The sequence below is a fragment of the Miniopterus natalensis genome, chromosome 19 (assembly GCF_054644295.1).
Source record: "Miniopterus natalensis isolate mMinNat1 chromosome 19, mMinNat1.hap1, whole genome shotgun sequence".
Lineage (NCBI taxonomy): Eukaryota > Metazoa > Chordata > Mammalia > Chiroptera > Miniopteridae > Miniopterus > Miniopterus natalensis.
Window position 1 is genome coordinate 35486767 of NC_142099.1, and position 60948 is coordinate 35547714.

The following is a 60948-nucleotide window of genomic DNA, read 5'->3' on the forward strand; positions in this document are numbered from 1 at the left end:
TTTCCACAGCAGCTGCCCCAGTCTGCACTCTTACCAGCAGTGCACCAGGGTCCCCTTTCTCCACACCCTCGCCAGCGCTTGTCATTTGTTGATTGATTGATAGCAGCCATTCTGGCAGGTGTGAGGTGATACCTCATTGTGGTTTTAATTTGCATCTCTCTGATGATTAGTGGCTTTAAGCATCTTTTCATATGTCTATGGGCCATCTGTATGTGCTCTTTGGAGAAGTGTCTATTTAGGTCCTTTGCCCATTTTTTAATTGGATTGTTTGTCTTCCTTTTGTTAAGTTGTATGAGTTCCTTATATATTTTGGATATTAACCCTTTATCAGATGTGTCACTGGCAAATATGTTCTCCCATACAGAGGGCTCCCTTTTCGTTTTGTTGATGGTTTCTTTTGCAGTGCAGAAGCTTTTTATTTTGATGTAGTCCCATTTGTTTATTTTCTCCTTTGTTTCTCTTGCCTAGGAGATGTGTCAGCAAACATATTGCTACGAGGGCCGTCTGAGATTTTACTGCCTATGTTTTCTTCTAGGATTTTTATGGTTTCCCATCTTCCACCAGAAGAGGTCATTCTGCATTCTAATATGGAATGCCGTCCCCTCCAGGCTCAGCCCCAGCACAGGCAGGGGGGTCCCCTCCTTCCCACAAGGCCACCACAATGACAGGAGATTTGAGTTCTTTGAGCCTCAGCCAGTATGAAGGGCAGGGAGGGAGAGTCTCTGAAGCTTCTAGTGTTTGTAAGTGGGTGTCTAAGTGTCCCAGCAGCAAGGAGGAGAGGGGAGTTCAGTGCTTCCTTCAGAGATGGGAGTCCTTGGCTAGAATGGCCATTCGTATAGAATAGATGGTCATTGAGTGTGGTTTGTAAGCTGAGAAGAGCCTATGCACTTAATTAGATGAGTTGGAGAATATTAGAGCTGAGAAGGTTATTTAAAGTCAGCTAACCCCTTCCCCCACACTTTGTAGAGGAGGAAACCGGCACTAAAGAAGTCAAAGGACTTGCCTGTGGTTACACAAAATGCATGGCACGGCCGGGAGGAGAGAGCAAATGCTCCACAGAGCAAGTCATTGCACCTGAACTCAGTGTCTTCATCTGTTTATTGGGAATGACAAGTTCTCCCCCACTTGCAGGGAGGTTCACAGGAAGGTGCTTGAGAAGCCTTTATAAACTGCAGAATGTCATGCAGTGGGAGCTACTTTCATTTCCTTTACTCCCAACTGCTTCTTATTTCCCTCTTTAAACCTAGTGGTTCAATAAAGTGATACGAGAGCGAGAATATGCAGGGGCAGGAGACCCCAGAGGCAGCCCCACATCCTGCAGGCCACCAGCCTAAGGAACTGTGTGGCCTGTTAATACCTGTCCCTGCTTGGCCTTCCGGTTACCCCCAAAGCTGACATTTCTTTTTGGATGGACAGCAGACAATGTATGCCCTCTTCTTACCCAGCAAGAGAAGCCCGATCTCCTGGAGAAGCTTTCTAAGCTCCAGAGAAAACCAGTGTTCTCAGGGGAAAACAGTAGGAACAGCCCAGGTGCCTGTAAGAATGACCTAGGAGCCCTTCGTGCCTCCCAGCAGGAGGCTCAAGAAAGCGGGGCGTCCTCGGCAGAAGGCTCTTGGGAAAGAGCTGCTTTCCTCCGGGTTCTGCCTTTGCCCTTTTGAATACGCTGGGCTGGCTGGCTGTCACCTCCGTCCTCTCCCACTTGCAAATATTCTTGCAATAAGTTAAACAATATTTTGTAATTGCTTTCCATTGATGCGTCACTAGTTTTTTCCCAATGAATCTATGCCACTCTTAGAAGTGTCTCATCTGCTAGCACTATTTCGTTGTGGGGTTTCATTACTGTGGGAGCCCACATGTCTGGGTGCCAGGAAGCCTCGCTGAGTTCTGATCGGTTGGTTTTGCGTGTGGCCCAGTTGGTCCGAACACCTCTCTGCACAGCTGAGTCACAAGATGGCAGTAACGGTGCCCTCTCTGCGAGGGAAGTCACACAGCCCGCGTGTTCTCTCTTGTAAAGCATAGAACAGCAGTAAGTAAAAACCATAATGGGAGCTAACATTTATTGAGCAGTGAATTTTTTGGGCCCTGTGATAAACGTGCTATTTGAAAGATCTCATTTAATCCTCACAACAACCCTCTCACATGGGGCGACTATTTTTATTCACATTTTACAAATGGGGAAACTGAGACTTAAGTGACTCTTCCAGGGTTCCCTAGCCGGCATCTGGAGGAAGTGGGATCTGGTAATGTTCATCTAGGTCAATGGATTTGTATGTGAAATTCCCAAGGTGACTGAAAAGAAAGGCACACTTCAACTGCATAGCTTAGAAAAGGGCTCTTGGGTGCATAAAGGGGGAAAATGACCCCCCTTAACTGTTCTGAGCTGGTTTCAGGCCAGGAGGGAGTTTCCTGTGGTCTGGCATGATGAGGCCTGTGGTGCAGAGAGGACCCTGCTTGCTGCGAAGAGTGACGGAGTTCTGGTGATAGTAGAGGCCCCTCCGTAGGTACCCCAGAGGCTGAGCTGAGCCACTCTCCAAGGTCACTTTACTTTGAATAAGACATTATGGGAGCATTCTGGGGAGCATTCCAAGGAGTGCCATCTGTCCAAGTCACCCCTGTGTTTATACTCATGTTGCCCGTCAGTCTCTGCAAGGGCTGCGTGTGCTTTGTGGGCACAGTGCCCCAGCCTGCACTGGGCATTGCAGACGAGGCTGACATTGCAAACCTCCTCCCTCCCTCCCTCCCTCCCTCCCTCCCTTCCTCCCTCCCTCCCTCCCTCCCTCCCTCCCTCCCTCGCCTTTTCCTCCTCTGGCCTCTCACATCTGCATTGCCTCCTCCAGAAGGCCACCCTCTGGGACCTTCCAGTGGCATGCTCAGTGAGTAGGGAACAGTCAGAACAGGGAAGGAGGCGTGGCAGCCTCCTTGTCACCACAGGCACAGCTGAGACCGGGTCCCATCCAGTCACACTCTAATACCAGCTGCCACAGCAACCACACCCTCAGCTCAGTTTCCAAGATTAAAATGTGGCCGTTCCCAGTGACCCCTGGGGTGCAGACAGAGCTGAAAACTCAAACTGAAAAGTGACTCGATGGAAAAGAGACTGAGTCAGAGCTTTAGGATGATGCTTTTGCCAGCCCGCCGCCTGCGCCCACTGCCCCCAGGTCTGCTTGGCTCTGCTTTTTATTCAGTAGGCATGTAAGCCGTCTGTTCCACGCAGTGCAGGGACCCCACACACATACACACATGATGCGATAACATTGGGATGGCCTTCAGAGCTTCCCTGGGGAGGGTCTAAGTCAACACATGTTGTAGACACAGGGGGAAACCCAGGAGGCCATAGGCTCAATTACACAGATCATGGGTGATCACATGGCTTCGGCTGAGCTTTGAGACTCATTAAATATTAATCTACAAAAACTCATTTCTTCTCCTTCAACAGGGGATAGCACAACTGCCTGGGGAGATTTCTGGAAAGAAGAATATTGCCAATTACAGAACAGAGACCTTTCATGTCGAGGTGGACGTGCATGCTCCTCTCTCCTGCCTTGACCACCCTCATCAGCTCCCTATAGATGGGATGGGGTCTACAGGTCAGGCTGAGGGTGTCTAAGGTTATCTCTAACCTTGGCAGCTTTCCTCCAGGCCAAAAAGGGACAGAGGGCAGTGAGCCCAGAGTTCTGGCCTCCTGTAATCTAGAGAGTGCCTCCCTCTTCAGGGGTTGCAGAGACTGCAGGACTTCACAGACCATTTCACGATGAGAACCAGGCAGCCACCAGGGAGCCACTGAGAGCCCACATTTCCTCCTGGTGGACCCTTCGCCTTGCTGCTTTGCTCATTTCCTGATTTGTCAGTAAAACAAGGTCAAAGTAACTTTAACTCAGTGACTGTTGCCATTCTGGCCAGTCCTCCACCCTGGGCCAGCTCTATGTAATAAACATACGGGAGGCGAATGGAAAGGATATGCATTAAAAACAAAGGATCAGGGACCTATGGGGCAGTGGAGAGGGGCAGAAAGGGAGTGAAAGGGGGAAAAAATAGAACAAGAGTTTAAGAGGTCCCTGAGCCTGGCCAGTGTGGCTCAGTGTTTGAGAGTCGACCCATGAACCAGAAGATCACAGTTCCTTCCAGGTCAGGGCACATGCCTGGGTCGCGGGCTCAATCCCCATTCAGGGGCGTGCAGGAGGCGGCCGATCAATGACTCTCTCATCATTGATGTTTCTCTCCCTCTCCCTCTCCCTTCCTCTCTCTGAAATCAATAATAAATAAATAAGTGGCCCTGAATAAGCCAATAGTGATGGGGGAGCCATGAACTGAGGTCTGTGCCCAACACAATTCACTACACCTGAGGTCTAATAGCAAATAAATGAACAGCCCTGGCCAGTATGCTCCGTGGTTAGAGCGTCGGCCCTCGGACTGAAGGGTCCCAGGTTCGATTCAGGCCAAGGGCATGTACCTCGGTTGCAGGCTCTGCCCCGACAGGGGTGCCTGTGGGAGGCAACCAGTCGATGTGTCTCTCTCACATCAATGTTTCTGTTTCCCTCCCTGTCTCTCTCTCCTTCCCTTCCACTCTCTCTGAAAAGCAATGGAAAAAATATCCCCTGGTGAGGATTTTAAAAAAAGGAGAAGAAAAATGAAGAAACGAATAAATAAATAAAGTGGCATGTTTCAGAATTAAATTCTGAGAGGGTGCACTGGATTGAGAAAAAAAGATGGCACCATGCATTCACAAAATAGATCGCCATTGGATATTTTGGGAAAACCCACCTATGTTTACACCCTCACTCTGATTTGATATATTAGAAAATATAAATATACCCCCATGTAATGACAATACAGTGTTGTATTGTACAGAAAAAGTTTAAATCATCTTGGGAAGTTTTACATTTCTTCTGTCAAATGCATAAAGATACAGTAAAAATGCCAAAATAGAAAGAGATGATCACGTATATGCCTGGTATATAGCAAGAGCTTAATAAATATGTATTGCATAGTATGCAAATTTAGCAGTGAATATTTTGTATACTGTATGCACTATATATACATACTCTTGTACATTGAACATTTATCTGCAATTGTCTTTCTTAAACTGCTAAAATTTCCTTTCTTCACTTATACAACTCATGAAGTCTTCCCTCTTTGTACTTTTCTTGCTTTAACTTTTTAATTGGCAGTTGACCTCACAAAATAACCTCGGGAAACTTATCTCCCAAGCGCTATTCTCAAGTTGTCTGCCACATTTTACCTTCTCTTTTTCTCCCCACCCCACACACATTCATCCACACACGTCCACAAGTGCTCACACAACATATACCACAATCTTACCTCTAGTTCTCTTTGTTTAACTTCCTATAGTCAGCTCAACATACACCTTTTTATCAGAATTTAAGTTATCCATAAAACATTAACAATGTTTTTTATTTATTCATATATTTTATTATATACACAATCTTGTTTAGATATACTTAACAAGCCCAATGATAAAAGTCTTAAGAGAGCAACATATAGTTATTAGTTAATACATTAATAAATATGTTTTTAATGGCATAAATTTTTTCTATAAAATGACTATTCCTGTGAAAGATGTGAAGCATGTTCAATTTTTAAAAATACTTTAATGTCTTGTAATTGCACAAAATGGGGAATTAATAGGAATTCTAAAATTATTTTCAAAAAGACAACATATGATTTCACTCATATGTGGGATATAAAACTGAAACTCATAGACATAGACACAGTATGGTTACCAGAAGGAGGGGCGTAGGGGGGTAGTGGGGGTGAAGGGGGCCAAATATATACGACGGAAGATGGTTTCACTTTGGGTGATGGGCACTCAATGTAGTGCGCAGATCATGTATCATAGAATGTACACTTGAAATCTATATGCTCTTATTAACTAATGTAACCCTAATACATTTAACTTTAAAAAAACATTAACAATGCTTCCAAATAAAACTTTTTACCTATTATCCATCAATATCTAAAATATGGGCTTTGTGTCTGTCTATCCATTGCCTTGGACAGTCACCTGAAAGCCACACCCCACTGCATCCTGGGGGAAATTCACTTAAATATTTTGAGTAAAGCAATGCCTTACAACAATACAAGAATCTTCTCAATCTGGGAATTATTCATCTGGCCTAATACTAGTCTTATCTCCAATTTTTTACCTTTGCCCTCCCTTCAAGCCCAGCAGCCTCTGACGATGAACGCCGGAATGTCCTTACGCTGGCATGTCCTTAGCGATCAGGCCAATGTCACTGCCTCTGCAGGGGCCTCCACGCGCCAGGACGGGCAGAGTTAGCCATTCTCTGGGCCGCCTGGCTCTCCCACCGTGTATTCTCTGTGTGACTTCTCCTGTGGCTCGAATTCCCCGGAGACAAGGGCTGGGACTCATGTGGCATCATATCCCCACACAGCGCTGGGCGGACAGGCTATAACATTTGTTGAATAGACTCAGCGGAGCGTTGCTCGTCTGCACTCAGCATCTCTTTTTATACCCCTGCTAACTAACGGTGCCCTTGAGGCCCCCCACCCCCACCCCCAGGAAGCCCCCAGGAGGCCCCCAGGCCTCCCGGCTCCTTTGCTGGACGTGCTTCCCTAGCTCCCCAACCTTCTCTTTCAGTCTCTCTCTTCTGCTCATCTCTCTTCTGTGCTTCCCCAGATCTGAGAACGGGAACGAAACCTCTGTCATGCTCACTGTTTGAGAAGGTTTACATGCTAAAAAATGTTTTTTAAGAAATGCAGTTGAGCTGTATCTTATGTTTGCCTTTAGTTAACCTTTGTCAATTCTGTGTTGTAAAACTCTCTCTTGCAGATTAAAGTCTCTAATTCTAAATGGAAAAAATAAATTAATTCTTTAAAATGCAGGGTTTGGGGTGGGGGGGAATCATCTTTAAAAGCATGAAGTCGCCCGGCCAAGCGTGGCCCAGCGGTTGAGCGTCGACCCAGGATCCAGGTGATCGGGGTTCGATTCCTGGTCAGGGCACAGGCCCAGGTTGTGGGCTCGATCCCCAGTCCGGGGCATTCAGGAGGCAGCCGATCAATGACTCTCTCATCATTGATGTTTCTATCTCTCTCTCTCCCTCTCCTTTCCTCTCCTTGAAATCAATAAACATATAAAAAATAAAAATAAATTTAAAACATGAAGTCCATGCAGACAGAAACAATAAAAGGGACCCATGGTGTGAAAAGTTGCCAACTACTGACCTCATCCAACACACGCACTTTACACCCCAGGGAAGGAACCTCAGTGGAGAGACTTGCCTGGATCACACAGCCAGTTAGTGGCAGAGTGAACCAGGCTCTGTTTCCTGGGCCAGTGCTCCTAGGGCTCCCGCTCCGTGACATTGTCTGTTCCCTGCCCTGAGCCTGGCTTTGCTCCTGATTTTCCTAACATCACCGGGTGGAGCAGAGAGGTGACAGCACCCTGCCCCCAGCGGGAAGGAGACCCAAGCAGACCCCCAAGAGCAGGAAAAGCTGGAGGCCAGCAACACCCACTGCTCAGGACCTCAGGACAGCTCAGGGGGACGACGGGGGGTGACTGACAGAGGTGGCTGAAGGAAAGTGCACTGCACAAGAACAAAAGATAAGGAAGGCTTCTGTCTCCCGGAGGCAAGACCTTCCTATCCAAGGGGCAATGACACCTACTCTACTGGCTCGTGATTGCAAGTCATTAGCTGTGTGGGGGGTGAGGTAAGCATGTGGCTTCTTAGAGACCCAGGAAAGGCAAAGGGAAATAAAGGCAAAGGTGCGGAATGACCTCCGATTGTAGGGGCGCACTTTCCTCTTGAGATTTTCCTGGTCTTCTCTCCTCCTTTCCCATAGTACCTAATGCTTGTCTCCATGACTCACTTAGTGATAATAAACACATATATTGTTTATTCCAGTTGGAATAAGTAACAATCCTATTATTATTATTTACTGAGAAATGGGAACAGAGAGAGGTTAAGGTTTTGCCCAAGTTCTCACAGCCATTGAGTGGCAGAGTTGGTATCAGACCCGAGCAATCGGCCTGGATTCTACACTCTTAACCACAAGCTATACAATTTCCACCCCTAGCGAAGCGCCTCTTTCCCCTTCGTCTCTGACTTCACTTGAATTCCCAAAGGTTAGAAACTTGGTTTTATTTTCATTTTATTCATTGTTGTGTCCGCTCTGTTTAGCCAAGTGCCTGGCACGTGGTGGATTCTTAACAAATGTTTGTTAACTTAAACCAAAATCTACCTCCTTGTCCTCATATCCTCATAAGATTCCAGGAGCACCCCCTGCCCCCCAACTGGCATAGATTTCATCCCACTATTTCCATCCTAATCCCTATTTACCCAACAGGTTTATTCTCATGAGCAGTGTCCCCTACTCAGAGTACTTCTTTCTCTTTTCCCTCCCCAAGCCCCCAAATCCTATGGGGCCCCTCATTTGACAAGATCTTACACTCAGCAATCAGAAATATTAATTTATGCCAATATTGATAGCTTATAACATGTTGCCTCTCTTGGTGGGATTTCCTGAACTTGCAAAAATACAAGTTCATTAATTCAGGCAATTAACAATTCCTTACAGTCGTATTCATAGAAAGTTAGGGCAAGACAGGACTTTAAAGACCATCAAGTTCAATCTTCTCATTCTACAAAGGAGAAATTGAAGTCCTGGAGAGGGAAGTGACTGGGCCTTGACCAGATCATACAGCCAGTTAGAAGCAGAGCCAGCTCTCTTAAGCCTTTCTTTTCTTTTTTAAAAAAATTTATCTTTATTGTTGAAAGTTTTACAGATGCCCCCCTTTTTCCCCTCATTGGCCCCCTCCACCCTCTTCCCACCCCTTCCCCAAAGCCTTTCACTGATAGAAATGTTCCTTCCCTTCAAGGCGTTTGTGACAAAAGGATTGCTGCTGGTATTAGCAGGGGTGGTGTGGGGTAGAAAGACCTTCCCCGATCATTCCACAGAGGTGCCATCTACTTGTTTGTCCCCTGCCTAGCCACCTAATGGTGGTTCCTAGCAACCTGGGCCAGAGGTGGGGAGCCTGCAGAAGGTGAGGAAGGCGTGATAACAGCCAGAAGCCAACTATCACGAGGCCTCACCTCGTGTGTGCTTATAGTTTCAGTACAAGTAGCACCAATTTTCAGCAACTCATTTTAAGATTTTTGAATTGACAGAGAGAAGACCTTTATTTGTTTCAAGTCTTGGATTTGGGGGAACGTTCCTGGTCAGTACACTTTCCTTCTAGCTGGTCCTCTCCATTGGCTGCCTGTAAATGCTCTTATCTTCATGGCTACACTTCCTTCTTTCCGCTTACACACTTTTCCTGACTGATCTCCCCTGGTCCCATGGCTTCAGCTTCTAATGTGCCCCTCAAATCCTTACCTACTGGCAGTTCTTCCCCCCTCTTTAGATTGATGCCTTCTGGACACCTTCACCCAGATGACCCATAGTCAAAGAGATTTCACCATTTTAGGAAGCCTTTGTCACTGCTCTCCTCCAAGGCCTACCCTAATCCTACCACCCCAGATGTACCCACATAGCACTCTGTGCCTACAGTTTATCATTTCTGATAATAGTTGTGATGTTTCAACTTGACTGGGCCATCGGGTGCCCAGATAGTTGGTCCAACATTATTCTGGGTGTTTCTGTGAGTGTGTCTTTTGATGAGATTAATATTTAAATTGGCAGACTGAGTAAAGCAGATTGCCCTCTGTAATGTAAGTTGGCCTCATCCCATCAGTTGAAGTTCTAAACAGAGCAAAAGGCCGATGCTCCTCTGAATGGGGGAGAATTTTCCTGCCTAATGGCCTTTAAACTGGGACAGCTGCTCCTGCTGGTTCTACAACAGCCTGCTGGCTTTGGGACTTGAACTAGGACATCAATTGCAGATTTTAGACTTGCCAGCCTCCACGGTCACGTGAGCCAATTCCTTACAATAAATCTCATATATCCTATTGATTCTGCTTCTCTGGAGAGCCCTGACTAATACAAAACTAATAGTTATTTATTGCCCTGTGTTACCGAGTGCTATAAGCACAAACACATCCTAACTGCACTTACCCCTCTCTACAAACATGTGTGGTTTCATCTCTATTTTGTTGGCTAAGGAATCAGGCTCAGAGTGGGACAGCAATGTGTCCAAGGTCCCGCACTATGATGTTCTGATAGGAATCATCAATTAGCTGGTTACCTGTGTGTCACCCTCACTGGCTTAAAGGTTTCCTTTCCTCTCTCTGCATCACTCACATTCATTATATCCAAAAATGACTATTTTACCTTTTCCTCCAAGTTGCTTATGATAGATATTCCAGTCATCTGAGGAAGAAGAGGGAAAGTAGAGAGCAATAGAGGTCCTAGGTGTTGGATATGCTGTAAAGTGTTACTGCAGAACTCCAAAAAGGTGATGGAAACTTCCTCTCACCAACATTCTCAGCACACGCCTCATGCCTGCCCACCATGTTAATGTCTTCTTTGCCAAGATGTCCGAGTCTGCCCATTAATTAACTATTTAATTTTAACCCAGCGAAGACATCACTCCAGTTTTATGATGAAAGTCAGTGGAAAATAGAGTGCACTTCATTCACTCATGTATTTATCCATTCATATCTACTCAGTAGCTACAGTCTGTCAAGTATTGGGCCACCCATTGAACTTGACAGATATTTTTAAGTTATAGATACAGGTAGATCTTAATGAGAGGCATATGGTCCTATGTGTTACCAGGCATACTTTATTTTCAGAAATAGAAATTATATGAGATGTGCAATACAAATGCAAGGTATGTTTTAGGAAATCTGAAATCACTGAAGATGTTTGAGCAGTATTTGAAGCCTGGCAGCATCCAGCAGAATGAATTCCAGAAAAGAAAAAGAGGAAGACCAAAGGCAGGGGCATAAATTCAGAAGCAATTACAGTAAACTGGAGAATCTTGTAATTAGGCACACGTTAACAATGCTGCCCTCAAGTTCTGAAAGCAGGTGAAAAAGGTTGGATGGTGAAAAAGAATTACAAAGGAAGAATGACATATGTGGTGTCTAGCAGATGTTAAGGGAAGAAAGGAAAAGTGACTCCAGGGGTTTGGGTGTGGGTGACTAGAAGAATGGAGCCTTGGAGAGGAAATAGTTTGGAGGAAAATGCCCCGTATCAGATATGCTAGGAGTGTGGGAATGTGGTCCCCGGAGGGGCTGCCTGTGGGGACATTGGTGAGGTGCAATAGAGGATTATAAAAACCGTATCTTCTTGTACAAATACCCCTTTAGTTAATTCACAGAAATACTGTATAATCATTTTAAATGATGTGTTTGGGAGTATATTTATTAACATGAAATGAATTTTGCATATTATGTGGGAAAAGGAGAGAAGCCTGGAAGGACTTACCCCACATGTTAAGAATGGCTGTCCCTGGGTAGTATGATTATGGGTGATTTTTTTTCCTTCTTTATGATGACATTTTTAATCTTTTAGCACAAGTATTCTATTTTGCCCTCATCTGAGCTGGTCCCCAGGTCAGGGACTGAATGTGACCTGCTGCTCCCTGCAGTCACTGTGGCTCCCAGGCTCCTGGGCCAGTTTCCGGAAGATTCCCAAACTGTTCTCCTGGAGATGAACCCCCCTCCCTGCTGATGGGGCAGCCAAAAAAACTGCAGTGGCCACAGCTCAGCCACCCTCAGCAATCTCAGTCCCCTCTCCAGATGGCAAAGCTCCCCACCTGCAATGTATGGTTGGGAGGAGTGCGGGGACATCTGGGTCAGAGTGGGGTGGCCGCCAGGGGATAAGGTCTACCTCAGCCCTACTCTAAGAGGCATTCTCTCCTTTGAAGAAGTCAGGTGGGGAGAATTGGTGAGGGGAGGTGAGACCTTGTCAGACACAGGAAAATCAGAGCCTGTTTTGTCTGAATGAGCATTTAGACCTCTGAGTGGCCTCAGGTGGCCCTGCCTTATCTCTCACCATTTTCCCAGGCCTTCCTGATGCAATAGAATGACCTTGGGATTGACACCTAAGGATGAGAATTTGCATTCTGGCTCCTCCACCTACTAATCAAGTGTGTCTCAGATATTGTCACTCTGCGTGTATTACCTCATTTAATGCTCACACCAACCCTAAGAGGCTGGTGACTATTACGTAACTGTCTCTTCTTTCATCCTGCACTTCTGCTACCCTGCAACACTCCCCATCTCAGCTAAGCACCCGCCAAAACCATCTCTGTGTTCTTGTTCCTTGTGTGCTTCCCATCTCACTGAGATCCTCCTCACTCCAATTGCATCAGCAGAGTTCTCCACTGATCTTCACGCTGCCAACTCCTGTGTCTTCCTCCTTTTACATCATCTCTGTGCATTTTATTAAGACCCGTTTAGTATAAGTTAAATAGCCTGCTGATTTTCCCCGAAATGCCAGGAGTCATTTCCAAGTCTCCTTGGGTGGCGCTCAGGAAGGCTGATGAAGAAAGGGGTGGGGGCAATGTTTGACTCATGTTTGAGAATTGTTCTACAACAAAGAGATATTTTTTTAAAGTTAGATTCCTTCTGTATGTGACTTTCATTTAAACACAAAGCTTCTCTTTATTTAAGTTTAAAACAACAACAACACCGTATTGTGCTAACAGTTGTGCTTTATCAAAGCCCTCAAATTAAATTGCAAGAGAACTGAGAAAATAGTGCTATTAAGATATTGGAGTTATTTACTGAAGTTGAGTGAGGAGGGAAAAAAGACTGTTCCAGCTTCCTCCTACCTCCTACCCCTAACCCACTTCTCTCTTTCTCTCTTTCTGTCTCTCTCAATCACACTTTGGCAGGGGAAATAGATTTGATTCTGCCTTGGCTTTAACTGACTGCCATATAGACCCTCAGATGGAGAGCAGGGGTTGTCCTCTATCTTTCTCTACCTCTTGTCATCTTGTAACTTCATTCTCCGGGAATAACCTCTCACCCTGAAGCCAGACTAAAAAGGGGTCCGGGCTGCCTGTCACTATTGAGCCAAATTAAGCAGAGACAAGGTTGAATCATATATGAGTGTTTATTCCAATAATACCAGCAGTATGGAGAGAGCAGCAGGTCATCCTGTAAATTCTGCTCTAACATCTCCTACTGGCCGGCTGATTATATATGGGTAAGGAAGAAGGGCTGTGTGAAAGCGGGAAGGGGGGCAGGATAAGGGCTGCAGGGTCCATTGTCCATGTGACTTTCCAGGATCTTGAAGTCCTATAACAAGGTAGTTAATTTTCTTTGGTGTTGAAACCCAGCTCAGGCCATTCCTGGGACCAGAGAATGGTTAGCACTCCTGAGGCAAACTCCTGGAGGGGGTTAGGGACCAGAGACAGTAACCAAATCAAAGCATGTCTTGTTCTTGGTTTGTTCTAAAAATGTAATTTCTTTTCTGTGTTGTGGACCCATCCAGCTCCGAGGCATCTCTTATGTTTTTACAGCCCTGTTTTTCTCCTTGCAATACTTCCCCCCTTCCCAGGGCCAGTAAGAAAACCTCTTATCTACAGTTAGTAAGGTTAATAATCATTAAACAACTGTGGTCCTATTCTTATTTCATGCCCTTCCCCCTATCAACCCCACACACTGTGCCTTAAGTGTGGACATAACCATATTCCTTAATTCCCCAAACATGACAAACCCTGGTCTGAATGTGTAATAAATGCCCTTGAGACAAGAGACATACCACAGAGAGAGTAGCTGACAAATGCCATTGCATCTCCATGCCCAGAACCTAGGCCTCGTTTCCATCAGACCCAAGTTCTTCCTTTCTTCACTCCAGAGCTCACTTCATTTCCCTGCCACTGTCTTCTATCCTCTTACAGGGTACATTGTGACCTCTATTTATGACAAAAATGGCCTGTTTTATACTTAATAAATCCATGTGGCACACCACCCACTTAGTCCATGCCCACTCCAGTTTGTTCTCTGGTGAGCAGCAAAGAAACAATCAGGTATGTGTCACACCTGCCATGACCTGGTCTCCTGGTCATAAGAGTGCAAATGCTTGAGAAAAACCCTGTCCATGCCTTCCAGGCTTGCACAGTTTCAGAATAGAACAGCTCAATTGCAAGTGTAGAAGGGAGTGTCCTAATACTGCAGGTAATAGGTCACACACCAGGTAATCAATCCAAATCGCATACTTACCATGCGTGGAGCAGGCTTCCCCCAAAACAACGAGGAGATACTCACCTTACATCTACCTGACCAAAGTAGTCACTAAAAAGACCCTCTCAGAACAGGAGGTGGGTATTCTCAAACACACTCCAGATTCCCTACCCAGAAATGCAGAAGCTGCTCTGAGTCCCCAGCTGGCAGCTTTTCAGCTCTATCAGTGTTAAGATCCACTCTTCACTTGCCAACCTATTACACCTTTAAGGCTCCTTCATTGTGTCTATTCTGAATTTTGGTTTTAACATTCTTTAAGGCAGCAAAATATTTTACACACAAAATGTGAATGAATATATGAAAATATACAAGCATACTGGTAACTTAAATAATTTTTGTAGTAAGTAATACCATGGTGCTTGTGATATGTTGTCATTTACGCTTTTTAAATGTAAATGTACTTGTGAACAAAAAGGGGCCACATGCTAAACCCGACAAGCTCAGGGTAGGCCTGCGTGGTGGCCTTGCAAACTCAGAGACCTAAAGTAAAGTAACCGCAAGAATGGTCTGAAATAAAACCTTTTAAAACTAAAAGCAGCTTATGGTGGGTAGTCACGTCCTAAGGCAGTATTTTTCCCTAACAAAGGTTAATTTTCACCCTAACTAAGCCTGTCTGTTTTCTTTTTTGCACCTGAGATAACACACCTAATTAACAGCCTTCGCAAAACAAAGTAATTTCCCCTTTATCTGGGGCCCTCAGTGCACCAGGGCAGAGACCAGAATCCTCTCATGGTTATTGTTATCTTGTTAACCGTTGACTATTAACCACCCTGCACCCACCTTTGTAAAAGAAGCATGTGTCTACCAGTTTACTTTTGATCCAATCCCGGAGGTTTCTCCGCTTTGTTTTCTTCCACCTCCCTAATCTATCACTGTTGGGGGCAGAGATGTCGATCATGCTCAGTTAATTGTGATTGTGAGAGGGGGGAGGGCACCTAATAGGAATAGGACCATAGATATTTAATGATTATTCACCTTACTAACTATACATAAGAAGTTTTCCTACAGACCCTGGGAAGTTGGAGGATGTGGTGCAAGAAGGAAAACAGAGCTGTAAAAAGATGAGACACCTTGGGGCCTGGATGGGCCCATTGATCAAAAAAGAAAGTGCATTTTGAGAACAGACAAAGGACGGGATGAGCTTTGATTTTATTTCCGTGCCTGGAGCCTGACACCCCTCTTGGAATTTACCTCATGAATATCAATCAGTCTCAGGTCCTAGGAACTGGCTGAACTGGGTTTTAACACCATTGAAAGTTAATTACCTTGTTACCAGACTTCGGGATCCTGGAAGGAGACACGTGGACCACAGACCCTGCATCCATCTTCCCACCCTTCCTTCCCCCTTGCATGCATACTTATATAACCAACCAGGTAATAAGGGAAGGGCAGAGCAGATTTTATGTGGACAAATCCCACTGCTCTCCCATTTTGCCAGCAATAAAGGAATAAATGCTCAAATATGATTTAAGCTTGTTTCTGCTTAATTGGCTGAAGTAGCAACAGGCAGCCCAGACCCATTGTGTCCAGTTTCATAACCAATAGATTTCATGTGACCCACTTACTCTTCCTTTGATTGTAATCTGTCAAGCAAGGTGCAAAAATGCCATTCTCCACAGCATTATCTCAACCTCTTGAGATTTTGCTTCCTGGCAATTGTCCACAGTTTGACTCAAACTCACAAAAATTCTTCACAGGTTTGAATGTTTCTTACGTTAACACGATCATTTTAGTCTAAGGCTGTGTCTACATATATAGTAAGTCGACTATGAAAGTATATAATTGTTTTTAAAGCTTCATAGCAGTTAGTGGCTAAGTAATGGGCCAATCTCTGAAAAAGGGAGTCACTCCAGTTATCCTAAAGATTTAAATAACTACGTGAGTTTAGTCGACATGAGTCAGACTTCTAAATATTAGACAATCCTGGAATGCTGATATAATGGGCCCTCAGAAGCTGAAGACCAGGTTCCATATTCTTTCTTTTTTTTCTTTTTTCAAAAATATATCTTTATTGATTTCAGAGAGAGGAAAGGAGAGGGAGAGACAGAGATAGAAACATCAATGATGAGAGAGTCATCGATCGAGCCCTGGCCGGGAATCAAACCCTGATCATGTAGATCCCAGGTCGATACTCAACCGCTGAGCCACGCCCGGCCGGGTTAGGCTCCATATTCTTGATGAGCTCCCAAAGGGCAGCCTTGGCCTGAGGACCTTCCTGAGCCACCACTCAGCCTCTCTCTATCTTTGACTTCTCTTTAGTAATAGCAGCACTCAAGACCTTTTCATTAAATGTACTTTGAAGGGTATTGTCACCTCAGAACACCCTAGGGCTTCAGCTCTTGGCCAGTCTGCTGTTATTGCTGGCTACCGTTTATTCAGTTGCTGCTAAGTGCCAATCTCTGTGGTAAGATATTTATGCATATTACCTCGAATCTTTAAGAAAATCTTGCAAGGTAGGCATTATTTTACATATTTTACAGATAATAACACGTAAGTTCAGAAAGTTTAAATGCCTTCTCTAAGGCCACATAGAAGTAAGTGGCAAAACTGAGATCCAAATGCAAATATGTAGAGCTCTAAAGCACCTTCTTTTTCTTGTGTCTGCTCTGGTGTACCTGCCAACTCACCAGAGAACAAATGTTAGTGCCTCCTGTATAAGTCAGAGTGCAATAAAGAGAGATATCACATGGTGGTTTGAGGAGAGAAAACTTAATATAAAGAATTATTATCTATAATGGGGACTGGAATAATAAGGAATTGTCTAATAAAAAGTAAAGAAGAACTCTCACAACTCAGTGACAGGAAGACAAACAACTCATTTTTTTTAATGGGCACAGGATTAGACTAGATATTTCACCAAAGAAGAAATTTGCAACCGAACAAATGGGTCCGGGCTGCCTGTCACTACTTGAGCCAATTAAGCAGAGACAGGGTTGAATTGTATATGAGCATTTATTCCAATATTGCTGGCAATATGGGAGAGCAGGGGGTCATCCACAAAAATCTGCTCTACCCCACTCCCCATAAGCCAGCTGCTTATACTGGGTAGAAGGGCAAAGATTATGTGGGAAAGTAGGGAGTAGGAATTACAGGCCTGGGGAAGTGGGCTAGATATAAAGGCCACAGGCTATAGGCAGGGCGGGCTTGGGGTCTCAAAGGGCAGGTGCCTCGGGGACTCCATTGTTTCAGAAACAAGGCTGTTCATCTTCCCATGATGATAGGAGGCTCTCAGAGAAGGAGAATGGACCAATTCCAAGGGTAACTCCCATGTCCTGGGGTGTACAACTCTCAGCCAGGTTAGAATGCGCTTTCTCTAATCAGAGCAGAGCAATCATGGTTAACAGAGCATGATTAATATTTATTATAACTATAGCTAGTCCCATTATTCTATTTCTGCCCCTAACAATATGTGACTGGTTAATAAGCTGATGAAAAGATGCTCAACAGCATAAGTAATTAGGGAAATGTAAATAAATATCACAATGAGATACCACTTAACACCCACTAGAATGTCTATAATAAAAAAGATAAGACAAATCAAGTGTTGGAAAGAATGTGGAGAAACTGATGGGGAACTCAAGAAGTTAAACATTTCTAGCTTTAGTTATATAGTTAATAGGCTTGGTAATTTCAAAACTGGAACCCCCATACATTGCTGGTAGGAATGTTAAGTGGAAAACAGTGTGGCAGTTTCTTAAAAAGTGAAACAAAATCTTACTGTATAACCCAATGATTCCACTCCTAGGTATTTATACTAGAGAAATAAAAACATGTATACACAAAGACATGAACATGAATGTTCAGAGCAGCATTCTTCGTAAGAGCCAAAAACTTGAAACAACTTACATGTCCATCAACTTGTGAATGAATAAATAAATGGGATATATCCATACAGTGGACTATTATTCAGCTATGAAAAGGAATAAAGTACTGAAACTTGCTCAACGTGGGTGAACTTTAGAAATATGCTTAGTGAAAGAAGAGGCAAAAGATCATATATTGTACGATTCCATTTATATGAAATGTCCAGAAAAGACACATCCATAGAGACAGAAAGTAGATTAGTGGTTGCCTGGGGGTGAAAATGAGAATTGACTGGAAGTGGGCATGAAGGATTTCTACGGGGTGATAAAAATGTTGATAAAATTGGATTGTGACGCTGGTTATACAGCTCTATAAATGTACTAAAAATGACTGAATTGTACACTTAAAATGGGTAATATAATTTTTTAAAGAGAAGTAAAGATAACCCTAAGGAATTCAGGAAGAGGGGATGTAAGGAGCAGCCTCTCCCTTTGGGCTTGGACAGAGCACGCTAAGATGAGCACTTCCCACACCACCCATTCCACCTCCCCACACACTCTCCTCCAGCCACCTGCCGCGCCTTGGACGCCAAGGAAATCGGAAGCAATCGGACATGAATTCCAGCTTCCCAGTTACCGGCAACCCCCTCCCCTCCTTGTCCCAGACCTTCCCAACCTCAGAGCTGGCCTTGTGCTCTTCACCGGCCTTGCACTGTCTCCCTGGGCTCTGTTCCCACTCGTGGTCCCTCTCCCGGTTCAGCCCCTCCTCCACTGCCCTCGGCAGCCTACCAAAGCGCTCATGCCTCTTTCGCGTGAAGAAAAAGAACACCCTCTTCTCTTCTGCAACGCCTTTAACTATTTCCTAATCTCCTGTCCTTCTTTCTCAAAAAATAGTTGGCAAATAACACATTTCCACTCTTACCCCATTTAAGTGCCAATTCATAGCAATAAGACTTCTGCCTCCGTCCCTCCAATATATTGCATTCTGAAAACAAAACAATTACCTCCTTTTAGTTTCCTAATCAAATAGATTTTTTTCAGGCTTCTTGTGTGACCTCTCTAAGTGCTCCCTTCTAGGTCTCCTCTACCTGGGCTCCTGAGACCTGTTTTTCCTGACACTTGACATGCCACTGAGATCATCTCTTCTCACATTCCTGCTGTCTATCCTTCTGCCTGGTTCTCCCCAGTGTTCTTACCTTGGCCCTATTCTCTTCTCAGACCACATCCCCTCCCTCAGCACCTCTTCACTATCATGTCCTCATCAGGCCTGGTGGCTCTGCAAACGCTGTCTGAGCTGGGCCTTGCCACCGAGCCTGGGAGTCAGAGATCCGACTGCTTTCTGCATATCTCCATCTGGGTGGTCTCCCCGAACCCACTCCTCCTCCATGGCTCCTTATCCCAGTAAATATCACCACTGTCTACCTAGTTATTCAGCCATAAACCTTGGAGCCATCCTCGTCTTCTTTTTCTCCCTCACTCCCCATAAGCAAATTACTAAACCATGTTGCTTTCATAATACAGTTCAAAAATCTCTTCATAATTGATCCCTCCTTTCCATTCTCAGTGCTATTGCCTGGCTAAAAGGCAACATCACTTGGAGTGTGTTTTGGGTTTTGCTTTTAACCTTGCATGTGGAATTATCATCACTGGGCAAGAAGACCCAGAAGCTGAAGCCCCTTCAGCAATGCTGCCGTGGAGCCTGGTTTGGGACCCTCTGTTCTGAGCCAGAGTTTGCCATAGAACAGGAGTAATAAATTCAGGCTAGAGGACCCAGGCAGATCACCTTCACCAGTAAAGCTGAGGAGATGTGTAGACAAGAGAGCACTGGGGACTGAGGTGAACTGGATAGCACATGCCTTGTCTGGAGGCAGTGATGCTACTCTGCTCCAATCCATTGCAATGTGGAAGTGCAGGCACAGAGTTGCCAAATATACTAATCTACCCCTCCCCCCTTTAAAAAGCTCAAAATTCAGATTTTTATCTAAAATTTTCTTTTTCAATATTGGAAATGAATTAAAAATATTTCAAAACATCACATAGTCAAACAAAGCATGTCTACAGGACCGATGTGACTTATTTATGACTCCCACAACAGAAAGTTTTTCTATCTGGGGAGGGACATGGTAGAAGTGGTGTTTTGGGAAGATGTTTCTGGAAGCAGAGTGCACAGTCCTGACTGGAAGGAGAAGGTGTAGGCAGGGAAAACCAGCCGCAAGCACAGGTATGGATGGGATCAGACCTGGACTAGGGAAATGGAAGCAGAAGGAGAATGCCACGGACATCCTCCATGCCATAAATCAACTGAACAAGACCCAACCGGAGATGAGGTCTCTGGGGCATCATTTTCCAAAAGAGCTCAGAGCAGCCTGAGTGCCTGCCTCCACTTCAAAGTCCATTCATCCACTGACATTGGCCTACACTCCTCAGCCCCATCGCATCCTCTTGAGATGCCTGAGGGACCCCGTTACTGTCCATATGGCACTGATGAAGAGTCTGCCCACTAGTCCCAGAACTGCCATTGTCTCACTCCATTACTTTATGCAAATGGCAGGCACTAGAAGCCTGCGTCTCCATCTGGATACCCAAAGGAACGCCTTCTGGACAACCGGGCTTTCCTCTCGGAGACAGTGGAAGGAGCAATGTGGAAACATTTGCAAAGCCCCTGACCCCAGCCACCTGTTTGCAGAGGGAAGGAGAGTTGCTATATAAATTATTAAGGACAGAGACCTGAGCCAAAGGGAGTCATGGAAACTTCATTAGTATGAGTGGTGTGTGGCTGTCTTTTGAATATTCTGCTTACTTGGTTTCTAATTTCCTTTTCTTCTGTGAGTCTTTCTTCCTCATAAATCTTTGCATCTCAATGTTCTTTCTTCCTTTGTGTTCTGAATTTGGAGCTCTCACAACCCCTCACGGTTAATTTACTTCTCCAAACATTGCCAGTTCCAAGCAGCATTGTGCACAATTATTGCTTTCGAAGGCAGATGACACCCTTCTGCCTCCACCCTCTGTAGGGCCTGCTGCCCTGAAGGACAGGTCCTGCTGGGAAGGGGAAAAAGAGGGTGCTCAGGAGAGTGAGGAGGGCAGGAAACCCTCCCACTGCTCTCTCCTCCTCTCCCATTTGGCCAAGGAAACACTTCAGCTATTCTCTAGAACAAACAAACCAAGCACCACAAATCTGACAGCTGGCTGATCACAGAAACTGGACTTTCAATTCCTTTAGGAATGGCACTTAGCCCAGAATCAACAGTAAGTGCCCTCTGGTGGCAAACAGAAGTACCCTCTCTGAGAGGCAAATTCTCCCATCCTTTCTGAATCGGGTACTCAGAAAGCCTTACATGATGAAAAAAATGCAATTGATATCTTCATCACTAAAAACAGAGAGAAAAGCTTCCTTTGGTATCAAGAGGAATCCAATGTACAAGCAAATGTGTGTTACTCTAATGAGGCCACACTTCTCTGGCAGAGGGACCGGTAGTAATCTCTGGTTGGGGTGCAAGTTAGTGGTTGCCAGGGGCTGGGGGAGGGAGAAATGGAGAGTGACCGCTGATGAGTACCAGGCTTCCCCGGGGTGATGAACATGCTCTGGAATTACACAACGGTGACCGCTGCACATCTTTGTGAATAGACTAAAAATTACTTAATTATATACTTTTTATTTATTTTATTTTATTTTTTTAAGTTTATCTTTATTGCTGAAAATATTACAGACGTCCCCTTTTTACCCCCATTGATTCCTTCTACCCTGCATCCATCCCACCCCAGGCCTTCCCCATACTATGGTCTGTGTCACTGAGTTATACATATAAGCATTTAAGTTCTTTGATTAATCTCTCCCCACCCACTTCCCCCTCCCCGCCTTCCTTCTGAGATCCCTCAGTCTGCTCCATGCCTCTATGTCTCCGGATCCATTTTGCTCATCAGTTTATTTTGTTTATTATATTCCACATATAAGTGCAATCATATGGTACTTGTCTTTCCTTGACTGGCTTATTTCACTTAGCATAATACTTTCTAGTTCCCTCCATGCTGTCCCAAAGGATAAAAGATCCTTCTTTTTCATGGCTGCATAGTATTCCATGGTGTGTCCCACAGCTTTTTTATCCACTCATCTACTGATGGGCACTTGGGCTGTTTCCAGATCTTAGATATTATAAATTACACTGCTAGGAACATAGGGGTGCATAAGTTCTTTGTGACTGGTGTTTTGGGTTTCTTAGGATATATTCCTAGAAGTGGGATCACTGAGTCAAATGGCAGGTCAATTTTTAATCTTCTGAGGAAACTCCATACTGCTTTCCGTAGTGGCTACACTAATTATATACTTTAAAAGGGTGAATTTTATATGTAAATTATAGATAAAAAATTTTTAAATTCAGGTAATTCCACATTTATGAAGACTTCTCTGAACCTCCTGGTTAGAGTTAACTACACCCACTTGTGCACAACTTAGATCCCATCTTTATTGTAGGCTGATGTGACTCTGGGTAATATTCCACCTCCCTCTGATGATTTCGGGGACTCCTAGACAGGTTTATGTCCTGTCTGAGCCCATGTCCACAGTTAGGCACAGTGCTTGAAACTCAGCACATATTCAATAGGTATAGGTTGAACTCAAGAGATTGTTTACTTTCCAAGACTTTATAATACACAGCAACATTCAGCAATCCATATTGTGAATATAATAATAAATATCATATACATACCTTGTGTAAGGCTTTGGTGAGATAAAAATGAAGATGCATAGTCGTTACCTTTGAGAAATGTACACACATTTTTGGTGGAAATAAGTAAACTTAAATAACTACAATACAAGGCAGAAAAGAAGTGCCATGTGAATGGCATAATGAGCCACACCTAAGAGTTCAGTGAAGTAAAAATTACTGCCTTGAACATGGGGAGGGTTTTGTGGAGGCAGAGGCATGAAAAGGAGCTTCAGAGATGGTAACAAGATGTTAAATGAAAGCTTCAGCTGAGGCACATTTCAGAGCTATGTGTTGGATCAAAATGCAAATATTCTCAATGTAAGTAGTAAAAAGGGAGGTGGAACAGGTAAGTAACTCTTAAATTGTCACCCACATTGATGGCAAAAAAAGATGCTGAATTGGAGATAGGAAGTTTCTGGAAAAGAATTTCTTTGGAGAGAACGATTGAGTGCAAAGAATTCTACCCTTCTCAGAAGGATATCTATTCCTCACCTCAAACCAAAGGACTTTGCCAGAACCATCTGCAGAGCTTAATGTGTGTCTCCTACAGTTTGAGGGGCAGAGGACTGCTGACTGGCTCACACTTGAGAAATCTAATGTAGATGGTTGAGGTGTGGGGATGTAGCTGCACTCCCAGAGTTTGTCTGGGCAAACAGTGTTTCCCATGGACAAGATGAAGCCCTGAAGGAAAAGGGATTGGTATGGTGTTGCTCAGCCTCTGTTCAAAAGGACCTCTTGCAAGGGGGAGGGGCCTTGAGAGAAGAGAGCTGGGGATAAACCTCTGCTGGATACCTAGTGCTGTGGAAGCATGGGGGAAAGGGAAGGTCTCTGTGGGGAGCCCATGAAAGAACCTTAAGGGAGCAATAGGCTTTAAAGTCTGGAATGTTCAGAGAGCAGCAGCTTGATCACCTTGGTGAACATCTTGGTCCTGTCCAAACACACCCAGCCCCAGCAGAGGACACCAGAAGCTGTGGGGTGCTGAAAACTTCAAACAGTGTACTCAAGGCCAGTCACAAAGAGCATGTGACATTGGCCTGTGCCAGAGACCCTCCAAAAAACTGAGAGTCCTAGTAGATCTACCTAATACATAAAAACAAACCCAAACAGGCAGCCAAAATGGGGAGACCAAAAAACAAGCCCCATATGAAGAACAAAAGGATTTGCTAGAAGAGCTAAATGAAATGGAGATAAACAACCTATCAGATATAGAGTTCAGAATACTGATTATAAAGATGCTCAACAGCATGAAGAAAGATATAGAAACTATGAAGGAAATTAAGAATGACATAGCAGAAATAAAGAATACATTGGAAGGAATACACAGCAGATTAGAGAAGCTGAGGATCGGATCAGCGAATTACAAGACAGGGTAGAAAAAAATCACTCAATCAGAGAACTTCCCTAACCTGGTCAAAGAAAAGGTTACACAAATTCAGGAGGCACAGAGAGTCCTAAGCAAGAACAACCCAAAGAGGCCCGTGCCCAGACACATCATAATTAAAATGACAAAAATTAAAGACAAAGAGAGAATCTTAAAGGCAGCAAGAGAAAAGCAATCTGTTAACTACAAAGGAGCTCCCATAAGGCTGTCAGCTGATTTCTCATCAGAAACTCTACAGGCCAGAAGGAAATGGCATGAAGTATTCAAGGTAATGCAAAGCAAGGATCTGAAACCAAGAATACTCTATCCAGCAAGGCTATTATTCAAGATAGATGGTGAAATAAAGAGCTTTCCAGACCAAAAAAAAAAAAGCTAAAGAAATTTATCACCACCAAACCAGCATTGCAAGAAATGTTAAAGGAACTGCTGTAATAAGAAGTTGAAATAGAGATAATGAGACACATAGGCATAAAGAAATAAAAGGGCAATAGATAAGTACCTATCAATAATAACCTTAAATATAAATGGATTAAATGTTCCAATCAATAGGCATAGGGTAGCTGAATGGATAAGAAAACAAGACCCAAATATATGCTGTTGACAAGAGACCCACCTCAGAATAAAAGACTCACACATGCTGAGGAAACAAACAACTTCTGGAGGAATTTAAAGGAGAGATTGACAGCAATACAGTAATAGTAGGGGACTTTAACACCCCACTGACTTCACTTGATAGATCTTTTAGACAAAAAATCAACATGGAAACAGTGACTCTAAATGACACACTAGACCAGATGGATTTAATCGGCTTTTACAGAACATTCCATCCTGTAGCTGCAGAATAGGCATTCTCCTCAAGGGCACATGGGGCATTCTCAAAGATAGACCACATAGTAGGACACAAAACAAGTCTCTACAAGTTCAAGAAGATGGAAATCACATCAAGTATCTTCTCAGACATTTACACCATGGAGTACTACGCAGCTATTAAAAAGGAAGGATCCCTTACCCTTTGAGACAGCATGGTGGGACCTGGAGTGTATTATGCTAAGCCAAATAAGCCAGTCAGAGAAAGATAAGTGTCACATGATGTCACTCATATGTGGAATCCCATTAAGAAAATAAACTGATGTACAAAATAGACCAAGAGAAATAGAAGCATGGAACAGACTGATGAATCTCGGAGGGAAGGCGGAGAGTGGGGTGGAGGGTGAGAAGAAATTAACATAAGAATTTACATGCATATATGTATAACCCATGGACACAGACAATAGTGTGGTGAAGGCCTGAAGGGAGGAATACAGGGTGGAGGGGATCAATGGAGGAAAAAAGGGGACATTTGTAATACTTTCAACAATAAAGATAAATTTTTTTAAAAACAACAACAAAACTTTCAATGAAGCATGTCTCTGGTATGTCTGAAGACATAAATGATTCAGGTTTTTTAAGCTCCAAAATAACAGTATCACACCAGCAGAAATACTAGTATTTCAGGATTTTAAGTAGCACAGAGTACCAGACTAGTAGACCATTGAAAACTGATACTGTAAATAATTTTTTGTGGACAAGTGGGAGCCAATAAGATGTTCAAACAAAGAAATAACAAAGATATATAGGCATAGACATACAACCCTGTTAGAGTTGTAAGAACTGTAGAGGGTGTTAAGCCCACCTCTTTCTGCCAAAAGGTCAGCAACTTCAGCATGAGTCACTGACAATGCACATTGGAAACTGATTCATGAGGGGAGGAAAGATGAGAGAAAGCCATGGAATATATCTGTTATTTCTCCCTCATTTATTTACCTTTATTATTATTTTTTTAAGTAAAAACAGTTCTCTGAATCTCCTTTGAAGAACTGCCTGCACTCCTTGTAGCTCATGTGGTTTGGATGGGTTTGACTTCCCCTTCAACTCCAGAGACGGTAGAAAGTGATTTGTTCAGAAATTAAGCACTGTCTCAAATTTGTCAAATGATTCTGAGATCCAGGATTTCTGTTCCTGTGAGGTGGTGGGGGAGCTCTTTGTTTCCAGTTAGACTGAAGGGCTTAAAACTGTTACAGCCATCATGTGACCTAGGGGCAGGCTAGGAGCCACTAGATAAAGTTTGAGGCTAAAGGCAACAGAGGGAGAGGCAGAGCTGGAGGCCGCAGAAGAAACCAGAAAGCAAGAGTATTATCTGAGCTTCTACCCGGTAAGCCTGAAACAGCTCTGAAGTTTTCTTTTTCTTCTTTTTTTAAATTGAATATATTGGAGCGACATTGGTTAAAAAATTAAGTAGGTTTCAGGTGTACAATTTTCTAATACATTAGCTGTGTGTTGTACTGTGTATTCACCACCCCAAGTCAAGTGTCCTTCCATCACCATTTATCCCCCTTGACCCTCTCCTAACTCCCCCATCCCCCTTTCCGTCTGGTAGTCACCACACTACTGTCCGCGTCAATGAGTTTGCTTGTTGCTTCATTCCTTCACCTTTTTCACCCAGCTCCCCAACAGCCCCCACCCCCACAGCTGTCAAACTGTTCTCTGCTTCAATGAGTCTGTTTCTATTTTGTTTGTTAGTTTATTTTGTTCCTTAGATTCCACATATGAGTGGAAATCATATGGTGCTTGTTTTTCTCTGACTGGCTTATTTCACGTAGCAAAATATTCTCCAGGTCCATTCATACTGTTTCAAAAGGTAAAATTTCCTTCTTTTTTATAACTGCATAGTATTCCATTGTGTAAATGTACCACACCTTTTTTATCCACTCATCTACTGATGGGCTCTTGGGCTGCTTTCCTGTCTGGGCTATTGTAAATAATGCTGCAATGAACATAGGGGTGCATATATTGTTTCAAATCACTGTTTTGGGTTTCTTCGGATACAGCATAATGCTAGCCTTGTAAAATTAGCTTGGGAGCCTTCCCTCCTCTTGAATTTTTTGAAATAGTTTGAGAAGGATAGTTGTTAGTTCTTCTTTGAATGTTTGGTAGAATTCTCCTCCTGTGAAGCCATCCAGTCCAGGACTTTTGTTTGTTGGGAGTTTTTGGGTGTGTTTTTTATTACTGCTTCAACTTCATTAGTTGTAACCTATTTGGTTTTGGAAGATTGTATGTTTCTAGGAATTTATCCAGTTTGTTCAAATTGTCCAATTTGTTGGCATATAGTTGTTCATATTTTCTTACAATCCTTTGTATTTCTGTGGTATCAGTTGTTACTTCTTTTTCATTTCTGACTTTACTTATTTGGTCCTCTCTCTTTTTTTTCTTGATGACTCTGGTTAAGTGATTGTCAATCTTTTTATCTTTTCAAGGAACCAGCTCTTGGTTCCATTGATCATTTTTATTGTTGTTTTTTAAAAAAGATTCTATTTTGTTTATTTCTATTCTGATCTTTATTATTTCCTTTCTTCTATTCACTTTGGGCTTTGCTTGTTGTTCTATTTCTAATTTCTTTAAGTGTAAAGTTAAATTTTTTTATTTGAGATTTTTCTTGGTTTTTGATGTAGGCCTGAAATGGTACGAATTTCCCTCTTAGGACTGTTTTTTGCAGTGTCCCATAGATTTCCAGTTGTTGTGCTGTCATTTTCATTTATTTCAAGGTATCTTCTGATTTCTTTCTTGATCTCATTGTTACCTCATTCATTGTTTAGTAATATGTTATTTAGCCTCCATGTCTGTGTGCTTTTCAGGTTTTTTTTCTTGTGACTGATTTCTAGTTTCATATCATTATGATCAGAGAAGATGCTTGATATGATTTTAATCTTCTTAAATTTATTGAGACTTGTTTTGTGCCTTAACATGTAGTCTATCCTAGAAAATGTTCCATATGCACTTGAAAAGAATGTACTGGTTTAGGGGTGAAATGCTCTGAAGCTATCAATTAAATCCATCTGATCTAGTGTGTCACTTAAGGCTGGTGTTTCCTTATTGATTTTCCATCTGTAAGATCTATCCACTGATGTCAATGGGATGTTAAAATACCCTACTATGACTGTATTACTGTCAATCTCTCCCTTTATGTTCATCAAAATTTGCTTTATATATTTCAATGATCCTATGTTGGTTGCATGAATGTTTACAAAGGTTATATCCTCTTGTTGGATTGTTCCCTTTATCATTATGTACTGTCCTTTGTCTCTCACTATAGTCTTTTTTAAAAAGTCTATTTGCTACCCCAGCTTTTTCTTCCTTTCCATTTGCATGACATATCTTTTTCCATCCCTTTACTTTCAGTCTGTGTATATCTTTCATTCTGAGGTAGGTCTCTTGTAAACAGCATATATATGGGTCCTGTTTTCTTATCTATTTGGCTACCCTATGTCTTTTGAGTGGAGTATTTAAGCCATTTACATTTAAAGTGATTATTGATTGGTACATAGTTATTGCCATTTTACTCTTTTAACTATGTTCCTATTCTCTTTTTTCTTTCTTCTTCCTTCCTTCCTTCCTTCCTTCCTTCCTTCCTTCCTTCCTTCCTTCCTTCCTTCCTTCCTTCCTTCCTTCCTTCCTTCCTTCCTTTCTTTCTTCCTTTTTCTTTCTTTCCCCTTCTCTTCTCTCCTCTTCTCTCTCTCTCTCTCTCTCTCTTTCTCTTTATTCTTCTCCATCTTCTTCTTAAACAAGTCCCTTTAACATTTCTTGTAATATTTGTTTGGTGGTAACAAACTCCTTTAGCTTTTTCTTGTCTGGGAAACTTTTTATTTCTCCTTCAATTTTAAATGCTTTCCTTGCTGTGTAAATTAGTCTTGGTTGTAGATCCTTGTTTTTCATCACTTTGAATAGTTCACGCCCATCCCTGCTGGACTAAAATGTTTCTGTTGAGAAATCAGCTGACAGTCTTATGGGAGCTTTCTTGTAGATAATTGTCTTTCTTTTGCTGCTTTTAAGATTCTCTCTTTATCTTTAAACTTTACCATTTTAATTATGACGTGTCTTGGTGTGGGCCTCTGGGTTCATCTTGTTTGGGACTCTCTGTGCTTCCTGGACTTGTGTGTCATTTTTTCTTCAACAGGTTGGGGAAGTTTTCAGTCATTATTCTTCAAATAGATTCTTGATCCCTTGCTCTCTCTCTTCTTCTGGTACTCCTATGATGCGAATGTTGTTATACTTCATGTAGTACCAAAGGCCCCTTAAACCACCCTCATTTTTTAAAAGTCTTTTTTCTATTTGTTGCTCTGATTGGGTGTCGTTTTTTTAACCTTATCTCTCAAATCGCTGATTCAGTCCTCTGCTTCATCCAACATACTGTTTATTCCTTCTAGTGTATTCTTCATTTCAGATATTGTGTTCTTCATTTCTGACTGGTTCTTTTTTATGGTTTCTATGTCCTTTTTCATGCTGTTGGCATCCATATAACCATTTTTAAAAACTTGATACCTGATAATTTCCTTGCCTCAGTTTCATTTATCTCTTTTTTGGAGATTTCTCCTGTTCTTTCATTTGGAGCATTTTTTTTGTCTCCCCATTTTGGTTGCCTCTTTTTGTTTCTTTCTAGGTATTATGTAGATCTTCTATGATTTCCAGTCTTGGTAGGGTGGCCTTATGAAGTAAGTGTCCTGTGGGACCCAGTGGTGTAGTCTCCTTGATCACCTGAGCTTGGTGCTCCAGGAATGTTCCTTGTGTGGGTTATGTGGGCTGTCCTGCTGTAATTGAGTCTTGATTGCTATTGGGCAGTTTGTGTATGGGGTTAACCCCCAGGCTCCTTGACTGTGAGGATCAACCCTGACACAGTGTGCAAACTGCTGTGCAGGTGTTTACCATACAAAGAGGAATTCGCCTCAGCAGAGTCTGGTCCCTGCCAAGATCTCCTTTTGGATATGCCACTTGTGAAGCTAAATGGATCCTGCTCTGATATTATCTGAAGCTTGCCAATGGGTGTGTTGGTTTTGTGGCCTCTTTGGAAGGACTCTAATGTAGGCCAATGTCAGACACTGCCTGTGACTGGCTCTGGGTAACCTGTTTGGAGCTACAAAAAGACACTTTTTTTAAAAAAAAATTATAAGTCAAATTTTAAAAATATTTTTTTATTGATGTCAGAGAGAGAAAGGGAGAGGGAGAGAGAGAGATAGAAACATTAATGATGAGAGAGAGTCGTTGATCAGCTGCCTCCTGCTTGCTCCTTACTGGGGATTGAGCCCGCAACCCAGGCACGTGCCCCGACCAGGAATTGAACCACAATCTTCAGGATCATAGGTCAGTGTTCAACTGCTGAGCCATGCCAGCCAGGCAAAGTGATCCACTTTTTGTGGCTGCCTCTGCTGAGACTGGGTGTGTGTGAGGGAAGGACAAAATGTCCACCAAGGCTGGTTTTTATGAGCACTCTGCCAAGCGGCAGGTCAGCAAAAGTCCCAAGGCACCTCAAGATCCACATATGCCTGCCTCCAGCTGCCAGCTGCCTGTTAGGCTGTGTCACTGAAAGAGCCTCTGGAGGTACTTGAGTTGCATGAAGTAGGTTCTCAGTGAGTCACCAGGTACAGGCAAGTGATGTTCGCCAGATCAATACAGGTTCAAACTTGGTGCCTGAGGCCACTCAGCAAATGCCCAGGGTTTACCAAGTCTAGCTCCCATTCACTGGGTGCTCACACACCTTTTGGTGGGACAGTCTCAGGAAGTCATCAGATGAGGCCATCAGAGTTTAACAGTCCCATACAGAGAAAGATTTGGCAGTGTGAAGGTAGGACTCTGGTCGGCATGAGAGGGGAAATGACCCCTATCCTTGAGCCACACCACTCAGCCTGTCTCACATTCTGCTGGGAGCATGAGCTCAGCAGGGCAGGGTCACTGGAATTTGGGAGGGTAGAGTTAGTGGATCACCCCTAAGGGGAAGGCACAGGTGAAGCTTGGGGGAAGGTGAGGTGGGGAAGGGCCCCAACCCCAGAGCCACACAACTAAGTCTGTCCTGGTTTCTGCCCAGACCTGGGCAGGGCAGAATCATCAGGAGTTGGGAGGATGGGGCTACCAGGAACCTGGAAGGTGGGGCTAGCAGATCTCCCATGAAAGGGGGGCATCCATCAGGTTCATGGGAAAGTGAGGGGAATAACCCCATGCCAAAGCTACACAACTCAGTCACTGATACTCCCTGAGCCTGCCTGGACCTCTACACCCTAGCCCAGGCAGCTGATTCCTCAGCAAGGTGGTAGCTCCTCAGGGTGAGGTGACAGGGAGTCCAGAGGGTCGGGCTATCGCATTTTCCTAGGACTGATGACATAAGGAGGTGAGTACTCCACCCAAGAAAGATGGCATCTGCAGTACGGGAGAGTGACACTCAGCACAGGGATCCTGACAACTGTCCCTTCAGCTCTCTCCTCAGAGCCACAAACCCCAGTCTGTCCTCATACAACTCTAGTCTACTCTGCTGGAGTCCAGGTTGAGTGGCTGCAGATGAGATTTTGTGCATTGGCCCTTTAAGATGGCACTTGTGTCTCGAGCATACTCTCTGACAGACAGAATCCCCGCTGATTTTCACAGCCAGATGTTATGTGGGTGCCTCTTCCTGGCTCTGGTGCTCTGTGTTGGGGAGCCCAGTGTAGGACTGAAACATGACACTTCTCAGGGGGCACCTTTGCAGTTGAGATGTCCCTTTGGAATCTCAGCTGCCACCTGTGGGAGTGAGGCTAGCCCCTTTTGTGTCTCCACCCTTCCTACCAGTCTCAATGTGGCTTCTTCTGTAAATCCTTGGTTATAAGACTTCTGTTCAGTTAGTCTTCAGTTGGTTATTCAGGTTGATTGCTCTATATCTTAGTTGTAATTCCAGTTTGGTCCTGGGAGGAGGTTAGTGTAACAGCCACTTACTCCACCACCTTCCTGGATCCTCTTATATATATTTTCACCTACATATTGAAGCCAAGCACATGCTTTCTTTGGCCCTCACTTTCCTATGCTTTGGCCACAAAACAGGAGCCGCCACCTTGACTGCAGTTCTTAAGTTTTCAACAGTGTGGGCTAACAGATTTTTTTTTTCTTTTTTCCTGTTAAACTAAGTTTTCTGCCCCTTGTAACTGAAAGAATTCTAAATGATATTGAAGGAAAAAACCCAGGAATCTATCAATCAGGGCAGAGGTAGGAAAAAAGACTTATTGGTGAGAAGTCATGAAGGAAAAACAGTCTCAATTTCACATTATTATACATACTAAATATCATATAAATTTTATACATACTAAATATCATATAAATTTCTATTCCCTGCCTCACAGAAGTTTAGCAGTATAATATCTGTGGCTCATATGGTAGGCTCAGATGTTAGATAGACTACCCAGGTTCTGCCACTTAGGATCTGTGCATCTCTGGGCAAGTTGCTTCTGTGTTCTCTAACCTGTTTCTTTCTCTATGAAATGGTTATAGGACCTATCATTTGAGTTACTGGGAGGATTAAATGCCACATTGCATGTAAAAGGTTTAGCACAATGCCAGGTAAGCACTCAACATTAAATAAAAATAATTATTATTGATTTCTTTTTTCTTTTCCAAACTTACTGGGGAAAATAATTTGTTGAAGGTGAAACTACCAATGTTACCTGCCTCAGTGTATAGCTTTACCTAGAGGTGACCCTTAATGAAAGACATAACCCTCTGTCTAAGGGTGCTCTTAATTAAAGAGGTCACACTTCTCCTGTCCAAGGCTTATCCTTCCTCCTTTCTTCTTTATTATACTTTCTCCCACCTCCTTAGGGATTCTGCCCTATCAATTATCCCTTTTTGTCTTAGTTGTTTCCTCTCTACTGGCGGTTTTCTCCTATTTTGTAAAATATTCTCCTATACTAAAATAATTCCTTCCTTGACTTTCTTTCAGTAGTTCCCAAAGTGTGATCTGAAGAGCCCCTATTTCAGAATCACCTTGGGTGCCTGTTTAAAATGCAGAGTCCTGGGCTCTACCCAGATATAGTAAGACATATTGGTGCTCTGGAACCTACATGCTACCAAACATTCCAAGTGACTCTGATGTTCTATGAAGCTGGAGAAAGTATTTACCTACTCATTACCCTCTCTCAAGTACTCTGTGGTTCTTTCACTTCCCCTTGTTCCTCAAATCTTCAAAAACACCAAGCCCTGCACCCCCACACCAATTTTGCAGAAACCATTAAAGAAAAAAAAATCCTCCAATTTCCTCACTATAAATATAACTCCACTCATGACTATTCTATCTTCTTTCCTTCCTGTCAGCATGGAAAATATGTACTTTCTCCTTCTGAGGCTAACCTTAACTTCAGGAACCAAACACCGTCAGCTACTGTACTTGTTCATCTCCTTTTGTCGGCTAAACTTCTTGACGATGTCTACACTTACTCCCACTCACCGTCTATTTAATTTCCACCCCACTATTTCACTGAAACTGCTCTCACTACTGACCAAAGATTACTTTGTTGTCAAATCCAATGGACACTTGGTCCGTACATTACTTGACCCTCAGTTCCTTTGATACAGTTATCCATTCTCTTCTTCTTAGAATCTTTCTTCTCTTAGCTTTTGATGCCTGTCTTTTCTTTCTATCTCTCTGCCACTTCTCAGGTTTCTTTTTCTCTGCCTTTCCCTTAAATGATGGGGTTCCTCAGAGTCTTGTTCTAGCCCCCCTCTTTTTTTCTACCCACTCATCCTGTGAATCTTATCCACTCCCATTGTTTCAAATAACAACTATGGGCAGAGGAGTCCCATGACTTTTTCTGAGCTCCAGACCCACATAATCAATTGTCGAGGGGGTATTTCTACTCAGATGCCTCACAGGTACCTTATAATGTACAAATCCAAAGTTAACTTGCTAACTTCTGCTCAACCTTCTTCCACGTGAATGGCATCCTCTGCCAGTGGCCCAGGCAGGAGCTGAGGAGTCATCCTTGACCCTGTCCTCCCTCTCAGTCTCCACTGTTAATTCTGCCTCCTGAAGGTCTCACACTGGGAATGCTGCAGCAGCCTCCTGACGGACTTTTCTCCAGTTTTGCTCCCTTCCAATCCAGGGTGATATCCCAGAGGAAAAGGTCACAGTTACACTGGCCATTCCAATTTAAATACTTGCTGTAGTTAAGTTTAAAATTAGGCTCCAAGCTGGCAGTCAACCAAGGCAAAAAGGAAAGTCATCTTCATACTTGTTGTTGTTATTGTTAATTCTCAGCTGAAGGTATTTTTTCCATTGATTTTTAGAGAGAGTGGACAGGAGGGAGGGAGGGGGAGAGGGAAAGAGAGAGGGAGAAACATCAATGTGAGAGAAACACATCGATTGGTTGCCTCCCACACTCAGTCAGAACAGGGCTGGGGATTGAAGATACAACCCAGATATGTGCCCTTAACTGGGAAGCAACACTCTAACCACTGAACCACACCTGCCAGGGCTATATGTTTTAATGCTTGTTCTAATGCTAACACTTTAGTCTAAAACAAATTTCTCAGGAGGAGATTTATATTGGGAGCAATAAGTGATGTAATGGACAATATCCTCAAGAACATTTCAATAATATATCCTATATGTTCATTCAGCAAGTATGTATGGACTACTTACTATGAACCTGGCACTGTGCTCACTACTGGAGATAAAACAGTGAATGTGGTTGTTTCTTATCTAATCTTATGAATAAAACCTAGTTTTGGCATAGTATTAAAAGACAATTTGGACATAATAAAAACTGTAGATTTTATTAAAATCTGCTCAAATTAACCAAAAAGAAAAAGAAAAAAAAAAAAAAAAAAAGACAATTTGGTGGGCAGAGGGCTTATTTCCCAAGCCAGCACCACCTGGTGGTAAAACCAGGGTCACAATAAGTGTTTCGTTCTCCCCATCCCCCAACTCTGGAGCTGTTGCCAAAGCATAATTTCAAAATTTCTACCCTCTCTTTTAAACTTCAGATTAGTTACTACCACTGCCAGCACTACCATACTTCACACATCAAATATTTGTAGGACTCCCCAGGCTAGTCTCACATGTGCTGATAAACAGTGCTTTCAATTAACAAAAGGAATCTCTCATTTTCCAACCAAACCAGCTCTGGCTTACCGCAGAGACCTGCTGAGACATCCCCAGCACCGCCACACACCCCCACACCCCAGCAGGTGCTTAAGGTTGACCACTTCTTTGTAACTTACGGTGCTTAGGCACGGGGACACCTGCAGACAACGCCTGGAGTTTTCCACGAGAAAATATTCAGGATGTAAGTAAACACATCAGTGAGCTCAAAGTTCTGCGTGTTTTCGACGATTTAAGCCTCTTTAGACACAGAGGGTAGGGGGCGGGTAGTAAATGAAGATGAAATATAAAGGGCCTAGTGCCGCCCTTTGCAAATAGTAATAACTGAGTAAGCGTCTCGGCTCTTAGCTTCAGCAACCCTACTTCCAGGACTTCAGTGAAATCTACTACATGGGCTGGACCCCAAATACCGCCCCGCACACCCAGTTCTTTCGCTGTCCTCGCGTTTCCTACGCTATTCGGCCTGGCAAACGAGCGGATGCGCTCCCGGTGCAGTGGCCGCCGGGTCGGGATTAGACCCGCACCAGGTGGGACGGGGCGGGGCGCCAGGCGCCCGCGGGGCAATAGCCCGCCCGGGGAAGTCCCCCCGCGCGCAGCCTCCTGGGAGTTGTAGTTCTAGCCGCTCGGCTCCGGGGGGCGAGGCGGGGGGACCGCTTCTCCCGTGCTCCTCCGCGCGGCCTCCCGAGCGGGACCTGGCTGCGCCCGGCGGCGGCTGCAGTTTGCGCCGAGAAAAGTGGAATCCAGTCGTCTGTCAGTGGGGCGCTGCCGCCGAGGAACTCGGGGCTGGTTCCTGTCCCTTCAGGACTGCTGCAGGCCCAACTTGGACCACAAGTTCAAGGTCCAGAGAGGGCGAAAGCTAAGGAGCCCCGCCCCCCGTCCCCAGCCCGCAGCTGGAGCGCCAGCCCCGCCCGGCGACAGCTCCCGGGGCGTCCTCGCCGCTCCCCCGTCTCTTCCCCCGCTTTCCCACCCGCGGGCCCCTCCAGCTCTCGGAGTCGCAGCGGTCCCAGCTTGGGGGGCTGGACGTGCGCGCCCGCTGGTTCCCGGGGACTTGGGGGCGGCCGCTGAGCCCCGGAGCCCGCGGAGCCGTGTCCGCCTCCGGGGCCTCCCTCCCGAGGGCAGCTGAGAGGCTTCCACCATGATCGCCGATGTCCTCAGGGCGCGCGCGTGGGCCCCCGTGGGCGCCCTGGTCTCGCTGGCGTACTTGGTCCACCAGCGGCGGGTGGCCCTGGCCGAGCTGCGACGAGCCGACGGCGAGCCTCCCGTGGACCGGCGCCTGCTGCAGCTGAAAATGGTGCAGGTGGTGTTTCGACACGGGGCGCGGAGTCCTCTCAAGCAGCTCCCGCTGGAGGAGCAGGTGAGAGGCGGGCCCGGGGGCCCCGGGGCGGCCCTGGGGGCCAGTGCGGCCGGGGCCTCGGCGGGAACTCGCCTTTGGAATTGCGGCCCCTCGGAGCGGGGTCAGCCTGGGTCCCGACGGACTGAAAACACTCCCGGGCCGCGGGCCGGGCGCCCCTGCTGGCGGTGCCGAGTCCTCGCGGCCGGCGGCGCCGCGGGGCTGCTGCTGCTGCTGCTGCGTGGGAGCCCCTGGGGACTGGTTAGAGTGCAGGTCCTGGTTCAGCAGGGCTGGGGAAGGAGAGCGCAGTTCTAGCGGATACTTGGATGACCTCGAGCACAGGGGTGTAGTGCATTTCTTTGTCACCGTGTTTGAAAGGAACCACCCTAACTGGCATCAAAGTGGATAACAGAAGTCAATGATTTGGGAACAGATTTTACAACAGCTTTCTTTCTCTCAGGGTTTGCTGAAGGCTTTTTGGTAAAAAATGCTTTATCTTGGAGCTGTCCTCTATTTTGGGTCTAAACCTATTGTGGAAGGGATTTGAGGTAGGAAAGCAGTTAAAAATTGGCAGCTCTTGTGGTTATAATGTCTTAAAATATACCTGCTTTGGTCAGGAAAATTATGATTAAAGCACAAATAATTAGTGTTTTAAATAATCAGTCTTTCTGGATTTATTTCTTGAGGAGAGCCAGTGAAAGTCTCTGACCTCTCACAGCAGGTGGACCTGTGGCTGAAGAACTGGCTTCTAGTGAAAATGAATATGCCACCTGAAATACTCAGGCCCCAGCAGTCACACTACCTGTGGGGTGCTTTTGCAGTGTCAGTCCTCTAGGTTAATGCTGGAGCAGGTTCAACAGGTCATCCAAACCTGATGGCATACTCCTCATAGTTGCTTTCCAGAAACTCTAGGGCTGTGTCCTGACATGGTACAACTGAAAACCCAGTGTTTAAAGCTGGCCACAGATGAAGTCAAACCTTTAAAGCACTTCCCACAAAATCTTGGGTGGCACTTAATTCTACTACCAGATTTCTAGTTAGCTTTTCTGTATGGCGATACCGCTTTCTGGTACTGGAATTTCTTTTCTTTCTTCCTCCCTCCATTCCTTCCTCCCTTCTTCTCTCCCTTTTCCTTCCATTCTTTTTCAGTCCCTTACTTTGCCTTTTTATATTAAGGTCACTACATTTTCCTTATGATTGTGTACACAGCCTGTCTCCTGTGCACTCCCCCTTCATTTATTGTTGTTACAGAAAAGCTGGAAAATAACATAGAGGCATAAAGGCTCACATTGAAGACAAAGTTATTGGTAGTAGCAGAGAACAAAAGCCTGAATATCTAGGCCTGGACTTAGTATGTACAGTATATGTTCTCCCTGGAGAGCCTAAAAAAATTTTAGCTTATTTTAAGGATTTCTCCTGAGCCAGGGTGTGTGATGGGTATTTTTTGCCTTTATGTTGCAAGGGACAGTTTAGCTCAGGTAGAATGCCAGCCTCATTCATCTTCTGTCTGATAGCCATGAAATAATGGAACATCCGAGTCCATGGCCTCACTTTGCAATTAGTAAAATCACATTAACTCTCCCTCCTGCTCCCATTCCCTAGACTTTAGGCAGATGCACTGAACACCTTTCGTTGTCTCATATGAAGTCTTGTGCATAAAAATGAGAGTGGAACTAACTCTCTGTGTGAACTATGAGCTAGTAGTGTCAGTGGCCTGCTGTAACGTGTTTCTGGAGTCCTCTCAGATTTTCTTTTCAAGATCCAGTTTGATAGAGGTTGTTATTGGGATTTGCTAATCTTCCTGGGACTACCTGGCAACAATTCTAAAACTAAAATAGTCTTTGGTAGATGTTTCCAGACTTAGGACTGGTTTGTAGATAAACATGTGACAAGTCACCTCACTCAGTTCTATCAGAATCCTCAGAAAGTATCATTGTGTAAACTAGATGTCTTATTGAGTTGTTTTCTTATCGCTTAAATGGCTGTTGACTTAACTTGTCTTCCTTTAGCTGTGCTCTGGAAATAAAACTCTGGAACTTGATTGGCCATTTTTTCCTGATCATTAGATTAGATCCAGAAGATAAATTTGTCCCTGCTTTTGGATTTCCCTCAGCTCCCTTCCAGATGGTGGCAAAATGGCCTCCCATTCAGGCAGGTGCCTCAGTTTTTGTAAAATAAATGTTGCTTAATACCCATCCACAGTTCAGCTAAGAGAAGAGTTTTCAGGAAGCATTGCATGAAGGATGCCTATCAGTTTATTCATTCCTCTGGAGCAGTGGTTCTTAACCTTGGTGAGACATTGGACTCAACTGGGAAGCTTTAAAAAATACTTATGTGGGATTCTCTCCCAGAGATTCTGACTAATTGGTCTAGAGCATCCAGACATGATAAAAGCTTCTCTGGTGAAGCTTTAGAAGGATCTGGACTGAACAGCATTAAAAAAGTTGATGCTCTACTCTTAGAAGATCTGGATGTGATTAGGTCAGGAGAGGGCTCAGGCATTGGTAACTTTTTAAAAACTTCCCAATGATGCCAGTGTGCAGTCAAGGCTTAAGACCATTGCTTTATTCTAAAACTACACCTGGAAGGTTTCTGTCTAGTTTTATGTACATTTTTCTTTTACTTGGAATGTAGCATATCCATCCCAGAGTAGTATTGTCTTCACAGAAATATGCTCTGGTGAGATGCTGTCTTTCTGTATTGAGGAAACTGAGAAACAGTCCCACAGAACTCATTGCTGTGACTACCGAAAAGATGTTTGTGATATTACTCTGTCCTCTCTACGAGGACCGTAGGGAGGAGTTTATCTGTTAGCATTAGAAATGGTGTGCTTCTCCTGAACAGTTGGCTTGCTTTTATCTTTAAGCTTGTCTAGCTGATCAAGTTTCTCCTTTTACATAAAAGCCAGAAAGCTTAGTGTTGAATCTTGGCCCACCTACAACAAATATGTGGATCTTCATGATGTGCATTTTTGAGTAACTTTATCATTGCATCCACTTTTTTTGTCCCTGTGCTGTTTGCTTTTGTCTTTCTTGCTTACTTTGAATTGATTGTCTAAGGTTTTGCTATCATCTGCTTTAAGTTCTTGAAAATGGGGTATAAATAATTAAGTAAAATTATAAAGTTAGCCTTTGCACTAACACAAGAACAAGAATGAGAATGTGGGGCGGGGGGGACGGACATTATGTATGGAACTGATATGCTGTTCATTCCCGAAACTCTGAAAACATGTATTCTAGACTTGCCATGACCTAGATTTTTCAGGAGCCATTCCCTGGAAACACTGAAGATCCTCTGTTGGCAACTGTGCCTAACAGGAGATTTCTTAGGTTGAATAGGCCCTGTGGACTTGGTGTCAGACCTGTGCTAGACTGGGCTGACAGGGCTGGATAATTCAGGCTCAGCTGTAAGAAGTACAGTGTAGTGAAGGAGAAAGACAAAACAGATTCCAGTTGTGGGAGTATGCAGGGAGCACTGGGAACACAAAGAAGGTATCTCAATCTTAAAGTGTCCCTGACTGAACTCAGCTTGTCAATTACTCTTCTGTCTTGGTCTTGGTTTTAGTCAAGGAGTACTTCCATTACTCTTGTAACCTTAGACACCCAGGCTCAAAAACAAAGTAATTTTTTTTATGTTTTAATTTATATTGTTGAAAGTATTACAGATGTTCCTTTTTTCCCCCATTGATCCCCTCCACCCTGCACCTCCCCTCCTCCAGGCCTTCACCACACCATTGTCTATGTTCATGGGTTATGCATATATGCATATAAGTTCTTAGGTTAATCTCACCCCACCCACCCCTGCCTTCGCTCTGAGATTCGTCAGTCTGTTCCATGCTTCTATCTCTCTGGATCTATTTTGTTCATTAGATTCCACATATGAGTAAGATCATGTGATACTTGTCTTTCTCTGACTGGCTTATTTTGCTTAGCATAATACTCTCCAGGTCCCACCATACTGTCTCAAAGGGTAAGGGATCCTTCTTTTTTTACAGCTGCATAGTATTCCATGGTGTAAATGTCTGAGAAGATGCTTGATATATTTCCATCTTCTTGAACTTGTAGAGACTTGTTTTGTGTTCTAACATGTGGTCTATCTTTGAGAGTGTCCCATATGCACTGGAGAAGAATATATATTCTTCAGCTTTGGGGTGAAATGTTCTGTAAATGTCAGTTAAATCCATCTGATCTAGTGTATCATTTAGAGTCACTGTTTCCTTGTTGATTTTTTGTCTGGAAGATCTATCCAGTGAAGTCAGTGGGGTGTTAAAATCTCCTACTATGACTGTACTGCTATCGAGCTCTCTCTTAAAGTCCTCCAGAAGTTCTTTTTCAGCCTGTGTGAGTCTTTTATTCTGAGGATAGTCTTATATCCTGTCAACAGCATATATATTGGTCAGGTTTTCTTATCCATTCAGCTACCCTATGTCTATTGATTGGAGAATTTAATCCATTTATATTTAAGGTTATTATTGATAGGTACTTATATATTGCCCTTTTATTTCTTTATGCCTATGTTTCTCTTTCTATTTCTACTTCTTATTACAGCAGTTCCTTTAACATTTCTTGCAATGCTGGTTTGGTGTTGATAAATTCCTTTAGCCTTTTTATTTGTCTGGGAAGCTCTTTATTTCACCATCTATTTTGAATGACAGCCTTGCTGGATAGAGTAGTCTTGGTTTCAAATCCTTGCTTTTCATTACCATGAATACTTCATACCTTTCCCTTCTGGCCTGTAGAGTTTCTGATAAGAAATCAGCTGACAGCATTATGGGAGCTCCTTTGTAGGTAAGAGATTGCTTTTCTCTTGCTGCTTTTAAGATTCTCTCTTTGTAATTTTTGTCATTTTAATTATGATGTGTCTGGGTGTGTGCATCTTTGAGTTCTTCTTGCTTGGGACTCTCTGTGCCTTCTGAACTTGTATGACTTTTTCCTTCACCAAGTTAAGGGAATTTTCTGCCATTATTTCTTCAAACAGATTCCCTAACCCTTGCTTTCTTTTTATATCTTCTGGTAATCCTATGATGCAAATATTGTTACATTTCATGTTGTCTCACAGCTCCCTTAAACTATCCTCCTGTTTTTCAATTGTTTTTTTCTTTTTGGTTCTTTGATTGAGTGATTTTTTTCTACCCTGTCTTCTAATTCGCTGATCCGATCCTCAGCTTCCCCTAAGGTGCTGTTTTTTCCTTCCAACGTATCCTTTATTTCTACCATGTCATTCTTAATTTCTTTCATAGTTTCCATATCTTTTCTCATGTTGTTGAGCATCCTTGCAATCACTGTTCTGAACTCTATATCTGATAGATTCCTTATCTCCATTTCACTCATCTCTTCTTCTGGAGAATTTTCTTGTTCTTTCATTTGGGCTTGTTTTTTTGCCTCCCCATTTTGGCTGCCTGTTTGGGTTTGTTTCTGTCTGTTAGTTAGATCTGCTAGGACTCCCAGTCTTTTGGATGGTCTCTGGTGCAGGCCAATGTCAGACGCTGTTTGTGACTGGCTTGAGAACCCTGTTTGAAGCTTTCCACAATCCACAGCTATGGCTCCCTCTGCTGAGGCTGGGTGCGTTTGGAAAGGACAAAGATCCACACCAAGGTCTGCTTTTCCAAGCCCTGGGTCCAGAGGCAAATCAGGCAGAGACTCAAAGCACCCAGACAGAGGCTGATTATTATTCAGTTGCTTAGTAAGCCTCAGGCTGTAGAAACTCCACAGGGTAGGACAGTTGCTTCCCCCCCCCCCCCCCCCCCCGGCAAAGGCTGCCTGGATAGTAAATGTCTGCCTGAGAAAAATGTCCTCTGTCATATGGGGGAATGACTCAGCACACGAGTCCAGACATGTACCCTCTGAGCTCTATCTCCAGAGGCCACAACCCTGGATTCTCCTCACACAGCTCTAATCTACTCTGCCCTCTCTCTGCCAGAGCCCAAGGTGAGTGGCTACACACAAAATTTTGTGCGTTGGCCCTTTAAGAAGGTGCCTGTATATCCAGGTGCCTCTCCCTGTCAGACAGATACCCCACTGCTTTTCATGGCCAGATGTTACGTGGGCACCTTTCTCAGTTCTGGTGCTTTGGGTTGGAGCACCCAGTTTGGGGTTTAGACCCCTGAGTTCTCAGTGGGAACCCCCCACAGCTGAGATATCCCTTTGGACCTTCACTTGCTGCCTGTGGGAGCCCAGCCAACCCTCTTGTGCCTCCACACTTCCTATGGGGTCTTCAGTTTAAGTTCTTGGTTATGAGGGCGCTCTCCAGATAGTAGTCTTCAGTTGATTATTCTGGATGGTGTGTGTATATATATATATATATATATATATATATACACACACACACACACACACACACACACACACACACACACTTTTAAAATATATTTTTATTGATTTCAGAGAGAGGAAGGAAGAGGGGGAGAGAGAAAGAAACATCAGTGACAGAGTCATTGATCAGCTGCGTCCTGCACGTTCCCTGCTAGAGATCAAGCCCACAACCCGGGCATGTACCCTGACCAGGAATTGAAACATGATGGTCTGGATCATAGGTTGATGCTCAGCCACTGAGCCATGCTGGCCAGGCAGTTTTTCTATATTTTAGTTGTAATTCCAATTTTGTCGTGGGAGACTGTGTAGCTTCCACTTAATCTGCCGTCATCTTGGAATCCTAATGTATACATTTTCCAAAGTAATTTTTAATTTATTATTTCTTGTTTACCCACCAATATAATCCCCACATAAATCTTTTTCCTACTTATTTGCCAAGTTTGACTCAAAAGTCTTGCACCTACTCCCTCTATTCCTATTGCTGTAGATGTGGCCTTAGGCTCTCATCTGCTGTGTTGCCAACATCTTGATGTTGGTTTTTCTGCATCTAGTCATTCCACTTCAGTTGTGATCCATGCTGCTGGCTTGCAAACTATTTTATGGAGCCTGTGTACTAGGGGGATGCTGAGTGGCTGGGGCTCTGGATTCCCACTCCTAATTCAACTAGAGAAATTCTTGTTTTTGTCTTTCAATATACAATCTAAAGTTAAACTCTACTTGGTATTTACTGATTAAGAAGTTTGAAAACTGCTCCCAGGTTGAGGCAAAGCAAACTACTTCTTTCCTATATATATCATTCTTCAGCTTTGCTCAAGCTTTCTATGTACAGGGTGGGACAAAAATGGGGTTGCAGTTGTGAGTACACAAAACACAGAGTTTATACTAATGTTATTATTTATTAATTATTGTATTATTTTCCATATGAACAACTGTAAACCTACTTTTGCCCCCCCTTTGGAATTCTCAATACCACCTTCTCTCTTACCTGCTTTGTATTCTCAAGTCTGTGTCTTTGCTTGTCTAAATCCTATTCGTTTCAAATGCCATGCTCTCCATGAAACTTTGCCAGACCCCCAGGCTGAAGAGAAGGCCTGTCTTGTCTTTGAACTACAGTGGTCTTCACTTGGTTTCTTGTAACACATAGTTTCTGTTTTAGTACTGCTGTCACTTACATTCATGGCTTGCTATCTCCACTAACCTGAAAACCCCAAGAGGCAGGGTCATGTTACCTCAATCGTGGTATCTTCCACAGGACCTGGCAGATTGCTGGAGCTATTACTTGTACCTATTGGGTGCCAGGCCCTTTGTTGGGCATCCAAAATGCAAAGGCCAATACACGACCCTGTCTCTGTTCTCAGGAAGATAAATCTACAGAGCAGGACAGTCTGGTAAAGGAGCTCTTCTCATATAGTTTGCTAAAGGCCACCAAAGCCTCTGTGAGAACTAGGGGCCATAGTCATAGCTTCCGGGAATATTTAAGCTGTCTTATGGAGTGAGCAGAAGTCTTTCAGATGAAACAGAAAATTCCAGGTAGAAGAAACATGAGGCTGAAAGGCCAAAAAGTGTGAGAATGGTGCTGTAGGAAACAGTTGTGTGGCTTGAGAGTAAATGTGTAGGGCAGGGTGAAGAGAGAGAGGCAGGGATCATCATGCACTGTGAGCCCTTGAAGGGTTTTGTGCAGGAACATTAGAACATCAGAACTTGGAAAGAAGGAGCAGAGATTTAAAGATAGTAGCAAGAAAGCCTCAGCTCTGAACACCCAGTCTTCTGATATTAGTTGCTACAGCACCAGCAGAGGAAGAGACTCGGGTGTTGGAGAGTAGATGCAAATGGGACTGAGACCGTGCCTTTTTGAAAACTGGAGAGCTGCTTCCATACAAAGTGAACCTGGGACTCCTAGTGGCACTCTTCCGGGATATTTCTGGGAGGGGCCAAGATAAATACAGTCATGTGTGACATAATAGATTTTCAAATGTTAGTGGGAAATTGAGTTAAATATTTTGATTGTCAGTGCTGTAGGAATTCAGGTAAGACCATCACTGAAAACTGGGGTAGCGACTGGTGGGGAAAGGAAGTAAGACTTGGGTTATCACTGGACCTTGGAGAGAAGTTGGATGGGCAAGTAGGGACGGGGTCCCTCTGAGCAAGCAAGGGAAGCCAGCTGAGAGAGGATGCAGAGGAGCAGTGGGCATGGTCTCGACTGGGAGGGGAGGAGAGAGACGGAGTGGCAGTACAGCTAGGGACAGGGCTGGACCAAGGTGCAGAAGTCCTAGAAGGCCAGATGCTTATCTTTTGAAACATTAGGAAAAGCTGCCAGTGTGATGAAAGTGGTTTAGCAAAGTGGTTATGTATGGATGGATTGTGGGGCTGAGGGGACAGAGTCTGTCACAGGCTGTGCCTAAGGTAATAAGGTTTTGTACTCTAACAGTAAGATAAAAGAAGGACCATTGGAGTGACTTTTTCTAGCCAGCGGTCAACAGGATTTGGTGTGGGGATGGTGGATCAAGGGGGAGAATCAGAGATTCGCGTTTGGGGCCTAGGAGAATTGTGGGAGCATTGAAAGAGACATGAGTTGGGGAGAGGAGCAGTATATGGAACTAGAAGAAAAGATTTGTTTTTAAAATTGAAGTCATCACACCTGACTCAATGAGTGTAAGAATTTTATGGGCAGTTGGAGCTAAGAGACCTATGGCTACTTGTGATGTTTTGAACCCACTATAGTACAGTTGGCAGGAGCCAGATTGCAAGGAGTAACGAAAGATGGTGAAGACGTGAAGTTTCCTTAGAGGGCAGTGACTTGTTTGAGAAATTGGAGGACAGGAAGGGAAATACGTGGTAGTTACAAGGGACATGAAGTAGAGTCCTTAAGGGAGGGCCGTAGAAACCTGCGGGCTGATTCCTTAACAAGCCTTACAGGTATATATGGTCACTGAGATTATATTAATTCATTCATTCACCAAGTATTTGTGCGTCAAGCATTCTGGCCACTTCTCCCTTTACTTCAGTCTGGACTAGGTGCCAGGGCAGCCTCTTGACAGTGAACACTGGTGTAGTAATGACAGGACTTGGTCTAAGGACACCGGGAGTAGTAAATCCTGGTTTTTGCTTCCTTTAATTGAAGCTAGAGTTAAAGTTTCTTTCCTTCTCTCCCGTGGGAAAGTTACAGGTGTAGTGTCAGTGTGATCCCGGCTGTGTCCCAGGTGCTGCTGGATATTAATGCTGTGTCAAGAACCTTTTAAACAATATGTTGTGTGTTTTGTGTGTATGTCGTTACAATAGGTAGAGTGGAATCCCCGGCTATTGGAGGTCCCACCCCAAACTCAGTTTGCGTATACCGTCACCAATCTTGCTGGTGGCCCGAAACCACATTCTCTTTTTGACTCTCAGTACCACAAGACCGTGCTGAAGGTGAGCAATGCTTCCTGCGATGGGAAGCCGCTGCCGGCTCTGATGGCTGCTCTGGGCTGGGCTTAGTAGGCTGTGAGGGGTTTGCATTCCTCTCTGTTTCTGCCCCACCGCAGGGGGGCATGTTTGCTGGCCAGCTGACCAGTGTGGGCATGCGGCAGATGTTTGCCCTGGGGGAGAGGCTGAGGAAGAACTATGTGGAGGACATCCCCTTCCTTTCGCCAACCTTCAACCCACGCGAGATCTTGTGAGTTACTTGAAAGACGGATGTTGCGCCCAGTGTGAGGTCTTGAGCATGAGGAAACCTGTCCTTGTGCCCCAGATGCTTTCCACTCTCATCCAAGGGAGGTTGGGCCAGTTGCCCTTACAAAGTAGAACCCTTTGAACTGGTGGTCATTGGCGGTCACATTCATGGCTTTTGGGTCCCTTGGGGCAGCCATCACACAGAGAGGAGATTCTTCCCAGCCCCGTAGCTCCCCTTATGTACCCTTGAAAGCTCCCCAGTGGCTCTGTGGAATAAGGTAGAGTGTATATAATTAAATCTTCCTTTTTGAGTACCTCTACCTTTTTGTGTTTTTCCAGTGTTCGTTCTACTAATATGTATCGGAATCTGGAGTCTACCCGCTGTTTGCTGGCTGGGCTTTTCCAACGTCAGAAAGAAGGTTCGAATTTGGAGTCTAAAATAGCCCCTACCCCTGCCCCTGAGGAACTTTTTCTTCTTAATTCCAAAGGCCCCACCTCCCTCTTCCTTGGTGCCTGCTCCCTTGGTCTCTGTCCTGCACACGTGGCTTCCGTGGTGCACCTGCTCTCGTGGGCCCTTCCTGACGGGCTTCTGCCTGGCCAGCCTCACCTCAGTGGCTGCAGGAGCAGCAGCTGCTCTGATGGGCCCCTGCCTCCTCACTCCTCCCCTTCAACTTCTGCGCAAGCTGCACGAGGCAGCCCTCGCCAGGTCTTGTGAGCAGTATTGGGGCTTTGTGCTTAGGTGAGAGACTGCTGAACAGGAAGGAGGGCCAGAGGGACGCTTAGCTGGGACCTGAGCCTGCTGTTGCTGCTCTGGTCCTGGTGATAATCCAGAGCATGACCCTGGTACTATTACTAGCATTAGCTCAGCCTGTCCTGTTTGAGAAAGTTTATTGAGTTGGGTTTTGACAAATTCAGCCAGTGAATGATTGCAGCTAGTGGTTCCCAACCTTTTCACCACTAAGGACCACATTTATTATTTTCCCTCATGGTTCCCATGTTTTGAGGACCTTTGACTATCAAATGGAGCTGCATTTTGTCACATATAATTGATTCAAATTTACATTTAATTGCTTGTCTGAGTTTCAGATCATCATAACCTCACTAATATTAAGACACTAGAAGGCAAAAATTCTTGTTATTTTGTGTAGCTTCTTCAGCAGTATCTCAAAGAGGTATAACATTTCCACCGGGCACTTTTTTTTAAAAATCCTCATCCGAGAATATTTTTTCCATTGCTTTTCAGAGAGAGTGGAAGGGAGGGAGGGAGGGAGAGAGAGGAAAACATGGGCTTGAGAGGGACACATTGATTGGTTGCCTCCCGCACATGCCCACCAGGGCCGTGGAACTGAGGTACGTGACCTTGGCCAGAATCCAACCTGAGACCCTTCAGTCCGAGGGCCGGTGCTCTAACCATTGAGGCAAACTGTCCAGGGCTTCCACCAGGCTTTTTAAAAAATGTTAAATGATAGAAACCTTCAGGCCAGAGGAGGCTGGCCTTGCCCCCAGCTGGGGTGGGCAGTGCTGCTGATTCTGGCTGAAGCTGGCTATTGGCCACAAAGAGCATGTGTCTAAGGAACACACAGCAGACAGAATGGGCTGCTCCTTACTTCCCGGGAGCCCCTTAGCTCAGGAACAGTCCACAGTGCCTGGCCTTCTGGAAGCTCTTCACTTGCTCAGCTTCTAAAAGGCAGATATCCTCTTCTCATAAGTAGCAAAGCTATGACTGCAGTAGGAAATACGTTTCTTGGTGGCAGACTGACCTGCAGACAGGAATCCGACCGAGGCTGCCCCAGGTTTTCAGCAGGAAGGAAGTTGTGTCATCCTCAGCCTCCAGTGTGGCTGCAGGGGACCCAAATATTGTGGGACTCTAGTTGGACATCTGTCACAGCAATTCCCATGCCTTTACCAGTATCAAGGGACTTTAATAAACCAAAGAACCCCAAGGTGTTACAATTAATGGAAGTGGTGCAACTCTGGATATTGTTTCAGGAGTAAATGCTTAGAGAAATCCTGAGGGTTTGTGTAGGCTGAGGAGAACCAGGCTGTGGGAGAAGCCGGAGGTTGTTGGTCTGTACTATGTGATCAGTCGTTCAGCATATATTTGAGTGTCAACTCCAATGTTTCTTATTTATCATAAACTGTAAGTCCAATTCCAGACACCAATATCAGATACCAGATAGAATTATCATGTTATATTAAAGGTTTAAATTATAGTTGTTATTATTATTCTAACATTTAAAGGACTTACTATGCACCAAACATTATTGTTAGAGCTTCACGTTTATGAACTCACTTAATTCTTGTCATAACCCTGTGAGGCAGGTAACATTATCATCAATTGACAGATAGGAGAACTAAGGCACCGAGAGGCTGAATGACTTTCCCAGGGACACAAAGCTGGTAAATGGTGGCGCTTGGGTTCAAATCCTGGTGGCCTGGTTTCAGAATCCATACTCATCCTCTTCGTGCTTCTCAAGACGTGGACATCGGGAGAGGGCCTCTCTGGTCATTTGACAACGAAGGTGTCTGAATGCCGATATTCTAGCCAAGTTACCACAGGCTATATTTATAGTCCTGAGGGTGTGACTATTGGTAACTTGGGAGTAATCGTTCTTTGAGGCTTAGAGTCACCTAATCACTCAACAGATTGACTTCAGCGAACTCCAGGGAGCTGCTGATGGGAGCTGTTTCTTTCACCATCAGAGAAGGTCAGGCTTGAGCTCTGTAGACAGGGGAGTTGCACAGAGCAAAGCCGGGAGGTACTAGAGGGCCTTCCCTGAGCATCAGTGAGAGGAACAAGGGTACTTGTGAGCTCTGAGCAGTAGGGAGCTACTGCACGGTTTGTAGTCTAATCCGTGGTTCCAGGAAGTTCATCTGGAAGGCGAGCTTTCGTTTGGGCAGGGTGATGGGTCTGAGAGGACTTGTGGCCTTGTGGTCACCTTGCTTAGATTGCCATGTGATAAGCTGTCATACTGGCCTATAGGATTGACTTTGGGAAGCAAGAAAGTCACCTAGTTCTGATAAAGTCAGGGGCGGCCCATTTATCAGAAAGCCCAAGAGCTGCCCTGGCCGGGTGGCTCAGTTGGCTGGAGTGTAGTCCATATACACGGGGTGAGCGGGTTCAATTTTCAGCCAGGGCACATACCCAGGTTGTGGGTTTGATCCCTGTTTGGGGTGTATGCGGGAGGAGGCCAATCGATATTTCTCTTTCTCTCCCACATTGATGTCTGTCTGTCTGTTCCATTTTAAAAAAACCAATAAAATAAAAAAATAAATGAAAAAGCCCAAGTACTGGTAGTGCCTTGAGGTCAGGTTTTTTGGAATGGGTCAGGGAAGTGCCATCTGAATCAGGTTGCAGCCTATATGTGGCCCAATAAGATGGGTTGTGCCAGACAGAACATGGCTGCTACCTGCTTTCTTCATTGCTCAGGCCGTAGGGGAGCTCCTCCTGGCAAGGCCAGGGCGTGGTGAAGGCCTTCACTCTCCTTGAGTAACCTTGATGACCTGCATCCTGGAAGCTCCATCTGTGTGTTCAGAGAAGGAGGGGGAGGAGATGCTGGAGGAACACACTGCAGCTTCCTCCTGCCTGTGTCCCCGCCTTACTTTCAGGACCTGCTGTCATCCACACTGATGAAGCAAGCTCAGAAGTCTTGTACCCCAACTTCCAGAACTGCTGGAGCCTGCGGGAAAGAATCAGGTACCGCCCTGGGTTCTGGCTCACTGCTGGGGGACAGGCGGCCTTGTAGTACATTTGCTGGCAGGATCTGCCTGAGCCGAGGGCCTGCGGGGCCTACTGAGCTGAGGATGGGGAGGCATGGCATTCAGGTCCGACACTGCTACCAGGAAGTGAAGATGCTCCTGCTCACAGTGGCGAAGGGACAGGAAGCCTGGGAAAGCCACATGCTGGGCTAGAGAGATGGCGCATACGGCCACGAGTGGGGCTTTGCTATTTCCAAAGCAGTATTCTCTCGATAATCCTGAGCTCTCAGATGGGGCCGATGAAGAAACTAGTGGGCTAAATAAAAGATGATTGAGCCAGTCATCGAACTGCAAATCCAGGCAGGCAGGCAGAAGACACAGATTCCCTTTCTCACCAGTGTGCTGCCCTGTAGGGTAGGTTGGTCTGGGCTGATGGCACTTTTCAGTGTGTAGGTATTTCTGGGCGATACTCAGGATAAAGTGTGTGTTTCACAGAAGAAACAATGCTGTTTTCAAGCAGACCTAGGCCATGCTTGCATGGTGTTTGGTTTAATAAAAGAAAATGCTGGAGTAGGATTTGAAAAAATTCAGGTTTTATTCCAGCCCTGGTACTTGCTAACTTTTCCAGTCATTTTTACCTCATAGAGCCTTAGTTTACTCATCTGTAAAATGGAATAATGACAGCTAACCCCTATGAGTTGTTGAGGATTAAATGAGATTCCAAACTTCGTAAATTGTTGATCACTGTACAATATAAGGACACTCTTTTTATTTTTTGGCAGAGGTCGGAGGCAGGCTGCCTCTTTGCAGTCGGGAATCTCAGAGGATTTGAAAAAGGTGAAGGAGGGAATGGGCATTGCCAGCAGTGATGGAGTGGACTTCTTAATCCTCTTTGACAATGTGGCTGCTGAGCAGGTGGGATGACTGTCCTCCTGGGGCCCTGGGGGTGGGCGAATCTGGCGTGGGCACCTGGATGGCCTGGCCCCTAAGTTAGAACTGGGTGGAGAGAAGCGGGTGGAGGCCTCCTGGTTTGGAGGCAGCTGGCAGGGATCAGCGACGATCGGGGAGGACTCCTCATTCAGGAGCAGGCATTTCACTCTAGGTCAGAGTTTCCTGAAGCATGTTCCCTAAGTACCAGTGCTGTGAGTGTGTGCTACGATGGGCAGAGGCTGGGTGGGTGGTGGGAAGGGAAGAATTGTCTGGAAATTTTGGAGGACCTTTGTATTAACTCAGGTTTTGAAGAGTGTGTGCACATCAGCATATTAAAGAACCCGAGAAGCCCGTAGTGAAGAAGGCTGGTTAATCTTTAAGTCTGTTTTTCCCAAATTCATTTAGCCATAGGATTTGTTTTAGTCTAATAAGTGCTGAAGACCACCCACTGGGAACTGCTCCTCTAGATTCAAAATCAGACACCCAAAGGCTGTACAGCTGGATCCTCCTTCTCTGGGGAAGACAAGTACAGCCTGTGCTGAAGTGTAAAATAGGTTTGAGGTTATAAGAAGAGTTTATATGAACTGTTTCTATGTTACACTTTCTGGAAGTCATTTTGGGGAAAATGAAGGCCATGAATTACTTGCCTTATATTTTATTCACCACTTTTTCTTTTACAGTTTAAAAAAACACAAATGTTTTCATTTTGGAGTAGATGGGGAGCTGTCAGAAAGGGAGGAAAACAGGTTTTCCTGGGCCTTTAGAGCTCTAGGATTAGCTCCCAAAAGGCCCCGAGAACGTAGCTTTTTGAGCTGTGAAGCCCCTGCCCCCCCCCCCCCCCCCGAAGGTTCCCTCAGGCCCCTGAAGGCTCCGTGAAAGCATTTCTTTCTACACCATACTCCTGGCCCTTTCAGGCGCACGGCCTCCTGAGCTGCCCAACGCTGAAGAGGTTTGCACACGTGATCGAGCAGAGAGCTGTGGACACAGCCTTGTTCGTGCAAGGTGGAGACAGGTGAGGGGCCTCTTCAGCTGCTGGCACGACGTCACGCTTGCTCAGGCCTCCCAGTGCAGGAAGGGGTTCATCAGACCGCTCACACCTGCCTGCTGGTGTCTGTGTGCATTGGCAGAAGTCACCCCATTCTCTGGGCTCACTGAGTGGACCCAGCCCTGGGTTGAGCTGGACCTGGTGACCTAGTGCTTCTGTCCACTGTTATACGGATTCAGGAGCCACCACTTGACTGAGTTTCTCTTAATCACTGACTTACTCCTTTTGCTGTAAGTTTCAAAGGATTTGGGGTGGGGATGCTGAAGTAAGAATCATCATCGCTCACTTGATTCATCACCTCACAATTTACAATAATTTTCATGTTCTCGCTGTGAGGTAGGGTCCAAGTCCTGGCTTTGCAGTTGGAGAAACTGGGCCAAGGGATGTGGCCACCTTCCTTCAGCTCAGCTAGCAAGGGGCAGAGCCATGACTTGGCCCTAGGTCTTCTAACAGTCCTGTGTTTTCTCCATGTTACTGACACTTAGGGTGCTGTTTTTAGAAGGGCTGTGTCCTGACTGTCAGAATGGACAGTTTCTCTCTTACCAAATGGCAAAACCATGCTTTTGTGCTTGGTTAAGAACATTCAGCTTGCACTCAGCTTAGGTGACTTGCTAGAGGAGGAGATGGGAAATAGGGGAACAACCCTAGGAAGATGAGTGGGAGGAAAAGCAGCTAACATTTCAAGGAGTTGCGCAGTCTGTTGATAAGAGCCTCTGACAGCTGTTCTCCCCCTCCGAGTCGGTGTGTCCTCTTGTACACCACACAGAGCGTCCAGAAGGCTCCGGCCTCACCACTCGGCCTCCTGCCACTACCTGGACTTGCCACTTTCCCTCATCTATTCCTGAGGTGGCCCCACCAGACTTAAATTGTCACTGACTGCCCTCCTCTCCACTAATACATACACGCACGCGCGCGCGCGCACACACACACACACACATTTAGTAAATATTTTATTTTTTGTGGCTTATGCTTTATCTGTTGCAACTACTCATCTCTTCCCATGTAGCATGAAAGCAGCCAAGGACTACATGCAAACAAATGGGCACAGCTGTGCGCCAATAAAATTTTATTTACAAAAACAGGCAGGTGGGTTTGGTTGGACCAATGGCCACAGTTTGCCTTCTCCCGGTGTAAAGCATTTTAAATAAGACCTGATCCATTGTCCTTTTTATTCCAGTGAGTCCTGGTTTCATAAAAGCAATGTGTCTTCGAGCACAAATGGTTACCACCTCACAGGGCCGTCCCCCTGGCTGGGCCCCTGCGCGTTTTCTGGAAAGCGTGTGGGACGTACAGCGTTTGTTGCCTACTCCTCACCCATTGCTTCCAAGCTCCTTGATTCGTAAAAGTGGCCGCTTATCCAGTCACCGTGAATAAGAATTGCTCTAAGCCAGTCACGGCGACTCCATTCCCCTTTGTCAGTGATTGGGTTCTGGGAATTCTGGGAGAGGTTTTTTCCTCTTTGATTTTAAAAAGTGAGAGTCACCAAAACCAAGTGTTTTGGCTGCTTACTGGCCCGTTTTACTGCTTTGTTTGTACCCAGCCTGAGAATGAAAGCAGTGGAGCCACAGTGCCAGCCCTGCGAGCACTACTGCTGACTCCTTGTTAAATCAAATCTGTAATGAGAAAGGTCCTTATGGCCTAACCTCCAGGGAAGGAGGCTGGCGCGTGGGAGGCATGGTTAGGGATGTGGTTCCTTCAGATTGCTGTCCTGAGGGCCCTCCGGGACTCCTGGAAATCACCACCCCTGTCCTTCCCAGCTTGCTCTTTCAGTCCCGAAGGCCCAGTTCTGTATGACTTGCCGGGTACCCTCTCCCCCAGCTGCTCTCCTCTCAGCTGTGTTCGTACCATGTCTGTATCCTGGCGCTTTTATTGTTGGAAGTGTTTGTGCCCAGAGAACCCTCAAACTTTAGGCAGCGCCGATTTTCTCCTTCCAGCTTGTCTGTCCCTCAGGCTTGATGTGTCTTTTTCTCAATTCTGATTGGCTAGTGAAGGCCTCGGGCAGAACCACTCCTGTTCCCTGTGTGCTGAGTAACAGCTGGGTGCTTAAATGTTGTTTCCTTGCCATAGGGAAAGTCTGCAGATGGCAGTGGGACCATTTCTCCATCTCCTGGAGAGCAACCTGCTGAAGGCCGTGGACCCGGCCACTCCGCCTGACAGTAACAGGTACCGGGCACAGCTCCTCAGCTTCATGCAACTGAGGGTAGTGGGGACCTCCGGTTGTAGGGAGGAAACCCAGGTTTTAGGGGGCCAAGAACCAGGCTGTCGGCGACTGAAGGTAGAAGTTTGAGGCCACAAACCCCAAAGACATTCACATTTTTACCTTTCTCCCTGCTACACCCATCCAACCATGTTTTGAAATTTTAATTTTAGCTAAAAGAACCCTAAATTAATTTTTCTATTTTTTACTAATTGTACATGTGTTCGAGTAGCTAATTAGGATATCACTTACTTGATGTCATAATAGCCCGAAACAAAGATAGTTGGTAATAGATTCTTTAGTTTTAATTCCTTCATTAAGTATATAGAAGGGTATGATACCATGAGGCATTTTAAGATATTGGAAGTGGCTCATGACCCTCCATCACCACTTTTGCAGAGCCTGGAGCCCAGTTTAGGGACCACAGTGGTAGAATATTATGTATCCTAGGCCCTTGCAAGGCAAAGTGTGGTCTGCAGATGGACAGCTTCACCGTCCTCTGGGAGCATGTTAGCTTCTCAGGCCCCAGCCTTACCTACTGAATCAGAATCTGCACTTTAAAAAGATCCCCAGGGGAAAGACAGGATAGTGAGTTGAAAAAGGAACATTCAGGAACTTGGGCCAAGATTTATAATAGCAAATTATGGGAATGCCCATCCCTGTCCATCACAGTACCTGTGACAGTACATTTCCTGCTGGCCTCTGCCACTTTGCCCCCTTGGCCTACTGCTAGTCCTCTAGTGTGGGGTCTACAAATAAAATCCTTGATCTCTCCCAAAAGATAGATATAGGGTCAGACAGATATGGATTAAAGTCATCTGGAGAATGTGTTGGCCAAACAGGTTCATTAATATTCCTTTGAAATAAACTTAATTCCCCCCAAAATGCAAGCTTCCCCAACTCAGAGAAGCACTTGCCCTACTAAAACTCATCACACAGCTGAGTAAGAACGTTTGCCAGAGGCAGGCAGGTTCCAGAGAGAGAGAGAGGGGAAAGGCCCAAGGCACGCATGCTCAGTGTCTTCTTTGAAACTCACCAGGGGAGGAGGAAACCACAGAGCTGTTCCAGTGGGGATCCTGCTCCTTGCAGACATGGGAGTGGGGATACGGCTTCTCCCTCATCTCCTGCGAGGGATTTTGTACCAGGCTCAGCTAATTTCCGAGGCATGTGTTGCTGCTGCTGAAGAAGGCAGGCCTTGTCCCGGCCCCCAGGGTCCCAAGGGAAGATGTGTGGAGAACTGTCTCCTCATTGCAGAAAACTGTACCTCTATGCGACTCATGATGTGACCCTCCTGCCGCTTTTACTGGCCCTGGGGATTTTTGACCACAAGTGGCCACCGTTTGCTGCTGATGTGACCCTGGAACTCTACCAACACCAGGAGTCTTCGGAGTGGTTTGTGCAGCTCTATTACCATGGGGAGGTAAGACCCCTGAGGCAGGGTCGGGTGGTGGCTAGGCACCCTTCCCCCAACCCCACCCACCTGGTTTCCAGCACCAGGTCCCCCTCCGTGGGCCCAGAGGAACCTCCTTTGGTGTAATCAGCTTTCTGAGTCATCTAGGTCGATGCGTGGCTCTGGCCCAGGGATAAGGCAGAACTTGGCCTATGGAGGCAGCTGGAACTTGGGTTTTGTCCTAGTTCTGTTACAGACTCCTCCTAGGAGCAGGACCACCCTCCTCTTCCTCCAAGTGTGTCTGCCGGGGTGTAAAATTCTGACATAGAAGCTTGTTTTGGAAATTAATGGTGGTGTCTTTGGGAGGTGACATGTTCTGTCAGCACTTTTGGTGTCTTGGCTGCCTCAGCAGGTGGCTGAGCAGGTGGCTGTCCAGGGCAGAGGCTAGAGCAGTCCCCAAGGATCAGACCTTTACTCCTCCCAGCGCCGGTCCTAACTTGACTGTCTTCCCAGTCAGTTCAAGAAACAGTTCTTGAGTGACTTTTGCTAGCTGGCTGAGTAGTGGGGTCTCTCGGCTGGTACTTGTGGCCTTGCACAGGCCTCTGGGCACCGCTGGAAACAGTGAGATGGTCCTGGCCCTGCTGAGCAACATCTCTTCCACAGGAGCAAGTGCCAAGAGGCTGCCCTGATGAGCTCTGTCCACTGGACAAGTTCCTGAACGCCTTGTCAGTTTACACCGTAAACCCAGAAAAATACCACACCCTCTGCTCTCAAGCACAGGTGACGGAACTTGGAGAAGGAGAGTGACTGATTGTCCAAGCAGGATGTTGAGTTTTAAATAAAATGCCTTTGCATGGTGCCTCTGGCTGTTATGTGTGGGAGCAAGAGTTAGTGTGCTTTAACATAAGGGAAGGAAGGGTATTTCCTTCCTATAGGTAATATTAAGGTCACTTCTTGAAAGGAAAAGCAGTGTATATACTGTGGCTTGATTTCCATGTCCAGAAGCATCTGCCTATGACATAGGCTGGGGACATCATGACCCTGTAGAATTTTGTTGGCTTTGGACTTCAGGTCTTTTTTCTTTTCTTACTGATTTCAGAGAGGAAGGGAGAGGGAGAGAGAGAGAAACATCAATGAAAACAAAATCATTGATGGGCTGCCTCCTGCACGCCCCCTACTGGGGATCAAGGCCGCAACCAGACACGTGCCCTGACTGGGAATTGAACTGTGACCTCCAGGTTCATGGGTCTATGCTCAACCACTGAGCCACACCACCTGGGCTCAGCTCTTTTTTCTTATCTTCATTTCACAAATTTGAAGTGGTCATTACAAAGGTGAAAAGTTTCTGTCCCCAAGTTGTTTCAGTCCAGTGGGAGAGGCAGGTGGGTAAATCAGTGATGACAGTGCAGTATGTTTCCTGTGATGAGGAGCTATTTGGGTACAAAGAAGAAACGCCTGGCCCAGCAGGCAGAGAAAGCTGAGTAGGAGTTACCTAGGTAAGCAAGGAGGAAAGGATGTTGTGTGTAGGTTAAAGGGTCGCTTGAAGGTCAGGGAACGCTGCTGGCTGCTGGGTGGGAAGCTGGAGCCATGCCCTGGAGGCCCAGCAGGAAGATGCAGGGAGGCTTGGCTTCTGGTGGCTGGAGCTGCAGCAGTGGGGAGAGGGCTCCACAATGGTGGGCTGCAACCGCTCTCAGTATAAGAGCTCCCCCTGTAACGGGGCCCCCACGGGTTCCTGTTAATCTCCCCGTTTCCTCATCAGTTTTCCCATTGTTCCCCAGAATCTATTTCAAAGTTTTACTGATCTCAAACAACCAGCCCCTTTACCTCTCAGGGAAAATAGCAATCATAAAGTCTCTCCACTTCCAACCATCCTTATGTTGACAACTCCCAGGTCTACTTCTCTAGCTCAGGTTTCTCTTCAGAGCTTCAGACACCCCTGTCCACATGGATGTGCCATAGACACAAAATGTCCCATGTCACAATCAAACCCTCTCTCCTACAGCCTGCTGCTTCACAGGCTTACCTTTCAGTCGTGAAACCAGAAGTCTGTCCTTGTCTTCCTATTTCACATTTTCCTCTGTCTTAACCAGTTAAGTTCTGTCCTACCTAGTTTATTTTGTGAATCTATTCCCACCTCTTTATCCTTGATCTTCAATACCCCCTTCCTGTCCTCACTCTGATAATTACTTTAAGAAAATAAAAGCAATCGGAAGAGACCTTTAGTCTCACCACCACCATCACTACCACCACCACCAGATCTGCTACCCCATTTGTGCTGGTGGCCATACGGCCTTCCTGTTACTAGGAACAAACCATCCCCATTCCTATCCAAAGCCAACCCTCCAGCTTTACATTGACTCCTACATTTATCTCTTCTGCATTGTTAATTTTCTCTTTCTGCCAGTTATTGCCATTTGCACACAATTATGCTGTAAAATTCTCTGTTAATTTTTTTCCCACATCTTGGAAGTACTATGCTATTTTTTTCTCCCCTTTACAACAACATTTCTCAGAAGAGTTCTTTATACTTGCCCTCTCTGATTCTTCCCTTCCCATTTGTGTTGAACCAGCTGCGGTTAGGTACTCAACCCTTCCACACCCACGGAAACCGCCCTTGTCAAAATCATCAGTGACCTCTGAGTGCTCAGTCCAGTAGCCAGTTTTTAGTCTTACTCAGATTCTCATCAGCAGTCTTGGAATATTTTTTTCATTTGGCTGCCATGACAATACTCTCTTGGTTTTCCTCCGGCTTCTCAACTTCTCAGATTCTACCTTTTTGTAATTTCTAAGTCTTGGAGTGTCTCAGGGCTTAGTCCTTGGACCTTTTCTCCTACACCCATCCCCAGTGACCTCAAGCAGTCCCATAGTATTTAGACAATGTCTCCTAAATTTATATCTTAAATCTCAACCTTTCCCCCGAATTCTCATTTCCAATTGTGTACTCTATCTCCACATGGATATTTAAGATATTTAGTATGTATTAAACTTTCCATTGTCGACAATCTGCTCTCAATTCTTATGCCTCTTTAAATCTTCTTCCACAGGCTTCCCCGTCTAGGTAAATGGTACCACCATTTACCCAGTTGCTTGGGCCAAGAGCTTTGGAATTGCCCTTGATTCCTCTCTTTCTCATTCCTACATCTAAGCCATCAGTAAATCCTGTTGTGTCTCTTTTCAGACTATATCCAGAATTGACTACTTAAGACTTCCATCGCTGCTGTCTTAGTCTCAGCATTACCTCTCATCTGGATTCATTGCAGAGTTCTATTTCTGCCCTTTCCCTCTCCCCCAATTTATTTTCAACATACGCATTGCTTTTAAAACACAAGTCAGATCGTGGCAGTCTTCTGTTCAGAATTCTCCCCTGGCTTCTCATATCAAAGAGACAGTCATCCCACTGGTCCCCAAGGCCCTAGAACACCCTCTCCCCTCCTCTCCACTGTGCTTCAGCCACCATCGCCTTCTTACCATCTTGTACGCCATGTACCCTAAGTCATGTCCTCACCTGGGATCTTTGTATAAGCTGTTTCCTCTCCCTGGAATGTTCTAGACATTTTGTGGTTGGCTCCCTCTCTTCACTCAGATCTCAACTCAGTGTCATCTCATAGAGATGCTCCCATGTTATCCTATATAAAGTTTTTGTGTTTTTTTTAAATATACCTTTATTGATTTCAGGGAGAGGAAAGGAGAGGGAGAGAGAGAGATAGAAGCATCAATGATGAGAGAGTCACTGATTGAGCCCGCAACCCGGGCATGTGCCCTGACCGGGAATCGAACCCCGATCGCCTGGATCCCGGGTCGACGCTCAACTGCTGAGCCATGCCCGGCCGGGCCCTACATAAAGTATTTCAGACCCTTCCCCTCCCCCTACCTCCAGCCTTAGTTACATCCTGTCACCTTGTTATGGGCTGAATTATGTCCCCTCATTCATATTTTGAAGTCCTAACCCCCAGTATCTCAGATGTGGCTGGAGATAGGGCTTTGAAAGAAGTGATTAAGGTAAAAAGAGGTCTTATGTGTGGACCCTGATCCAGTATGAAGAGGAGCTTAGGACAGTGGCACAGAGGGAGGACCATGTGAAGACAGAGGAAGAAAATGGCCATGTACAAGCCAAGGAGAAAGGCCTCAGAAGAAACCCAGCCCTGCTGACACCATGATCTTGGACTTGTAGGAAATACATTTCTGTTGTTTAAGCTACCTGGTCTGTAGTCTTTCATTATGGTAGCCCCGGCAAACCAATCACCTTGTCCTCTCTTCCCACCATGGTTTTTATCAGTGCTTAATGTTACACATCTGTGTATATGTTTATCTCTCTAACTAGACTGTAAGCTCCACAAAAACAGACTTTACCTTGTTCACTGATGTGTCCCCAGCATCAAGAATGGTTCCTGGAGCCTGCAAATGCTCAAACATCTGTTGAGTGAATGGACATATCCCCTCGGGCACTACTCTCTTGGGCCCAAGATCAGCCTCTAGGGTACTTAGTGGCTTCCTAATGGCTTACGCCCTTTCCTGTCTTCTGTTACCCTTTGAGACACGTTTCCTGCTTGCTTCTCCAGCCTCGTCCCTCGTACCCCTTCACATGTCCCCTTTGGACAGACTGAACTGTTTTAAGAAGAATCTGGCCTCACACATTGTTCCATCCCCTGACCCCTGGCACACTCCCTTTGCCCTCTAATCCCTGCCTATCTTGATGCCTCCCATGTCGATGTTTGTCTCTCAGTGGGTCTGTCTTGTTTACTATTGTGTTTCTAGAGCCAAGTACAGGACTTGGCACAAAGTGGACTTCAACAAACATGTTTTGGATGGATTCTGAACTCTTCCTACAAAGGTGGCTCTGTGCGCTCTTCCCCACTCACCACCAGGGGGCGGCGTGGAGTAAAAGAAAATAAGGCTTCTGTGGGGTTCAAATTCTGACACCAGATTGTATGTTTCTCGGTTTTTCCTCACATGTAAAGTGGAGGGAGTGAGATGTCTGCTGATGAGGCTGTTGTGAGGATGAGTGAATGTGAGAGCTTTCAAGTGTTCTTTTTTGCCCTTTTGCTGTTTTCCCCGCTAGACTTCAGCTGTGACAGGTTTCCTCAGCTGCTATGGAGCTTTAGGGATGCGCTTTCCAGCTGCCCTCTCCGCAGGCACTACCTTCTGTCTGCCCTTCCTTACTGAGGGGAGTGTCCCTGGCTCTGTCACTCACCAGTTGTGTGACTGGGCAAGTCACCTCACTTCCCTGAGCTTATGTTTTCCCAACTGTAAAACAGGAACATGAATGTTTGCCTGCCTAACAATCTGTCCTGAGGGTAGCTGTGAAAAGCACTTCATAAACTCCTAACATGCCCCTGGCCTTGACTGCTTTCTCTTAATGCTTTAGAATGAGTGCTTTTACGATTAAATTAATTCCAGAGGGGGTCTCACCCTGGGTGGCAAAGTAAAGGGCCCCCCAGGATAGAGTGGAGTGGTCGCTCCTCCTCTC

The 60948-nt window shown here is 45.1% G+C and overlaps 1 protein-coding gene across 1 annotated transcript; it reads left to right on the top strand.

Annotated features, from left to right (window-relative positions):
• Window positions 1–35619: 35619 nt before the first annotated feature.
• Window positions 35620–56973, top strand: ACP6 (acid phosphatase 6, lysophosphatidic). The gene is made up of 11 exons (XM_087828009.1): window positions 35620–36285; window positions 36980–36982; window positions 45852–45980; window positions 46094–46224; window positions 46560–46639; window positions 49830–49917; window positions 50702–50834; window positions 51764–51861; window positions 53962–54057; window positions 55346–55511; window positions 56145–56973. The coding sequence occupies exons 1-11, from the start codon at window positions 36067–36069 to the stop codon at window positions 56286–56288; spliced, it is 1287 nt and encodes a 428-aa protein (XP_087684135.1). The 5' UTR covers window positions 35620–36066; the 3' UTR covers window positions 56289–56973.
• The last annotated feature ends 3975 nt before the right edge of the window (window positions 56974–60948 follow it).

Excerpts from the sequence above, each read along its gene's own strand:
- ACP6 (XM_087828009.1), top strand. The coding sequence starts at position 36,067 with ATGATCGCCGATGTCCTCAGGGCGCGCGCGTGGGCCCCCGTGGGCGCC. Across the intron at positions 51,862-53,961 it reads TTCGTGCAAGGTGGAGACAG|GGAAAGTCTGCAGATGGCAG; the intron begins GTGAGGGGCCTC and ends TCCTTGCCATAG. Across the intron at positions 55,512-56,144 it reads AGCTCTATTACCATGGGGAG|GAGCAAGTGCCAAGAGGCTG; the intron begins GTAAGACCCCTG and ends TCTCTTCCACAG.